At 43.5% G+C, this 72089-nt stretch overlaps 1 protein-coding gene across 3 annotated transcripts; it reads right to left on the bottom strand.

Annotated features, from left to right (window-relative positions):
- Positions 1-17584: 17584 nt before the first annotated feature.
- On the bottom strand, positions 17585-65137 carry LOC147442263 (uncharacterized). 3 transcript variants are annotated; one of them, XM_086528490.1, is made up of 13 exons: positions 64945-65137; positions 44501-44605; positions 36449-36598; positions 36256-36372; positions 36065-36175; positions 35925-35987; positions 35677-35803; positions 35464-35546; positions 35168-35384; positions 19787-19914; positions 19607-19681; positions 19405-19525; positions 17585-17990 (listed from the first exon to the last, which is right to left on the bottom strand). In XM_086528490.1, exons 1-13 carry the CDS (start codon positions 65098-65100, stop codon positions 17980-17982), a joined length of 1464 nt encoding a protein of 487 aa, XP_086384616.1. In that variant the 5' UTR covers positions 65101-65137; the 3' UTR covers positions 17585-17979. The 3 variants fall into 3 exon arrangements, with proteins under 3 accessions (XP_086384616.1, XP_086384615.1, XP_086384617.1); XM_086528489.1 differs by lacking the exon at positions 17585-17990 and adding an exon at positions 18979-19317 and having other exon boundaries at positions 64945-65135; XM_086528491.1 differs by lacking the exons at positions 17585-17990; positions 36449-36598 and adding an exon at positions 18979-19317 and having other exon boundaries at positions 64945-65136.
- Positions 65138-72089: the final 6952 nt, after the last annotated feature.

The following is a 72089-nucleotide window of genomic DNA, read 5'->3' as shown; positions in this document are numbered from 1 at the left end:
ACACATGGATGCTAACAAATATGCTAAGAGATGTGATACATGTCAACATACCAAAGTACCAATAGGGAGAGATGAGATGCCTCTAAGGCCAATGATGGGAGCCAGAGCTTTTGCTAAGTGGGTCATAGATTTTGTGGGACCAATTTCATCCCCCGCTTACAGAACTCATGCCCATATATAATTGTGGATACATAATATCTCACAAAGTGGGCTGAAGTCAAGGCCACACAGAAATCAGATGCAAGGACCACTACATAGTTTCTATATGAAAATATCTTTGTTAGATATGGTCTACCTATAGAAATTGTCAGTGATCATCGCACACATTTCATTAATGAAGTTATTGAAAATATTTTGAATGAATTCATGGTAGTTCACAGGAAGTCTGCTCCATAACATCCACATGCTAATGGACAGAGGCTGAAGCTAAAAATAAGACTCGATGCACTGTCTTGACAGAAATAGTATTCGATTCAAGAGCAGATTGGGACCAGCAATTACATGCTACACTGTGGACTTATAGGGTAGAATACAAAACATCTATTGGAACAACACCATACAACATGGTGTTTGGCCTTAATGTGATCTTGCCGCTAGAGTTCTTGATCCCAACACTAAGAGTAGCTAAACAACTCAAATGGACATGCCATGAATTGTCTTTAAGAGTCGATGCCCTTGAAAAACTAGATGAGCTTTGCCTGCCTCTATCTACGCTCAAAAAAGGAGAAAATTTATTTTTTTCAATAAGCATGTACGCTCAAAAGAGTTTAAAATACAAGACTATGGCATGGTTTATACATTGAAATAGCATGCTAAAAAACTCAAAAAGCGAGGGATGGGACCCTTGGTGATCATCGATATATCATCAAGTGGGGCTGTCAAGCTAGCTACATTGGATAGTGAAGAAATGCCTAATTGGATTAGTGACTGTCAGCTTAAAAAGTATCATCTACCACTAACCCAAAGCATGCTTCAACAAATCCATGCGAAAAAGAAACAATCTAAAAAAAAATAGCGAGTGGTCAAAGAAGCTCAAGAAGCAGCCAGGGAGCACATGGCAAAACAAAAGCTTCTACAACAACATCAGTAACAAGGATGACCACTACAGATCAATGTAATCAAAGTGATAGATATTAAAGAGGAACATACGATGGATCCAACCATAAAAGTCAAGCTTGGAGGTAATCAAGTGGAGGCCAATGCAATCCTAGATTTTGGACCTCAAGGAAATCTTATTTCCTACAGCCTATACAAGCAGTTGACACTTGAGAGAAAGATTCAACCAACACAACAGGATATTCACATTTATTCAGAGCACTCAATCAAGGCAATGTGATGGATGGTGATACATGTACAGATTAATCAATACCTCTATAGCATAAGTTTTATGTGGTAGATAAGCCAGTGCAGGATCCCTTATTGCTCGGTCAGCCATGGCAAGGGGAGTACAGTGTACACATTTATTGGAGCTCTGATACAATCAGCATTCAGCATGCAAAAGAAAATCAAGTGGTTCCATTTGCGGGAGACTCAAATCCATCAGTAACGGACTTAAAAGCTAAGGGCAAAAAACCCTTCCTACACCAAATAAGCAATGGATTCCAAAGAACAAAACACAGGGGGTTACTACTGCAAAGCCGAGCACCAAAAATAATCCAAGGGCTCAATCCGAAAAACAAACCAGGTAACAAACACCCCTGCAATCACAATCAACATCTAAGCATGGTTAAAAAGACAGAGGTTGCACAATCTCAGCAAACCAAGCTTCCAACTACCTCAACAAAGACAAATGGTGAACCCCGCAAACAACCTTAACAATACAATCAGGTATGGGTACTGAAGAAGTTGATTGCTGCACAAGGTAATCAAGCGCAAATCTGGACCTCAAAGCGACACAACAAGCACCTCTCTTCAATACAAATCTTTCCTATCCAACCAACACCAAGGCCATCTGTCCAAAGACAAAATGCAATTATGGCAAGCTCAAAAAGACCAACCTCAAATTTGGGTACTTACACAAAGGCCAACAGAAACGCCATATGTGGATCTTAAATTCAAACAAGACTATCAACAAATGTGGCAACACAAACCATTGTCAATCAAACAACAGGCGGCACAATTAGAACGATTATTATTTCACTGCTCTATTATAGGTACTGCCATAACAGGAAACCTCAACATCGAATGCCAATAAGCAAATTGCTTATACCATCCTCTTGCACAACATTAATTTTTCCATGCATTGACATGGCCTTCATTAGCACAGCTACCCGAGGGCGATATACTGTCGTCCAGAAGGACTCCGACTAGGAGGGGGGGAGGCATTCTCAATGTGAACCCGACAGACTTGGAAAATACTAAAAGGGCACTATTTTCTATGTTTTTGGATTATGTTGTGCTTGATTGCAATTTTTTTTTGGTGAATATAAGTATATATGCCCTTATCTAATATGATTCTACAGAGATATGAGGACAAACGCCAGAAATGACCCTGTGGGACTGTGTATATATGTAAAAATGGCAATTTTTAGGCATAAAAATAAAAAAATAGAGCAATCCGGTCAAAAATATTATGAATGACTGTACATAGCGAAAACGAGGGGAAGATCGAAGGAGAGTTTCAAAAACTGAAAGAAAAGTAAATCGATTAAGGCAGAGCAAGTCACGCTCAATTCTTGAATGTTGGAATTGCGGCAAAAAGGGCCACATCAAGAAGGATTGCTGGTCCTAGAAGAAGAACGAGTCGGAGTCTCAAGTCAACAAGCCAACATCAGAGGCCAATGTGGCAGGTAAAGTAGAACAAGACACTCTAATTCTCTCATTTGGTAATGTGTCTAATTCCTAAATAGTAGACTATGGGGCTTCATTTCATGCAATATCACACAAACAACATTTCCAAGATTACAACAAAGGTAATTTCAGGTATGTGTACTTGGGAGATGATAAAGTTTGTGAAATTATCAGCAAAGGTAGAGTTTGTGTAAAACTACTAATGGAAATGAATGGAAGCTTAAAGATGTGAGGCATGTTCCTTCTCTTCGCAAAAATCTGATCTCTACAAGACAATTGGATGATGAAGGTCACAACATGGCATTTGAGAACGAACATTGGAAGATCTCAAAGGGATCTTTGGTGGTTGCCAAAGGAGAAAATATTGGTTTGGTACACTTTATTTGTGTACTATCAGCATGCAATCTTCAACTTGCGCAACATCTATAGAAGTCAACAATGCGGTGTGGCACTACCGGCTTGGGCATACGAGTGCCAAAGGAATGCAAATCCTTCAATCGAAGAAGCTTCTACCAGGTTTGCAAGAAGTGGACTTAGAGTTTTGTGAAGATTGTCTTTACAGTAAACAAAAGAGGGTAAAATTTCAAAAGGCGAGAAATGAAAGAAAAAATAAAAAACTTGAATTGATTCATTCTGATGTTTGGGGTGGTCCTGCAAGTACACCATCCTTGGTGGCTTATTGTACTATGTAACATTCGTAGATGATGCAACTAGGAAAACATGGGTTAGGACAAAGAAGACAGTGAAGCTATCTCAAGAGGACTACACCAAGAAGGTACTAGAAAGGTTTGCAATATAAGATGCAAAATCAGTTTCTACACCTTTGGTTAGTCACTTTAAACTAACCAAGTATATATGTCCAAAGGAACAAGAGGAGATAGCCTATATGTCTAAAGTTCCATATGCTGCAGCGGTAGATTCTATAATGTACGCTAGGATCTGTATAAGGCCAGACATTGCACATGTAGTGGGAGTTGAGAGTAGATTCATGGAAAATCCAAGTAAAGAGCACTACCAAGCTGTGAAGTGGATACTTAGGTAACTAAAAGGGACAACAACAAATGCTTTGTATTTTGGAGACACTGATATTTTCTTGCAAGGGTAAGTTGATGTGGATATGGCAGGTGACAAGATACTCAAAAGAGCACTACGAGCTATGTCTTCATAGTTGGAGGTGCATCATTAAGTTAGGCTTCAAAGCTGCAGAAAGTAGTCTCACTTTTTACCACGAAAGTAGAGTATGTAGCAATGATGGTGGCAAGCAAATAATTTTTGTGGCTTCACAGATTCTTGGAGGAGCTTGGATACAAGCAAGATAGTTGTGTCTTGTACAATGACAGTCAAAGTGTCATTCATCTTGCAAAGAATTCAGTCTTTCACTCAAGGACAAAGCACATTGAGGTGAGATATCATTTCATACGTACTCTTTTGGAAGAGGGATAACTAAAGTTAGGAAAGGTGCACACAACTAAGAATCCTATGGGCATTTTTACAAAGGTGGTCAACAAAGAGAAGTTGAGCTTTTGCTCATCTTCAATCGGCATTCAAGAATAAGAAGCCAGGATAAAAAGCAATCACAGGTTTGGTGTGGAGATCAGTCTTAAAAACGCACATTTGTACGGTCCTCGTTATGAGGAGAAGCCATCGTGCGTGAGAAAAAGCACTCGCCAAAAAACCAAAAAATTGCCGAAATATTATGGTCAAACGACAGCCGAAAAGTGGTCGAAAAATGGTCGATTGGTTGACCGATAGTCAATGGCGAATGATCGGTGGCTGAATTCAATGGCCGATGATCGATTTCTAAACGAACTTATCTTCTCAAAGGTGGCCACACATAGGCGCATTGGAGAGTCCAACTTGGACTTGTCTACAGCTACACACGGCTACCTCTCATGAGAGAGGACATCCCTTTTGGCCTATACAAGAAGGTCTCTTGTACACACAAAATGCATTGTGAAGTTGATGAAACAAGGTGTATGTGAGGCATTGAGAGTGAAGCAAGGTGGGAGCTCCATTAGAGTATAATCCCTTTGTAACCTACTTCTAGTTTGAAGTACTAAAGCTATTCAGTGGCTGCTTTCTCATGGACGTAGCCCACATTAAGTGAACCATGTATATCGTGCTCTCTCTCTCTCTCTCTCTCTTTATATATATATATATATATATATATATATATATATATATATATATATACATATATATATATACATATATATATATATACTTTCAAATCGCTCGTGTGTGAAAATTATCTCTCTCCATTAAGTAAACTACTCCAATATCTACTTAGCTACGTTCTATATCCTAACAAAAAATTCCCCCCCCGGCCATACTCCAAATGATGTATTTGAACAAACCTATAATAGCATGGCCCCATAGGAGAACTTGTAAGTTCTATCTATGTGATCATTCAAAGTTTTCCCACAGTTGTACTCAATTAGTAGGAGTAATTTAACCAAGTGACAACATTTTTCCAGGACTTCACCACCACAAAAGCACCACTTGATAGCACTTGACAAGACCTCACCACCACTAAGCACTTCTTTTCCATCACTTCACAAAAACACATAACTCCTTGATAGCACTTGTCAACACATCACACCAATAAGCACTACTTGACAGCACATTTCCAACACTTTATCACCACAAAGTCACCAATTGACAACACTTTATAGGACCTCACCACTAATGAGCACTACCTTTCCTTTAATTCACCAAAACAAAACACTCCTTGATAGCACTTTCTAGCACTTCACTACCAATAAGCACTAATTAAGAGCACACTTTCAACACTTTACCACCACTTGAAAGCACATTTAAAGCACTTTACTACACTTTATGAGACATACTTCCCCAAAACACATAACTTTGATAGCACTTTCCAAAACTTCACCATCAATAAGCATTACTTGACATTATATTTCCAACACTTTACCACCACAAAAGAACCACTTGAGAACGCGCTACAAGACCTCACCACCACTGAGCACTACTTTTCCTTCACTTCACCAAAGCACAACACTCCTTGATAGCACTTTCCAACACTTCAATACGAATAAGCACTCCTTGATAGCACACTTTCAGCACTTTACCACCACGTGAAACCACATTTAGAGCAGTTTACCACCAATTAGCACCACTTTATAGGAACTACTTCACCAAAACACAACACTCCTTGTTGATAGCACTTTCTAGCACTTCACCACCAATAAGCTTTACTTGACAACACATTTCCAGCACTTCACTACCACTTAGCACCACTTGACAAAAAATTTTAACACTTGTAACAGACACACTCTAGCACTTTACAACACACTCAAGATAAGGATAAAGTAGACACCAACACAAAAGCATTCCTGTATAAGTCAAGATTCATTATATTTGGTATGAAATGATGTTAATATATAAACACTATGTAAATTTTCCTATCTTTGGGCTCTTGTATGGGGCTTATATATTAGGCTCACCTTCCCTTGTGCACATTGGAAACCTGATGCATCGCACCAAGTGGGAGTAGATAAGAGCAGTGGGCTTGTTGTCCAAAAGGACATAGGTATCATCTCACCCATTTACCTTGTCGTAGAATAGTACCTCAATGACAAATTTGTTTTTTCTAAATATTTTAGAGTTTATGGTCAAGCGCTTTGTCTTAGTGCATTTGAGGATGTAGAAGTCTGCACCTTGCTTCTTTGCAGTCACTGCAAAGTTTTGGCCAACCATCAACGCATCGCTCAAGTCGTCGTGGTGGCTAGCGTATATGGGGGCATGTTCATCCTCATCCTTGCTTGACGCTTTTCCATCCCTTTCATCCCTAAGTGTCGATTGTATTTGCAAGTACTCCCACCCCTCCACATGCTCTTTATTTGCACATCTCCTCCCTTGACCTTTGATGGATGTATGGCAAAAGCAAGACAATATTCTATGCCTTAGCCCGTGCATAGTTGTTTAATTGTAGCCATTAACACAGTGAAAGGATCGAGACCCTTTGATGTGCATGCAATCCCATGTTGTGTCTCTATCAACATCAACAAGCTTGACCTCCCAAAATAAATGATCGACTTTCTTGATTGTTTGATCGACTTTCTTGATTGTCTGTAGACATTCTTTTCTGAGGGTTGCATTGAGGAACAACACTTGACGTGTTATGAAACACCCATCCATCAGATTACAAGTGCTCATGTGTGAGATCTCTTTTGAGCACTACACCAGCTCCATAGTGTTCACCCTTCCCATGGCCCCAGAAGCAAAGAAATTGTGCGTAATCTCGATACCGATCATATTGAAGAATCAGGCTACAAAATAGAATAGTCACCTTGCTTTAAATTGTGAAGCATCACGGTCAAACCACACCCATTGTCGCTTGACACTATAGCCTTGACTTTTTAGCCACGCATTGTGCAAAAGAAAACAATGATGCACAAACAAAGTGTCATGTCTTTTGAATGGCACCAAGCACATCACGAAAGTATGAAATGTGAACCAAAATTGTGACCCGAGTTGAATACCAATGCATTGACTGAATCTTATTATGCACCTTGAAGGAATAGTTCTCTGCAAAATATACTACAAGCACCACTACATTGTCAGGAAAGTTATCCAAACATTAGTTAAATGCCATATTAGTTTGGTAATCTAAAGAATTTGAAATAACCAAACTTGAAATAACATCATGGCAGTTGTTAGCAACATGGTCCTCTCCATTTTATCGAACCACCACCCCCATTACCATTGGCTTTGCAAGATTCAACTACAAATGCCTAGGTCTAGTCACTGGTGTTTCTGACAGCACACGAGACACAAGTTCTCTCATCCTTTGAATTGCCGATTGCAAAACTCCCTTTCTGACGAGGTGATTATGCCTTCCAATGTGGATGAACAAACGCGTCTAGTTGTATTCAATGAGCACATAATAGACAGTGCAGGGACCATCTCATAACAGAATTGGACTATTACCATAGTGTAAGAAACGAAAAGTTCCATTTCCAGAGCTCAACATACCAACTGATGCAATTGATGTCAGCAACTTCCCTATCGAAGAAGTCTCATTTGGTTTCCCATTCATTGCATTGATCAAGCACCGGTTATTTTTACAGACGAGGTTTCCACCACATTTACTTCGTTTGATCAAAGTTGGATACCTCATTCTAGAATGAACAAGCTTAAACCAACACAATGACCATCATACTTTTGATCCATTCCTAACATTTTTGGGACACCCTCCGACACAACGTCCAACTCATAAATGCAATCATCATTGTACACCTGCGGAACTTCATCAATGCGCTTCTAAATTGAACATCTAGAGATCATCCTGCTCAAGTTGGGGTACTTGTGACTTTTTAAAGCAATGTACTCTGAGTTTTCCCCACTTGGTCTGTACCCAAAGACTTATTTATGTATTCTTTTTCTTCTTCCATTGAACCGTCCAACGTTGCTTGCTGACAAACAAAAAAAGAATCTTGTTTTTTTGCTGGCTAAATTCCTAACAGCAAAACCTTCTTGTTCCTCAATGGAGCTATCCAACAACTCCACTATTGCCACATTTGATCTTGGAGACGTATCCACACTCTTGTTTGTGGCCAACAAAAAAATTGTAGACAAGGTTGAATCCAAAACAAATTGAAATTGATGACGTAATGTCACACCATCTTCCACCTCAGTGTAGATGTTGCCATCCGGAGTGGAAATTATGGCAAACATCTCGTTGTCACCACAACCTCCGTAATCCCCAGGATCTGGGCACAAGCAGCATAGGGACACTGCTAACATTATTAAAAAACAAACTCACCTTGCACGATAAAGATGAAGCCATTGCTCGACAAATCTAATAGAGAGAGCTAGATATCAATATATATTTTAGCTTACACCCTAGCCTATATTTATAGGCAAACGCCACACTCAAATACAATTTATGGATTTCTATCTATGGTACTCCAACATCAAACATATCTTGAAAAAAAAGTATGTTGGTTAAATGCCCAATTAGTATCAATACCTCCTCTCCAATCTCTCCTCTCTAGATATCTGACTATCTTCCTCTATCTATCTTACACTCAAAGACAACATATGAAGTCCCCCTCTGTGCTACTCAACCATCAAACATATCTTGAAAAATATGTTGGTTAAAGGCCAAATAAGTATTAATCCCACCTCTATATATATCAGTCTCTCTACCCATACCTATCTCTCCCTTTCTCCAATGGTCTCTCTCACACTCCATTTTCATCTCTCTCGATCTCTCACCCACGTTTCTCTCTCTTTATCTTTCTATCTCTATCTCCATCTCTTAATTTCAATATCTAGCTTTCTTTCTGCCCTTGACTATCTCTCTATCTCTCTCTCCATCACCCTCTCTATCTCACCCTTCTTATCTTTCTCTCTTCTAACCTTTTTCTATCTCTATAACTCTCTCTCTCTCTCTCCCTCTCTCTCTCTATCTCACCCTTCTTATCTTTCTCTCTTCTAACCTTTTCTCTATCTCCATCTCTTAATTTCAATATCTAGCTTTATTTCTCCCCCTTGACTATCTCTCTATCTCTCTCTCCATTACCCTTCTTATCTTTCTCTCTTCTAACCTTTTTCTATCTCTATAACTCTCCATGTCTCTCTCTATCTTACCCTCTCTCCCCCTCTAGCCCTTTCTCCAACTCTGTCTCTTACCCTTTTTCTCCCCCTTCCTCTCTCTCTAACGCTTCTTCTCCTCATCTCTATCTCTCTATCTGTTATATTTATCTCTCTCTATTTATCTCACACTCTTTCCATTAGTCTTATTCTATATATAATCTCTCTCCCTCCCTCCCTCCCTCTCTCTCTCTCTCTCTCTCTCTCTCTCTTTCTTTCTTTCTAACCCTTTTTCCATCTCCCTCTCTTACCCTTTTTATCTCCCTTCCTATATCTCTAACCCTACTTCTCATTCTCTCTCTCTCTCTCTCTCTCTCTCTCTCTCTCTCTCTCTCTCTCTCTCTCTCTCTCTCTATATATATATATATATATATATATATATATATATATATATATATATATATATATATATATGTATATGTATATGTATATGTATATGTATATGTATATGTATATATGTGCACACACACACACACACACACACACACACACACATTTCTTTTCATCCCTTACTCTCGCTCACGTGTAGTCCCCTAGCTTTTTAACAAGCGCTAGCACTCACTTTATGTAATGAGAGAGAGAAATTGTGAGTTGTTAGAAGTTTGCTTGATAATTAATCAAACTATGTCAATTTTTTTATTAGCAGATCACCAAGACTACAAGGAAAGAACAAGAAGGAATGTCTACATACGTTGCTGTGACTATATCGAAGAGCATACCAGCTAGTACGATGTCATCTCTACCTACCACAATATTCGAGAAATGTAAAAAAACTACAAAAGGAAAAGCTAAAGTGTAGGAAGGAGCATCATCTGGATTTGTGGAGGATAAGTACAACTCCGACGAAGAAATCGATGATAGAGAAATGGAGGCTTATATGACTGCACGGGCAAATGTTGGAGAAGAGTTTCCCATCAACGAAGACGTAACAGTACGGCAGGATATGTTATCAAAGCATCTCGGAAACTTGAAGGTAAATAAGAGCTTTTTAGTTTAAGGTTACTATGAGGGTCCATTGGTTTGGTCTTTTACATTGATGACTACAGGTAGAGCATGAATCTCACTACCTTGGGTTCCTCTTTGCCATTTGGTAAAGCTACAAAAAGCAAGACAAGCTAGCTAGGACACCAAGCGGCTGCAACCTCTGGCCAATACATTCTTATTGGAGGGGTATTATGAACCCAAGGGAAGCTTCATATGCTCTCTTGATGCACCAGGATATCCTACCATCGATGTAGACGATGACATCAAGAAGACATGGGATCCCTTGTGTGTGCAATAAACGATGAGATCGACGCTAAAATCCAGGACACTTGTTGGAGCAACCTGTGCAGTAAAATGTTGCATACTTGGGATGGCAACCATAGGCTCGCCGCCTGGATGGGAGTACTAAAAGAGAGTAAGCTATATTGTTAATGGTGTTAATTTGCGAGCATGTTTAAAAATGCATCGAATAATCATCCTTTCTTATGATGTTAGGTGTTGCGTACAAAAAAGATGCACATATGTACCCTCGAGTTTGAGTGGAACTAGTGAAAGTAGATTCGTCAAATGAGGCCGACATGTTGAGCATAGTGATGCGTATAAACATGTAATATCTCTCTGGTGTATTCCAGTGTGGCCTAGAATTAGTGTAAGATTGACTTATGGGTAACGTTGCATCAATTTCTTGTTGATTGAATGAGGCAGGGTATGTGTCCACAGCATACACATACATGCTATGGATGGTGCGGGCAATGGGTCTTGCTTCAAAGGAAGCAATCGTGGAGAAACTACCATGTGTAGTATACAGCTGGATGCACGTAGGTATAGATAAAAGGGTGTGGAAGAAGTCCTGGTACAATGTGCCTATCACACTAATGTCTCAACTTCTACATCTAGTATGTGTTCTTAGAATGTTTGATTGTTGAGTGTCAAAAAGTATTGGGATCATAAATTTGTTTGATCATTAGCGTCATGTATGTGGGAAAAATATACTCTTGCCTTGAAAAATATTGTAGCAAAGAAAAATAATATGCTTCCGACCGAGTTTCAAGTCCAATACAAAAAAGCATTATTTGAGGCAAACGGACTATCTTAAAAAAATGATAAGATATGCATTGGCAATTGTTGACCCTACATTGGGCGATGAATGGTGGAGGTGGGTTGATCTTAATCTCTCTTTCAAAGGTAGAACAAATGTTCAAATTGCATGTTTTCATTGACCCCTTTGAACTTTTGTGTAGGACATTGCCCGCAATCGAGTGGACCAGTTGACCAAAGTGGATAACAGAGGAAAGATTGTATGGGTTTGCATGTGCAGCTCTTCCCTCGGACAAAAAAACATTCATCCTGCGTGCGATGGCCTCTCGTGATCCAGGAGATGTAAGAGTTTGGACATTCCTCAAACTGGTGGATACGTTTGATTGCCTCGTTGTTGGATTGTTGAGTCATGGGGATAGATTGTCACAAGAGAGTCAACCATTTTTTAGAATGGTTGAGGATCGAAGTTTTTTTGTTTTCGATTATTAGAGAGACAGAGAATGTATACAGTCGTACACGTAGCATACATTTGCAATCGATGTATGGGTTGGACTTGGAGTTGTTCATGGAGACGCTAAATTGATACATAAAGATAAGACCTTTGCTTATGAGCTGGGTGTGATGAAAAAGGGAACACAGTCTGACGTGAGCAAGGCATTGGCGGATGTTAGAAAAAGGTGTCTTTGCAGGTATGCACAATAGACAATTGTACTGCATCCGCCTAGATCTAAAATATGACGCTAACAGTATTCTTGCTTGTATTAGATGATTACGGATTCACAAGTTTAACATTAAAGGGGTCAGGAACTTGCAGGCAATGCTCCAAATTGAAAAATCGGAGCATATTTTTAATTCAATGCAGATAGCACGTAACTTTAGGAGAAGAGTCTACTAGGATTTGCCCTGGTTCTTGGAGTATGGTGAGGATACTTTTCTCCAAATGAGGAGAAGGCACACAATGATGTTGTGAAGGAAAGAGCACGTGGAGGCACACAAATATCTGCAGTAGTAGAGTCCAGTGTCCAAAGGCCTCGATTGGAGGGGTTTGATACAACATCTCAGGTGTCAAAGTTGATGTCTTCATAATTGCATAGTACTACCTCCATCATTAGAGTTAGTTTTAAATAACCTATAGGATACTGCAGTCTTTGCAGATGGAGTAGTCCAAGGAGGCATCAATACGCAGGGGGCGGCTCGTATAAGAGAGAAGCGTGAGTATGTTTGACTAACATCCAAACGTTGAACATTTTTCATTCACTTTAAAATTTGTGTGTTTCTCGATGATCAGGAAAGAGAAGTGGAATGTCAGCAAAGGAGGTGATAGACTTTGCAACAAGTGTGGAAACTGAAATTTCATGTTTTGACCTGCCAATGGTTACATACCCGTCAACCAGTACGTGGCAACATTGAATCGGATTTGCATTGCGTTTCGAGAACTAACTTGATTGAGGATATTTGCAGAGAGCGATGGCGACCATATTCACAATGTGTATTTTGGTTCAGACAAGACAGAGGATGACTTGAAGAAGGACTTGCTAAGCTCAGAGGCCACACGTCGTGGACAAATGCCTTTGTCTGTTGCGTGATGTATCGGCCGCGGATTCTATAGTGGACGCTTTCATTGTTTTTTTACCTAGCAATGCATGTGTATGGGTTGTCGAATTTTGAAGTGCCAAATTGAAACAGAATGGAGGTGTGCAAGTTTGGACACCTTGCCCATATAGCGCTGTCAACATCAAATGACTTTTGGTTTATACAAATATTTGGTGATGCCCTTTGGGCTCACGAATGCTTCCGCTACATTCAACCGCATGATGGATAGGATTTCAAGAGAGTACATATCATTTGTGGGCACTTTCTTTGACGACATCATCGTCTTCTCCAAGAGTGAGGCAGAGCATAGACACCATCTGTTATAGGTTATAAATGCACTGCCTCAACATAAATTGGTTGTAAATGGAAATAAGAGCAAGTTTTTCTTGCGAGAGATACACTTTTTGGGACACATCGTCTCAACAATAGGTGTCAAGATGGACCCGGCCAAAGTTGAGACCATTTGTGATTGGCTTGATTTGAAGAATGTTCATGAAGTTCGCAGCTTTTTGGGTTTGTGCTCATACTATCGGCGGTTCATTCGAAAATTTGTAAAGATTGCTTCTCCTTTGCATGTGTTGACTGAGAAAGGGTTTTCTTTTACTTAGGGACCGTCAAAGATTGCAGCCTTTCATACTCTCAAGGAAAAGTTGACAACATGACTAGTATTGGCTTTATCAGACTTGCAAAAGGCCTTTGAAGTTTACTATGATGCATGTGGTCGCAGTTTGGGAGCAGTCTTGATGCGAGAAGGCCATGGCATAGCTTACGAGAGTAGAAAGTTTTCACGTCCTGAGTGGGTTGCACAAATTTACGAGAAAGAGCTTTTGGCAGTTAACCATGCTCTTACACAATGGCGACATTTTCTACTCGGAGCCGACTTTTACTATCTTAACATATCATCAGAGTTTGCATTATTTTTTGTCTCAAAAGCACCTTTCAGAAAATCAGATGAGGTGGACTAACATTCTATCACGGTTTCATTTCCAAACCGTCCATGTTTAAAGATAGAATAATTTAGTGACAGATGAGTTCTCTTGCAACCCCTTAGTTATGGCACTTTTCGTGATTCATCATAGCAGGCTTCCCCATACGGGACGGTTATTTGATGTACACCACCTTTGAGGAAAAAGGTTTGGATAGGTGCCATTGTCCACCTTTTTCGCGACACTACAGCATAGATACCACCTTGAAGGGTGTTGAGCATTACTTCTAATGGCCGAGGTAAAAAGGGATGTGGACGAGTTTGTTTGGTATGCCAAAAGGTCAAGTTTGACAAGCATAAGGTACCGAGACTCCTACAGCCTTTACCCATACCCTCCCCTCCTTGGGAAAGTATTGCCATGGATTTTATTTTTTATCTTCTCAAGACACAAAGTGGGCATGATGGCATTTGGATAATCATCAACAAGTTCTCCTAGCAGGCTCACTTCTTCCGGTAAAAAAAACAGTTAGGCCCGATCATTAGGGGAAACTGTTTGTTTCACAGATTTTTAACTTACATGGCATGCATGAGTCCATAGTTTTAGACAAAGACCCCCCAATTTACTAGTTTGTTTTGGAGGGCAATCTAGGAGAACATTGGCACGCGGTTACAATCCCGTCCTCATTCCACCCACAAATCGATGGGTAATAAGATGGCCAATTCAATGGTTTTGGATTTGTTGAAGTCTTATATTTCAAATTAGAAGACTCAATGGAAAAAGTACTTGCCCTTGGTGGAGTTTGCTTACAATAACATAGTTCATTCATTGACGAGGAAGAGGCCATTTGGGGTAATTGAGGGTGCTAAGAAGGTAACACTGTTTCTAAGCACCAAAGATGAGCTTTATGACACGGATGAGTACATGCGAGATTTGGACACTCCTTTTGCCAAGGTTTGTGAGGCTCTTGAGAAGTCCCAAGCACGATACAAAAAGATAGCCAACAAACATTGACGCGACTTGCAACTGAAGGAAGACGATTGGGTGTCTTACGGTTTGAGAAGGCACGCCTGAGGAAAAGAAAGAGAAAGGAGTGGCTTTTTCCAAAGCTAAATATGCGATACCATGGCCCTTTCCAGATTCAGAGAAGATCAATGATGTGTCCTTCAGACTCATGCTGCGAAAGATTCACAATGTGTTTCATGTGAGTCTATTGGAACCTTTCAAGGGTGAGGTGCCAATCGACAGGTGAGGTGCCAATCGGCAGGGAGCCTGAGGAGCAACCTGAAGTAGAAGAGAGCGAGGAGATTCTCATTCCACAACAGATACTGCCTCACAAGGAAAGGAAAGTGAAAGTTAAAGTGATACAATGGTTTTGAGTTACATTCAAGAACTATTCGACATTCAATGGAAAGTGGATGGAGGAGGACCTTGCAAATACTCCTCAGATATTGGAACTATACCTTGAGGCTTTTGGTCTCGCTTCAACAACTCCGAGAGATCTTGAAGATCGGCAAGGTTGAATCTGGTGCACACGGGACTGCACAAGAGGGGAGTCACTCTGGTCCTTTATCACAAGTTAACCAAATGGAATAAAGTCACTGATTTTCCTTTGGATTTTAGGGATACTGATGGGCTGATAGTATTTTGTTGTATGAATTTACAAAAGTACTTCAAAATCGGAATTACTGAAATGAATCTGATATACTTGTGCTCTCTCATATGAGTAGTGTTTGAGTGCATCTTTGAAAGACGAAATGACTGTAGCATTTCGCTTTTGTAATTTCAGAGAGATGAGGTGGACATGATAGCAGTAAGAATTAGTCAGTCGAGACATCTATGGAGATCTGGGATAGACCTAGATGTAATTGCTAAACTCATTGCTGATAGATCATGATCCAATATCTCGATAGACGTAGTTATGTGAATGTGATTTGAATGTTCAGTAACTGTCGTCTTTGTATCAATGCTGGATATGTATTGTCTAGTGCATCAATGCTTAGACTGAACTCATTTCTATCTTCTGATTGATTTTGGAGGTGTAATCGAGGGTGATTACAATTCTTTTAAGAGGGGGGGGTGTCACAAAATGATGACGTGGCATGTCCACCCGGACAAGATTAAATGAAAGCTGACAAAACTAAACGTTTTTAGTTGTTGCAACTTATGAGGTTTTTAGTTGTTCAATGGGGCCTTGGAGGACACAAGGGCATTTAAAAATCATACCAATATCGCAAATCGCGCTGACATGGCAAGCTAGATGCACGTCCGCGTTTTTCGCCGCTTTTCACGCTGCAACTTGCAACGCAAGAGATGAGATGCTTTTGGAAATTACAACTTTTCATGTACCGCTTTTAGACCCATAGCGTTAATAAATTGAATGCTAGGACTCTTTCCCTTAGATTCTTGGAAGCAATGAGTAGAGGACCCTCGAACAGTGTACTTTGCTCGAGATTTAATATAAAAATAAATACCGAAAGGGACGCCAAATTTTGGGCCAAGACCTCTGGGCACAAAACTACATCAGGTCTCATCATCCGTCTCTAACTGTGATAAAGTCTGTTGAGTGATTTTAGGTATTTCCTCCGGTGGCGTGCCAAATTCTCAACTTGGGGTGCCCAAGTCCATAACACAGCCCAATAGATTCTCGACTTGATATGTCCAAGTCCGTATCACACCCCAATAGATGGTCTCTCATCTGTTGGACAACCTTTTTTGCCTCCATAAGGATTGGTTGTCAAGAATAGCCTCCACTTCTCCCACTACCATGCTCTAATGATTTTGTGGACATTAGGCCCTAAATTGTGTAGCATGTGCTACTTCATCATTAGCATACGCCAAGGAAAGCATAGGCTATCCAAAATCTACAATGGCCTACTCAGGTTTTACATACTTCACGGTGGTGGAGGACCACATCTTTAGTTCCCCTCGGAGTTACTCCCTAGTTGTTCGGTTATCTTCAAGGAAATCCACCTCTCCAATTGAACTATTGATCCGTCTAATGGGAGGTAGAGATTATGAAGATGGTAAATTTGATAGATTTGGTGATCATCATCATACATTAGAAATCATCATCATGCATTAGATACATCCTATCCAATTGACTCGATGTCGTGGAGTACTAAGATTATGGAGAGTGCCTCCTCATCACGATGTAACCAAAATCATACCTCTTGCTTAAGCACAAAGTGCTGGGGGACTGAGAACACTCTTTGTTGAAGCAAGCCAAGCAATGCATATGGAGAGAACATCAAACAATGCATATGGAGGAGAAGATTACAAAGACTCAAAACTCACATTCAAGTCTTCTATAACAATCCCCATCCTTAAGGGAAATGCACCAAGGAGACAAGTCCATAGAAAAGGCCATTCACAAGCAACATTAGGCACATGCATCCCAAAAAAACCTACAAAAACTCCTCTTGCTATCAATTTCTAAGATAATGTAGTGTTGTTTATACCATTTTGCACTAGCATGGGCTGCAAGGCGCAAAGAACAAGAAAGACCTGCTTCCAAAAACAAAATGGCTATAATCAAAAGAAGCTTCTGGTCCGCTATACATAAAACATGCCAAGCTGAATTCAAGAGTGCCTTCCTCAAATTTCATATATATGATGAGCATAAATGCCCCGAATGACTGAAGGAACCAATTTCACTTTGCAACAAAACCAAAAAACCGTTTACAAGCTAGCATCTCACCCTCTTTTTCTGTTGCTAACAATGACACCATCAAATGAGAAATATAATCACATACAATGGCGAAAAAAATATGCTACAAACAAGGATTAGCTTATCTGAGGTGTCAGGTCAATTTGACAGATAACTTTCTCGTCTTACCTACTATCCTATGCCATAACCACTTTCCACGCATCAAATCGAAATGCAATAGAAGGTTGCATAAGACAACCTTAGCAAGCTCTGTAATTATATGGGTGAGATCCATTGCCTCTTGCGATTGTGATAGAAGCTTGTCTGAAATTAGAAGAGGCCGATGTTGCAAGAGTGTCACACATCTACAAGGAGGTTGAATCACCAACTCCCTGCATATCACAACTCAGCTGCTACAACTTCACCTTTTGAACTTTATCTTTTAGTACTGGTTGTTAGTAGCTTGTTAGTATAATAATTTGTTGGTTATTAGAGTGGTTCTCCATGTATTGCCTGTAGATTGAATTATTAGGGCAGTATGTTGCTCTAATAGGCTACTAGATTAGTTTATTTGTTGTGAATCCTCGTGTGATGAATTTTGCTGGAGTGAACCTTGGTGTCTCCAAGACATAGAATTTAGTCTCAAAGTCTCCAAGGATGATACGAGATAAGAAGAGAGGGGCTTCGTTTTCAAGAGGTGTCATGCTTGATAGAGTGGCACTCAGCCAGGCCCAACCACAAGAAGTTTTGGACAAATTCTCACAATAATTCCCACATTGTGACTTACCCCAACATCATGAGCTTCTGTGAGGGAGGCACCGCATACCTAGCTAGGTACAATTGGGGGCAAGGGACCGCCGGCCCGGTGGGGGGGGCGGTGGTCCCCTGCCCCCAATCGTACCTAGCTAGGTATGCGGTGCCTCTCGAGTAGAAGCTCATGATGTTATTCATTGTATGGAAAACATTGGAAAAGACTCCGTTTTCCTACATGAGAAAATTTCTAAATCTTCTTGTGAACCCTCACGCCCACTCCCCGTAGGCAGATTAGAGCTACTATTGAGCATCAGGAGAGTTGCCACATCATCTCAATCATGGAGAAAAGTTTTCTCTTGAGAGAGCACCCTAAGAGAGCTTTTCCTTGATATCTTCCATGATAGATACATTTTCATCGTACGTATTGTTTTGGTCTCATAGACTAAATTGGCCTCTTTGAGACGTTAACATAGTCTTTTGCCGCTTCTTCCTTTCTCTTTCTCACTCTCCCTCCCTCCCTCTGTCCATAAGACAGGTTGCCAGACCTACAAAGCCAAAAGGGGAAATGGAAAGTATAACAAGCCTACAGCTGGGAACATGGTTAAGGGACAAGGTTCTGGCCCAGTGTGAAGAGACAAAAGACTTAATAGAACGTATGGCTACATCGTCATCCAAGCATGCATACAAACTTAGATCCTGACCATGCAGAATTGTCTTCTTATTGATCCCTCTACTCCCCCATCTCTCGCCTCTTAGTGCCACCTGTTGTGTATTGTCCAATGTGTGGTAGAAAGTGAGGGCATTTCCCAGAGGATTGTCCTAGAAATGCCTAACCACATCAACTTGTGACATCCCAGGTTGATCAGGAAATTGATCTTGCTAGACCCGAGAAAACCTGTCCCCGGAGCTCGAAATTGAGAAACTCATCAAAACTCGCACAACCAGGACTTAGTACGACTGCATCCCCTGTAAACATTATGCAAGCATCCACAATGCCATGTTTTCATGTCAATGATAGGAGCAACTAATAATTCCAGAGAAATGGTGAGATACCTGGTTGTGCAATACCCCTAGCCACTCGTACAGCTTCCACCAACCCTTTGCTCTGCTTACAAGGTATTGCCAAACCATTTGCTTCAAGGTCTTTCTTGATTTGCTCCCCGGATGCACCGAACTATAACTCCAGTAAAATAGTTTATATTAGCAATGCTGGAGTGTTGTACTCCACATGAGCCAGAAAGCGGAAACTTCTTACTGTGACAACTGCTCTGTGCAAATTCAAAACATGTACAAGGTTGTCAAAGCCTATATTTCCCTTCTCATCCAGCACCTGACAAACAAACACAAATTGTAGGCAAACCTTTTGTTTGGCATGTACACAAAGAAAAAGCTTCAGAAAGAAAGATATACAAATGTCTAAATGAGATGCCTATACCTTAGCAAGCCCTCCAAGTAAAACAACACATTGTTGCTTTGTAAGCCCCTTCAGACCTGTGTATGTAGCATCCACATTTGTCGCTTTGCTGTCATTTATCCAAACCACATCATTGTCATCTCTGCAGACTGCAAAACGTGAGCAAGAATCACTGTCAATAAGCTCAGAGCAGGCACAGGAAGTAAGTTCAAGGAGCCATAGAGATAGCCTGTAGAGGACCCCATAATACCGTGTCCCATTCCTAACAAACGTGAGGACCCGCATCCTAACCCCACACAGCACCCCATTTAACATGTCCAGTAAGGAGACTGCCTCTCAACATGACAAAGCAGACGATGTGAGCTAGCAGGTAAGACCATAAGCACTGCTTTAGTGACTAATGACATGGCAGTGGATGCATAAGTTATGCCCGTCATGTTTTGTGCGCCTTCCCCAAGTGCCTACATCTAATCCTACTTGAGCCAACATCCACATAAAACATATCACTCTACAGTTAATTCAGATCTAAAACTTAAATGGCTAGAACTATAAAGGAATGAATGGATAGATTGCATTAGCCATGTCCCACAATAAGTTGGCAGAGCACTCTGCTGATGGATTCAAATGTGTTGGTCAATCCCCATTGTATAGTCCAAAAAAAAAACTCTTGCCTCTGCCTTGTCTCACAAAGACGAACATACAAGACCAGGGTCCCAGCAAAACATGTTCAAGAGGCAACCAAGCAATCAATCTAACTCAGTGGTTACACACCATAGGAAAATCGAAACTCCTGGCCAACTGTAAAAGCGAGCCAACAAAGGCCCCACCAGCAAGGCTGTGCAATGTTATATAGAAACTGCGTTTCAGCAACCCTCTTAACCCTGACTGCCTCGAGATACATGAAAGCATTACTTGACCTCTGTTTCATAGGATGATAAAAATTGTCCAAAATTTTAAATCTTGGCTTATGTGGTCTCTTTCATACTCATATGTGAAATTCATCCTACTCATTCATCCAAATAATCTCATTGCCAAAGGCTACAACAAAACTCACGATTCAAGTTCTAAAGAATAGAGTATATCTATTCAGACTGTACAAGCCCATTCTCATTCAAGTCCTTAATTTGAGTTGCTCCATCACATCTTGCACATATGGATGTAACAAACTCTCATGACAAGCACTGTGAATAGTCCATGTAGTCAACAAACTCGAGCAATATATCACTTCCAAGATCTGGAAAGGACCATAATACTTAAGCTTAGCTTGGAAAAGAGATGCTCAACAACTCTCTGCTGCTTATCCTAAGCCTTACGAAGAGCTATGTGCATGTCACATGCACATCTAACGCTGTGTGCATGTGGACAAGTTGTAACTCCTATCTCTAGGGTTTAGGATAGCCCAAGAAGTGTTCCGGCACCCTTGTGAGCCTATGCGCAAGACATACATGTCCAAGCACTTTAGAGTAGTTGCATACCCTTTGATTGCACATGAGCACAACCAATGTTTGCTAAGTGTAGGGACTAGGGAGTGTTCTCATACAACACCATGAGTACCAAGCTTGGGCATGTAAACAAGTTGTAACTCCTATCTCTAGGGTTTAGGATAGCCCAAGAAGTGTTCCGGCACCCTTGTGAGCCTATGCGCAAGACGTATATGTCCAAGCACTTTAGAGTAGTTGCATACCCTTTGATTGCACATGAGCACAACCAATGTTTGCTAAGTGTAGGAACTAGGGAGTGTTCCCATACAGCACCATGAGTACCAAGCTTGGGTAATAACTGCATGCGAAGCACCTCTTATTAGTACTTATTAATAAGTGACATATTAGCATCATTTTAGAAAATAAAGGGGGCTCAATATGACACTGCTCGACCCAAGCTTTATGAGCTATATAGGAGACCCTAGGGGTCTCCTCTCCTGGCACAGAAGCTACCTACAATACCATTACCCAGCAGCATAAGTACCACTTGGCGTTTTTCACAAGCATATCCAGCACCCATGGCGTTTTTGCCCAGCATCAGCCCACAACACCAGATCAGCCCTAGCGTTAGCAGTTTTCAGCCTAGCCTCACTGTACTGTCGTAGATCCAGCCACTCACTTCAGAGTTTTCAGATTCAACCCTTAGATCAGCCAGCGTTTTTCAGTTTTCATCCATCCTCTGCACCTATCATCAGCACGCTCGACATCAACTATAGTAAATCAGCCCATAGCGTCGTCACAAGTTGCAGATCAATTGGTTTATACAAAGAGTGTTTTATGTATTATTAGTAGAATTGACATCGTTCAGTGTAGAAGTTGATTATTCTTTGTAGCATTTGAAATTAGATGTGTCTTATTGTTTGCAAATCAAAGTGGACATATAAATAATCATCATAATAATAATTGCATTGAGAAATTCATAGCATTGTTGTAGTTATTATGCCGTGCATAGAGTGCATTGCAATGTGTGTTTGCTCACATCGGTGATCGATATGTGGATTGACTAGCGTGCATTGAAAATCTCATATTGTGCAGTTTTGGTTATTTTCATAGTGAATGTTTTTTAATATATATTGAAAAAAAAAATGTTCTAAAAGCTGAACATCTGGTTCTTTTGTTTTCAATTTTAATTTAAAAGCAATAGAGCAAAATGTGGGTACAAGTGGTACGAAGAAGTCAAAGAATAAAAAAGCTCTTGGCAAAGAGTGGGATTATGCTCACAACATAAGCCGCCAATATATGAAGTGACAATGTAAATTTGTATCATAACAAAATCAGGCGGTGCACCACGTATTAGGGACCATTTCTAGGTATCGTTAAAAAGAGTTGTAAGAAATATGAACATCCTCAGCCACCTGCAATTGCAAAGCGTTTGAAAGAAGAGCTCGCCAAAAAGGGTGGCAAGAGACAACATATATATAGCTCTGTGGCTGAAAGTCAAGAGTTGTCAAAGCCAAATATTAACTCCGTTGATCCTCTGGTGACGCCAACTAACTTTGGAGAATAGCCTATGCAGGGGAAGGAAATTTCAAGCAGCATTCCTTTTAAGCGTCAAAATGAAGGTGGACTGGATCAAATGCGTCAAAAATCATTACATCAAATCTTTCGAGTGAAGTCTCTAGAAGAAGCACAAACTACACTCGCCAAAGTAATATTCTTCATTGAAAGTGCTTTGGTCATGGTAGATAGCAATCATTGGAAGGTTGCTTGGAAGAAAATCGGTGAGTTTGGCCCAGAATTTTCAGCTCCTTTTTATCACACGATACGAAATGTTTTCTTGGACAAATGTTACATCAAAGTCAAAGAGCGTGTTGGCAAAATAATACTTGGGAATATTTCGCTTTCAGGATGCACAATTGTGAGTGATGGCTGGTCAAATGTTCAAAGAAGACCTTACGAAAAGAAAGCATTTTGCGTGCCATTCGAAAAGAATTTATTTTGACAAATATCATCATGTGCAGATGGTAGGATACAGCAGATTATTGAAAGCGACGTCTTCATCAAAGACCTCACTAGCGCTATATGGGAGAACATAAAGCGCAGGCTGCGAGATGAAGCCCAATACGAGTTGTTGATTACAGCAAAGATTCGAGAATTTGACCCCACCACAAGGTTAGGACATTGTTGAGCAATATGAAAGTATGTTGCAGAGACTTAAAGGAAGCTATCCCTCCTACCTACGACATGTCAAAATTAGAGCTCTGAGATAAATTGTGAAAGGAACAGAAGGTAAAGATAAAGCGTGTGAAAGCGTAGGACCAAACAGCCTTACCCAAGAGATTGAAGATGGCCCAAGATACGCAAGCAGCTTTGGAAGGTCGATCAGATGCCAGCGGCACCGGCACAAATGTCAAGTGCGCTAATCTTGTCGGCATTCCTCACGAGGCCTTGGTAGAAGGTACGAGGGTTGGAGCAGGCTCCCTTTAGTGTGTGCACATTGTACACCATAAAAGGCATCTCTTTCTTTCCAGACCACATTACATATGTGAAAAAATGCTACAAGAGAGGGAGTGAGGCGAAATTTGACAGCTTCTAGACAGAGCAAGGAATGCAAACACTTCACCCCTCCATTGTAAGATGCATTGGCTTTACCACTAAAGCTCCTTGGATCACAATATTCCCATACTACAATGGGGGTACCGTGGGGGACATGATGTGCCGCTTTCCATTCGCCCACGGATTGTTCAGACGCCACATGCACAGGCTACAACACGGCTGGAGGTCACTACTTGTAGCAAATCTGCCCAATACAAGAGATAGACACGGCAGTGATCAAAGCAGTGATCTAGCACATGCCAACCATTTGTCACGCCTTAATCGATGGCGTTGCGACTGCCCACTCGGCTCGGATAGTGCACAATGACCTGCATCCGTTCAACATAATGTTGGACTTTACTCGCGCAAATAAACCTCGTGTCGGCATCATTGATTGGGGAATGATGCTCATAACGCCAGCTAAGCGCGCGTCAATTAATAATCTGCATCCAAGCGCACAGTTGGACTCTGCAGTTTTGAAAGCACAGAGAGCAAGGGATGCAGAGATGGCTAGGCAACCGTGGATTGCTCCAAAACTATACGATCCACGGTGCACAGATGTATATACAAAATCAAGCGACGTTTATGTTGAACGGATGCAAATCACTGTGCACTATCCCGGCCGAGTGGACAATCGCAACGCCATCGATTAAGGCGTGACAAATGGCTGGCATCTGCTAGATCACTGCTTTGATCCGCGTCGTGTCTATCTCTTGTGCTGACAGATTTGCTACAGGCAATGACCTCTAGCTGTGTTGTAGCCTGTGCATGTGGTGTTTGAACAATCCGTGGATGAATGGCAAGCGGCACATAATGTCCCCCACGGTACCCCCATTGTAGTATGGGAATATTGTGATCCAAGGAGCTTCAGTGGTAAAGCCAATGCATCTTAATGGAGGGGTGAGGAGTTTGCATTCCTTGCTCTGTCTGGAAGCTGTCAAATTTCGCCTCACTCCCTCTCTTGTAGCATTTTTCAACATATGTAATGTGGTCGAGATACCTTTGATGGTGTACAATGTGCACACACCAAAGGAGCTTGCTCCAACCCTTGTACCTTCTACCAAGGCCTCGTGAGAGATGCCGACAAGATGAGCGCACTTGGCATTCAAAGCCGTGCGCATGATTGTGCCGATGCCACTGGCACATGATCGACCTTCCAAAGCTGCTTGCGCAAATTTCGCCTAACTCTCTCCCTTGTAGCATTTTCCAACATATGTAATGTGGTATGGAAAGAAAGAGATGCCTTGGATGGTATACAATGTGCACACACCAAAGGAGCCTGCTCAAATCCTCGTACCTTCTACCAAGGCCTCGTGAGGCATGCCGACAAGATGAACGCACTTGGCATTCAAAGCCGTGCGCATGATTGTGCCGGTGCCGCTGGCATCTAATCAACCTTCCAAAGCTCCTTGCGCATCTTGGGCTATCTTCAATCTCTTGGATAGGACTGCTTGGTCTTGCACTTTCACACGCTTCATCTTTATCTTCTGTTTCTCCCACAATTTATCCCAGAGCTCTAATTTTGACATGTCGCAGGAGGGATATCTTTCTTTAAGTCTCTGCAACATACTTTCATATTGCTTAACACTGTCCTAACCTTGTGATGGGGTCAAAGATTCCTGTTGGAATTAATAACTCGTATTGGCCTTCACCTCGCAGCTTGCGCTTTGTGTTCTCCCATATAGCGCTAGTGAGATCTTTGATGAAGACGTCGCTTTCACTAATCTGTTGTATGCGACCATTTGCACATGATGATATTGTCAAAATACATTCTTTTCGAAATGCACGCATAATACTTTTCTTTTGATCTGGCATCATTTTAGCATTGGACAATAAAAAACAACATATCAAATACAAATTCTTAGTTGCACACTGCACTAACACTCCACTCAGGCAAACCTTCAACCATGACTTGAAGACTTTCAGAAATGTGCCGAAAATATTGATAACATTGAAAACAATCCTCACTTTAAACTGCAATCTGTTACACGTGTAAAATGTAGGGCAAACAAGTGGTTTATAAGAACTTCATCTAGATCAAACAATACATGTTAACAATCTGGAACATTTCAGCATATATTGAATTTTTAACTTATATTTTTCACCGTGCGCTCACACTAGTTCAAACAAAGTACACTCCGACTTAAAGACTTCAAAAAATTGTGCAAGATTATATTTAATCAGGTTGATCATCATTTTGACTTTAAATGGTATGTTTGCTCGTGTAAAATAAATAAATATGTCATTCCTAATCAAATTGTCCAAATCTAATAAAACATGTTAAAAATCAAAGCCTCTTCGAAGATACATGCCTCGTGATGTATATATTGTCAATTTTATTTTAGCTCATTTAAAACATTGGAAGTATACAAATCGGGCTAGGAAATTGCAAAGAATGGCTTTCTCTTTAAAAAGATAGAAATAAATATTTAACATGCAAAATTGTGTTCTTATACTTTTTTACATAGAATTTATGTAAATGTAGCATTTAAAATAGCAATGATAATTTATGTTTTTTTTTTTAATTAAAAAAAAATTTAGCATGCAAATTGTGTGCAAATTCTTTTTTACAGAGGACTTATGTAAATGTAGCATTTAAAATAGTGATGATGATTGAAGTCCTTTAAAAAGATAAAAATTAATATTTAACATGTAAAGTATGTGCAAATACTTTTTTGCATGTAAAAGTAGCATTTAAAATAGTGATTATTGATGAATAAGCATTCTTTTGAATATGATTAGCTAGTATATAATTTCATAAGAACACTTAAAAACAACAAAATAAAACAATTCAAACATTTGTATATGAAATACTCTTCACGGCCGCATTACCGACCAAATATTTCATTTACTTAATACTTAAAAAAATTAATTGCACATGCACATACAAATTATATAATGTTCGTACGACCGGATTAACGACCTGAACGCCACATTTATGCAAAAACAGATGCTTCTAACAAACGACACTTAATTAGCCGCGTTACCGACCGAGTGTCGCCCGAATCTAAAGAGCAATAATGGCTTGCACACGAGCATCATATAGCCGTGTTACTGACCGATGTCCATATGTTTTTTGAGAAAGGGGAAGGGAAGTTGACTTACCATAAAGATACTAGATTCGCTGTGTTATATCGACGTAGTATCCAGACAATAAGCCGATACTTACCACAAAGACACCATCTTCCCCACGTCATCGAGGTGATGCCCCCGTAGTAAGCATTGTTCCATAGAACAGCTTACGCACACTCCCATTGTATGGTAAGGTACCTTATGACTGCCGTGCAATACGACAAAAGGCACGCTACCACACAACGTATACACACACAACACATACCCGGATCGTGTGGTCACGTACTCCGCTATTGCCGCGCACTACGACGCAGAGCACGCTCCCACACGAACCCCTCTCTCTCTCTCCTCTCCTCTCGACGTATCTGCAAAGACAGTCGTCTCTCTCTCTCTCTCTCTCTCTCTCTCTCTCTCTCTCTCTCTCTCTCTCTCTCAGAAGATGACTCAAACAATAACGCCCAACGGGCCCGATCGGGGGCCCCCGATCGGACTCTATATATATAATTATGCGGCCTCGCCGGGCTTTTTAGTTTTCCTTGCGGGCCTTAAAAGCCCGACGGGATTTTAGTGGGTTTCCAGGTCGCCCTAAACCGGATTCTTTGTGATCATGTTAAGTATAATCATGTAAATGTGTCAATAAGACCTTGTGATCACACAAAATTTGTGGTAATTACGTAAATATTAAATCCCTGCACAAGACTTCAAGAGGTCTAAGACAACTGTATTGACAATGTTGGGCTCTCCATTAGCTTGTGAACAATACAATGATAAAAACTTCAAAGTGGTTAGCATACTCTCAAATAGTCCTTTCCAAAATAAGTTAAGTCATCCTTGAATCTCCATCCCTCACGTTAGACTAAGGCATGCCATGATTCTTAAATGTTAGACAAGAAAAGTCTATCCATCTTCTCTACTGTGATATTTTTCAATAGTTTCCGTAATGATCCAGATATCATGCTGACCATGCAACCGTGGTGTCTATGGCTTTGTCCATCCAGACAAGACCCAAGAAAGTTGCTGTTAAGCCACTTGTCAAGGTGGCAGTGGAAGCAAAGAAAAGAAGAAAAGAGAAAAAGAGAGAGACAAAGAGAGGAAACGCTGAGAGGAAACGCTAAGAGGAAAAGGGCACAAGGCCTCAACATGACAATGGGTGTCCCCCCCATGGAGATGGCACAACATACAACTCATAAAGGGAGGTTAGAGCTTCACAAGACTTAACCTGGTCCAAAAATTGAGCCTAGAAGTGTTGACGTGGCTAGCTGGACAGAACAACGCAAAACACGAATAGAAATGCTGATGTGGCAGAACTATGGCAACAGACAGAGTGCTTTTTTGCAACGCCCAGCTTTTGGTCAGAAGAGCTTTTCGGCCCTGGGCTTTTTGAGAACAGATGCTTCTGGGGGTGCCTAGCTTTTCAGGCATCCATATATTCTTTATAAACACATAGAAGCTGTGAGAGCTTGTAGAGAGTTGGACCCTCCAAGGTTGTATCTTTGTAATTGGCAATAAAAAAAAGGGACGCCCGTCTTTGGGGCTAATGCATCTGGAAGCGGAACTCTCTCTCTCTCTCCCTCTCTCTCTCTCTCTCTCTCTCTCTCTCTCTCTCTCTCTCTCTCTCTGTGCATTGACTGCCAGCACACCATGGCCACATGAATGACACTGTGAACCTGCGAATTTCCAGAAGCGGCCTCTCTGTCAGGTCCTCACCTACACGCACCATGGGACCCAAACCAATACAGCAAACAACCCCCCCCCGAAACCGGACATCGTGGAAGGGAATACGCCACCATGCTCATTACGAGACATATGGGGACTCATCTCCTCGATGCACACCACCATCATGAAGCAGAGTGATGAAATCAAAGACCTAGCTCTAAAAAACCAAGAATTGGAACACAAGCTCCAAATGCAAGACCTACGAGTCCGCCACCAAGAGAAGAAGATGCAGGAGCTCCAGGGTGCTCTTGATAAGCACACAACTACAATGCAAGACACGCTAGCCACACATGATGAAAAGATAGCGCAAATGAATGTATCTGAAAATGTGGGCTCTTGGAAAGATGCACTGACAAACACACCAATGCCTCAGACTTCCTCAATGAACAGAGACATGTATGCTAATGAGGATGACAAAGAATACACCGAACAAGAGAAAAGAAAAATGAACATCGTGATACGGGGTATCCCTGAATCCGACAACGAGAAGGTCATTACCTTGAACACCGACATCACGGAAATGATCTCCACTAACTTCGGAATGCACGATGTGGTGGTATATGGTGCACATCGAGTAGGCAAGAAGAAACCAGAAGCAAATCGGACAATCGTATGCACACTTCTGGATGCCCGCAAGAGGGCTATTATCCTCGAAAACGCCCGCATCTACTTAAAGGATAGCGCACTATACATTAGTGAAGATAGAACGCCGAACCAACAAAAGACCAGACGTGAAGCATACGAAGCTCGCATGAACAAAAAAACAGCCCAAGCGGACACGAAAGGGGAAGCAAAAGAGGAAACAAAATGACAATGCGAGACCCATGGGTTCACGGAATTACACGTAACAAGTTGGAATTGCAGAGGCTTCCCGTGGCATAAAGGAGAAGGATTAACGAAAGTCCTACCACAAGCCGACATTCTCTTTTTATTGGAAACATGGGAACACGATGCATGTAGAATACCACACATTGAAGGATATGTTACACACTCCCTACGGATGCCATGTACAAAAATGAGGGGACGAGGAGTCGCAGTGATATACCAAGAGGAACTCAGAAAAATGATCACAATTTGCAAGACAGATGCCCATAACCGGTACATATGGATCAAGTTTGACACAAAACCTAAACCTATGTTCATTGCCGGGTGCTACATCCCCCATAGAGAGTCACCATTCTATGGTACCTTCAATGCAGAGAAGAATTACCCTTTCGAGGATCTGTATGCCGATATCCATGCCTATGCACAAGAAGGGATGATTATGCTTATTGGGGACATGAATGCTCGCATAGCACATGCGCAAATGCAAATGGTGGATCTCATGACACCTCCAATGCTTGAACATAATGAGATACTAGATCCCACATGGGAGAGATGTTTGAAAGATCTCATTACAAACCCGCAAGGTATTGCATTGCTCAGTATGATGACATCCTTACAACTAATCGCCGTCAATGGAACAAGTTTGTTTGAAAAATCGGGAGAATGCACATGCTACACGGCCAACAAAGGCATGAGTGTTATTGATTATGTATTGATTGCATATGAGGCATCCCATACTGTAAGTAATTTTACAATTGGGAAGAGGTCACCCAATTCGGACCACACCCCAATCCATGTAAGGCTACAAGTTCCCACTCAAAGAGCACAAAAACAGCCCCATGCCCGATCATGGACATACAAAATGCAAGTGGACGAGAAAAGAATGTATGCAGAACATCTAGACAATGCACTTGCTCGTGTACCCATACCATCACACATCGCACAAACATGGCCAATTTTCAAACAAGCTCTCTGTGACGCCGTGGAACAAACAATGGGAAAAACGCATCGGCGAGGAAATCATATTAAAGGGCTACCGCATAACCCATGGTTTGATGAAGAGTGCAAGTATGTCAAAAAAACAATTGCGGGCACTGTCAACGACGAACACGGAATGGGAAACTCTATCAAAAGACTACACAAATCTCAAGAGGCGGAAAAGAAGAAACTATGAGCTACGCACGGAGACACAAGCCATAGCCAACTTCAAGAAAAATCCCAAAAAAGAATGGCTGAAAATAAAAGGACAGAGACATGACATTATGGGGGACATAAGCTCAGATGACATGTACATGTATGTGGAACAACTATATGTGCATAATAATGCGGAAGAAATGCCACACATGCAAACCGATCTCCATGCCCAAGACCACTTTGATCCCGAAACGGTCAAAAAAGGCATACAGAAACTTGCAAATGGGAAAGCTCCGGACATACCACACTTGAACTCAGAAATGCTTAAATGGTCAGGTATGAGAGCCAGAGAGTGGATACATAGAATGCTAAACCAAGCCATTGTTCAAGGGCTACCCGAGGATTGGCAAAGGAACTGGATCAAAGCACTTTACAAAAAAGGGGATGTAAATCAAACTACCAACTACCGTACCATTATGGTTGGATCTTGCATGGAAAAGCTTTTGGGAAGCATCTTAAAACAAAGCATAAGCACATGGGCAGAGACAAATGGAAAACGAGCAAAAGAACAAGCAGGTTTTTGACCAAAACATAGCACCATTGATCACCTTGTTTCACTCAGGGTATTAATGGAAGAGAGTCGGCTAAAGGGAAAAACATTATACTGTTGCTTTGTAGATTTCACCAAAGCCTTTGACACGGTCCCGAGAATGGGTAAATGGAAAAGGATGGAATGCATTAAAGTATCGATGCATCTCAGGAGTGCGGTAGCACGTCTCTATGACAGAGTCATATGTCAACTAAAAACGCACGAAGGGCTGTCCAAAGCTTTCTCGAGCAACATGGGGGTCAAACAAGGATGCCCTCTCTCCCCTACTCTTTTTGGATTGTGCATTGATCAAATAGAAAGCTTCCTCCCTCAACTAGAAGGGGATGAACCAGCCATCAGGATGTTTACACTTCTCATGCTCATCTATGCAGACGATGTGGCTCTTTTCGCCCATGACATTACAGCTCTACAGAAATTGGTCGATGCGTTACATGCTTTTTGTGAAAATGTGGGTCTATCAATCAATGTAGACAAAACAAAGTTCATGATTGTAAAGACTCGTAAGATGGATATCCACGCCCACCTCATGTATCAAGGGAAACAAATTGAGAAAGTCGACAATTTCAAGTACTTGGGGATTGACATCCCGTGCAACTATGCTTGGGGACAATGCGCACATAATAGAATTGACATCGGCCATGCCAAGTACTATCAATTTGAAAACATGTGCACACAAAGGAGCATAAAAAGATGGGAGATAAAAGCGACCATTTTTGAGACATGCGTAGTGCAAGCCATCCTCTACGGAGTGGAAATATGGGGAGCAAGCATTTCAGCCCACACATGGAATGAAATTGAAAAAATTCAGAAAAAATTTCTATGTCGACACATGGGGGTCAAAAAGACGACACCATACTCCGTGCTACTCTTGGAGACAAGCAAGAGACCACTAGAAATGAAAGCATTGCAAAAAATGTACACGTATATCATGAAGGTCAAAGCGATGCCTACTACTCGAATCCCTCGCATTGCATGGGAAACGGGATGTGCGCCGCAAAAGACAAAAAAAAGCAAATTTATGTCATCGAGCCTCATACAGGACATTAAGAAATGGTTCGCTAAATGGAATGTAGACGCATATGTGGACATGCTTATTGAGGAGGGCAAGGAGGGAGAACACATGCTGAATTTTGAAATTGCATTACTAAATAACCTCCACACCAAGTGGAAGACAACGCAACACCGCTCGAAATTTGAATACTATTGCAAGCATGTCAACACAAAGTATTGGGAAGGCTATAGCACAAACCCAATGGAAGCTCAGGCCCACATACGAACACCCATGCCCCACATGGCACGAAGAGCCATCTCTTTGATGCGCACAAGGTCACATATGCTCAAAATAGAAACAGAGGGCTGGCTGAAAATTGATGCTTCTAAACGGATATGCACATCATGTACAATGCAAGCTCCCGAAGATGAAGCACATGTGACATTGGAATGCCCAGAATACGCTCACATCCGGGATAACTTTCAACCACTTCTAAGCGGTTGCTCTACCTTTGCGGACCTATTATCCAAGACAGACCCCTCCCCTACAGCTCTCGGCACATACCTCACCCGCATACTTGAGCATCAAAAGACACTCATAGGAACACAAAAAGAGAATAACACACACACACACACCACACCATACACCCCCGTGAGGGGAGACTATGTATCACTTTGAGGTCCCATGGGTCATTTCTGGCCCCCCCGCGGACGTTAATACCAAATCAAATCAAATCTCTCTCTCTCTCTCTCTCTCTCTCTCTCTCTGCACATGCCACTGCCCCGTCTACTACAAGATACGAGGCCGCTTCCATTGCTTGTTCAGAGAGGGCTTTGGACCATTCTCCAGAGTCATGCAGTACGAGGATCAGAGATGCTTGGGTTTGTTTTTGCTCAAACTACGCAGACACATGCCACTGCCCCGTCTACTACGAGATACGAGGCCGCTTCCATTGCTTGTTCAGAGAGGGCTTTGGACCATTCTCCAGAGTCATGCAGTACGAGGATCAGAGATGCTTAGGTTTGTTTTTGCTCGAGCTACGCAGACACAGAGAGAGCCTGATGAGAGGAGAGGCTAACCAGTACCAGAGACAGATCACAGATTTCTTTAGAGCTGCCACTGGACACCCGGAGGAGTTACTACCACAACAGAGCTCGTCGTCTCACACCAGAGGCACACTGATCGACCGAGCGACTGAGCTTGGAAGATCCAGACGCCCACGACTGTGGAGGACTACACAGCATCGACGGAGGCTGCATCAAAGGATTTGGATCACTTTGGCTCGACATGCACGACGCCCGGTCAGACTACTGACCATGGAGGAGATTGATGAGATCCACCAGCGACCGATGCTGGATCTCTTGTGATCTAGCTATCCCAGCTAGCTGCTGTTCACACCTAGTAGTTTAGGATTCCATAGTATTTTATTGTGACATTTGTCATTTCATTTTTGTCATTGTTGTCATCTTGTTACTCTGACTCTGACTTTGTATCAGATCCACCACATTGTAACTTTCTGGTCTCATAGGTCACTTTGGCCTTTTGAAGACGTTAATGTTCTCTCTCTCTCTCTCTCTCTCTCTCTCTCTCTCTCTCTCTCTCTCTCTCTCTCTCTCTCTCTCTCTCTCTCTCTCTCTCTCTCTTATCAGCTAGAGATCGAGACAGGCAGATTTAGAGGAGTACCCGCTGAGTCGAGGATTTGTCAGGTGTGCCAAATAGAGCCAAAGACAAAGCTACATTACATATGTCACTGCCCAGTATACTATGAGATACAAGGCCGCTTTCACTGTCTATTCAGAGAGGACTTTCTAGAGTCATGAGATACCAAGATCAAAGATACCTCGGATTTTACTTACTGGAGATTCGCAAGCACAGAGAGTACCTCTTGAAGAGGGGCACAATGAGAGAGATCCAACGACAGCGAAAGATTACATATTTCTTTCAATCACAGACAGAGGAGTTTGAGCAGTCCCCCACAACATAACAACACCAGAGGCACCAGAGGCATACTGCTTGATAGGACGATAGAGTTGGGGCAGTCCCATCGCCCACGGATGAGGGGGCCCTCTCGATATCGACGCAAATTGCGACAGAGGATCCATACCATACTAGCACGACATAGGATCCGTCCCAGATACTGATGTATATGTATATGATGCCTCGATTGTCAGAGAGCTCCATTGTATCAGCTCACCCTTTGTATTTCCTATTCCCTTTGTATCAGCTTTCACCCCACCCCTACCCACTATTTTCTTTTCAGTTCTTTTTACTTTTTGTACCCAGACCTGGTATTAGATTCACTACATGTAACCTTTTGGTCTCATAGGTCATTTTGGCCTTTTGAAGACGATAATATTACATTTCATTTCTCTCTTATCAGAGCTCAAACGACTCTTCTTCTACGGAGGATCTGATCCTTTTTTTGTAGCACGGATGGGTTCTAGCATTGAATCTGGCAGAGACGACACGGCTCCGACCACCCGACTCCGGGAAGATGTGGAGCGCTCAAATCCCAGGACCTAGCATGGGTGACATGTACACGAAGAGAATGATCAAGTACTCCAAGGACCCGAAATACGTGAAGTATCTGAAGAATCATCCACTCGATGAGGTTCACTCTAGATGGCAAGAAGCAGTCTACTCACCTCTCAAGTTGGCCATGAAGACAAAAGCAAAGCCAGGTGCAGAAAGGCAGAAACTGTACTCGCAAGAAGAGTTTGATACACCACTCAGCTTATCCTTTACAAGAGCTCGAGAAGATCCAGTAGGAGGTGATGTCCCACATCGTTGGCAAAAGCAATTGGTGATAACCACCACTCGGCTCCCAGCCAGCAAGAGACGAGCTGCGGCAGAATCTTATTATGACGAATGAATCAATGATAGCATCCTTATATGAAACTATATATACAAGCTTGCAGTTCAATCAATCAATAACAGGAAGAGTGATCAATGCATATATATCAGAACGGCAAAGAATCTATGGCCCTGAATACCCTTTGATATCACCAACAAAATAGAAAATCAAAAAGCATTGTTACCTTGCTGCATCCGATGAGGCAAGCATTTGAGTGTTGGGAGAGCAGACTGAATGGCACCTTCATCCAGCCCAAAATCCACCCCAAGGGCTAGCAAGGAAGCCGTGCCTGCATTATGAGCATTATGAACACCAGTTGCCTTTAAGGTGGTTAAATCAAGATGTGCCTCCAGTGATGTGGTGGGAACATGAAGGTGGGCAGCACTCCCTGCAGCATTGAGCTTCCAAACAATAAATGATTATTCCATAAGATTCATGACGGATCAATAATGTTAGCATAAGTTCTGCCTCACAAGATACCTGGACACCTGGCAGGTCTCCCAACCAAGCTCTTGTTCCTGCACCACCTGATTGTGCAGCCAATCCTTGCAGTAGACTGTCACCTGCCCTTCAAACCAAGCGTTGAGGTAAGGCAATGTTAATTTGATCAGATATCCCTTCAGATGACATTAACCCAAGATAACCAAAATCAAATTTGACTAGGCAGTAATGCAGGACTAGCAAGACGTTTACCTGCAGGAATAACTGCTAGCTGGGAAGGATCCATATGCGTAAAAAGGCGGCATTTGCACAATCCGTACCTTTCTAAAGTTTTATGTCTCTCTAGATGATCTGGAGTAAGATTGAGCACTACGGCAACCTACATATGTTTCAGATGTCTCTAATGGTGCTGCAATGCTCCAAACATGGGTATGTACCCATTCTCAGTAATTAAGACAGCAAAAGCTGTGTCAGATTTGAAAAGTCTGAATGCAACTTACAGATGGTCGAAATGTTTTGGCATGAATCTCCATTTGATAACTGCTGACCTCAACAACAGATGCCTGGTAGGAACATGCAAGCTGAAATGAAAACAATGCAACAACAAAATAAAGGCTTCTTGAACCAGACGAAGCCGAACCTGAAAAGGAGCTCCTCCATTACCACATTCCATGCAGGTCAAAGCAGCATCAGACAGAGGCACACCAAGGTTGCCTCCAGTGAAACATGGTATACCTGCATGTTCCAAAATCTATAAAGAAGAAATATATTTCCAGTTACATTGAGATCTCATGTAAGGCCATCAACTCTGTGGAGCTATTCAAAAAGCACCTGTCCTGTGAAACTCGTCACTGTGGACTTGCCATTGGTCCCCGTGACTGCAATGATTCTCACTCCTTTTGGAAGTTTTTCAGATGCAAAATCTAGCTCTGACACGATAGGGTAACCCTGAAGCCAAGTAAGCAGTGAGAGTTCTTACACAATACATCCACTTTATTGCCAGTTGCACAGTTCCAGTAGATACCAATTGCATCAAATTTTCTAAACCATATTGCTCCAGGGAAATTCCTGGAGAGACAACTATCTTGTGGGCTTCATGCAAATGCTCTTCATTAAACAACCCCAACTCCAGGATTAACCTTGTATTGGCCTCAGAAGAGAACAAAGGATCTTGCTGCACACAATAAACACCGTCCAGTAAAAAAAAAACTTCCTAATACCAAATAGCAAAAGACTGAGGTATGCACGTCATTTCCAACATGTAATACATCAGATCACCAGCTGTGTATCAACCAAAAGCCACCTTGAGTTTAAGCTTGGAGATTGTACGGATAGTTCAAAATTATTAGGCATGCCAAACAGCGAGAAATATCACCAAATGCAACAAACCAAAAAACTCATTCAACAAAAATTCGGCAGAGGTATCATGGTGCAAGGGATAATATGGGTCCATCAGTGTCAGTGGCTGTGCGTGTACTTGAGCCCTTCCTCGTGCAGCTAGATAAAATTTAAGAGAAAACAACTGACACCAGGTGAAATAAGAGGTAGACCAAAGGCATAGGACGGGTGAGAATCTATCACCCATGTTTGGGACTTGTACCAAACAAAATTGTAAGCCAAAATAAAACATGTTTGTTTTACCAAAAACGTGTGCCAAAGTATAAAGTAACATCAAAAAATGATCCTTTTATTAGTTTAAAATATGCTGCTAAGGGATAGAAAGACCCCCTTCTAAGAGAGAGGGATGAACCCTTTTTTTTTTCCGACACGCGCTTGCTGCTGCTGTGAACTCATCCCTGCGCCATCGCTACCCCCCCCCCCCCCCCCCCCCCAGCGCTGCCCACCGCTGCCTTGCCATCCCGCTGGCTGCCTCCCCCCTCCAGCCTGCCCTCAGCCCCCGCTGCCCCCCTCGCGCTGCCCCTGTCCCAGCCCATCCGCCCGCCTTCAGCCCCAGCTGCCGCCCCCGCCCTCAGCCCCAGCTGCCGCCGCCCGCCCTCAGCCCCACCTTTTGTTCGCTGCCTGCCCGGTTGCAAGCGACCTCGGTCATCTGCAAGATTCTCGGCACCCGACCTAGCAGAGGAGAGCTGCGAGACCTTCTCCAGGCCCGCCTTCTCGCAGAGGTGGGAAAGATTTTGGATGTCCAGATTCTCGGACGGGGTTACTATCAGATCGAGTTTGAGTCCTCCGAGATGGCGTCCAAGGTCATAGCTATGAGTCCTCTGGCCATCCAAGCATCACGTGCCCACTTTCGACAGTGGCAACATGGTTTTGACCCAACTTCGGATGTTCTAGTAGAGGAGGCAGACATCCCCATCTCAGTCTGCTTTCCGGGTTTACGGAGGGAGTACCTACCACTTCTTTCCAGGATCGGTTCCGCCATTGGGACTGTCCTGGAGACACCTCGCACGGCAGCATCAGTAGCTGCCAAGGCGGCTGGCATTCCCTCAGTTCGAGTTTTGGTCAGAGATACCCACACGCTGCCGAAGGTTATCCTTTTACCTCGGGTGAGTGGGGGTTGGTTTCGACAGAGTGTGGAGTACTCGGGCCTCCCGAACCCGTGCTTCATTTGCCGACAGATGGGCCATCTAGCGAAGGCTTGTCCACAGAGGAGGCCGCGACCTGCACCACAGCCTCAGCCCCAGCCTACCAGGGCTGGCCCGCAGCCACAGCCAACGGCACAGCGTACAGATGCAGAGCCACCCTCCGAGCCTGGGGCTCCAGCGAAGGAGGGGTGGCAGCAGGCCCGTGGCCGTCGACGCCAGGGGCCACAGCGTCAGCTTGGCACTCAGAGTGGCCCTCAGGTGCCTACTCAGCAGCAGTGGGTTCCCACGGAAAACCATTTTGGTCCTCTTGAGCAGGAGGAGATCCCCGCGCCAACCCCCACCTCCGCTTCTCCCTCGACAGCCGCTCCCCCCACAGAGTTCCCCCCCTTTGCCTCATCCTCCCCGCCTTCTGCTCCCGTCGCCTCTCCACCTCACCCCTCTACCTCTCGCGCCCCATCCCACCTCTCTTCTCCTCCACTCTCCCCACTTCCTTCTCCCCCCCCCTCCTGCTCCAGTTTCTCAGTCGGCTCAGGAGACTGGTCCCTCTCCGGCGGCTAGGAGATCTCTTGGCAACGCCTTTGCCACGAGTCGCCTAGCGAGAGAGGGTCAGCCCTTCTTGCGGCCCCCTCTGCAGATTCAGACATCCTCCCTTGCAGCCATCCCTCGTGGGCTGACGAGCATTGACATCCGACGCCGCTGGGACTTCTTCGACTACGGGTTCACTCGGTTTCTCGGCGATTCCGCAGCAGACCATGAGGCAGCCTGTTTCAGGGTCCATATTTTGTTCCTCGCCGCTAGGGGGACAGAGGCCCTGGACTCAACAGTTGGTTTCTCCTTCCCCCCTCTGTGGTAGGGCCGAGACAGAGTGGTCCCTTGACTCGGTGGTGGGATGGTTGCATACACAGGTCTTAGAGTTCTCTCACCATATGGGAGAACTTGTAGTTACAGATATGCTACAGACTTTGTGGCCATTGGCCAAGTTTGCGGAGACACCCCCAGACTCAGCAGGATGTAGGCACATTCTGGTGTACTTCTTTGCTGATACGCAGTATTTGCCTTGCTATGTATACATTCATGAGGACTCCTGGACAGAGGAGGTTGCGTTACGCACAGCTCGCTCTACTTGGGCTTGGGCTAGGCACTCACTGCAGTCACACCTATCTAGAGGACGCTCGGATGCGGATTACTCCCCATCCAAGCCTGCCTCGAAGATAGTCCGTCTTGCTGCTACGGCAGCCTCTGTTCTCTCTCGCTCTCCATGAGGATCGTCTCATGGAACGTGCAAGGACTAGGTGGGCCCCAGTTTCAGCGACGGCGGGGCCGATTGCGTCAGGAGCTTCAGCGTTGCCTTGTGGGACGAGAGATTGATCTCCTTATGCTTCAAGAGCACCATCTGTGTGAGAGCCGCATTCGACAATGTGGTCAGATTTTGCGTGGACGTTATGATACCTTTTGGTCAGCTGCTTTTGGACCTGGAGGCATCCAGGGTGGGGTATGTATGACTATTGCGGACTCATTGCAGCAGGCCATTGTGGGCAGAGGGATTATTGTGCCAGGCAGGGCTCAGTGGATTACTATGCAGGTTCAGAGTGGCCTTGTGGGCTTTCTAAACATCTATGCGCCCAATGTGGCGAGTGCTCGTGCAGAGTATTGGTCACAGATTGTTGAGTCTTTGCCGCAGGCCGATCATTGGTGTATAGGAGGGGACTTCAACATGTTGGAGGACCCTTCTGACAGGATTGGTCGCAGCCATGCTACTGTGCATGGAGTCGAGTTGGCAGCTTGGGAGAGGTTTTGTATGACTTTGAGGGTCTCGGATACATGGCAGCACTTTGGTTTTGTGAGGCCCCCAGACAATCTTGCCTTCTCTAGATCGGACCGCAGAGTGGGAGGAGTGAATCTATCACGGATAGATCGCTTCTACACTAGTGACCACTTCAGTGACTTGGGGGGTTCAGTGGGCACCCTAGCAGGGACTTCCTTCTCGGACCATGCTCCAGTGATCCTCACGTTGGCAAACAGGCAGAGGAGTGGGAGCACGATGCTTCACATCCCAGAGAGGGTCTTGTTGGACTCAGCACTCAGAGAGAGGGTAGAGGCTCTCTGGACAGAGGGCATGGACAGCCAGGTCTCACCTGCAGACAGAGTGGCCTCAGGCCTAGCTCAGCTTAGCCACTTTTTTCTTCAGGAGTCTCTGGCTCGCCGGGCTGCAACGAGGGAGGCGGAGCAGCGTCTCAGACGAGGCATTGCTTCACTACAGAGGATGCAAGAGCAGCATCCAGACAGTCCATGGTTGGAGGAGCAGTTACAGCAGGCTCGACAGGAGCTTGCTAGCACAGAGGAGAGGCGACATGAGTTTTCCTTTCACCGACAGGCATCTCAGTGGACTCAGGTGGGTGACAGAGTGACTGGTGCCTTTTTTGAGACAGTGGGACCTCAACACTCGCATGCCAAGGTCATTCAGTTGAGGAGGCCCGATGGGTCAGTTGCTTGTGAGCCCGAGGATATGCGTGCAGTTGCTACTGACTTTTACCGTGAGTTACTGTCGGCTGAGCCTCAGTCAGAGCGGCAGGATGCATGCAGGGAGCAGGTTTGGGCACAGATGCCATGTCTTGTGACAGAGGAGATGCGCCAGAGGCTAGAGATGCCACTTCAGCTTAAGGAGCTGCACACAGCTCTTAGGGCCCTCCCTCGGGGTAGCTGTCCAGGTGAGGATGGGTTGACTCCCAGCTTTTTCTTGGAGTATTGGGACCTGCTTGGCCCAGATCTTTGTAGTGCTTTTCAGTACATTTTGCACACAGGAGTGATGCCTGACAGCATGAGTGAGGGCCTGATCTACCTCATTCCCAAGGAGGGTGGCTCCTTGGATGAGATTCGACAGTGGCGCCCCATCACCATCCTCAACTCAGCCTACAAAATTCTTGTCAAAGCTCTAAGTTTGAGGATTCAACCACTTTTAGAGAGCCTTATACATGGGACTCAGACAGGTTCTGTCAAGGAACGTAGTATCCTTGACAACATCTTTACTTTCTAGGAAGCTTCTGCCCTGGCACGGCTCCGTGGTGAGGACCTTGTGATACTTCTTCTCGATTTTGAGAAGGCATACGACCGAGTTGACTGGGACTTTCTAGAGGGCACTCTCCACAGGATGGGCTTCTCAGATGCTTGGATCAAAGGGGTGTCAACTTTGTACAGACAGGCTCACAGTCAGGTGCTTTTGGGGGAGAGGTGAGCGCTTCATGCTCACACGCTCAGTCAGACAGGGTTGTCCTCTTGCCCCCTTTCTCTTTATGTTCTATGCGGAGGTGATGAGCAGATTTTTGGTGTCACAGCAGGTTGGTCTTCAGGGCTTAGCACTCCCTATTCGGGGAGAGGAGCTACTGGACGCTGAGTTTGCCAATGACTCAGCCTCGTACTTAGATGGCCAAGAGGCCAATCTTCACAGATGTGAGCAGGCTCTGGAGACCTTCTGTTGTGCATCGGGCGCATTGATCAACTGGAGAAAGACAGTGGCTTTCTCGGTTGGTAGTGCTCCTATGCCAGATTGGATGCCAGGAGAGGGTTTCAGGTGGATTCCCCCAAGGACTGCAGTTCGGTTCTTGGGTTGTCAGGTTGGTTTGGACTTGTCTCCCGAGCAGCAGATTGCTCCTCTTCTCCTGTCCATCAAGAGAAAGCTGTTACATTAGAGCTCAACACGACTTTCGCTGGCTGGTAGAGTAGTAGTTGCCAACCACGTGCTGTTGGCGACTATGTGGTACATCACTTCCTGCTGGATCTTCTCGAGTTCTTGTATCAGCCAGGTAGAGAGGCTGATCAGGAACTTCCTTTGGTCAGGACGTGACACTCAGATGGCCCAAGCCAAGGTGGCTTGGTCGGTCATCACGCTTCCTTGTTCTCAGGGAGGGCTTGGGATCATTGATCCAGCACAGCAGAGCAGAGCCCTTCTAGGGAAGTTCATAGTCAGAGGACTTCTTCCAGGTGAGGAGCCCTCGAAGGAGTTCTTGTTCCAGAGGCTTTGTGCCAAGGTGCCTCAGTCAGGAGGCCCTTGGCAACCTTCGACCGAATGGATCTTTACAGAGATGTGCCGAGTTGGTTTGAGCAGGAGACTAGAGGACCGCTTCGCTGTGAGTTTGCTTCGGTCTTGGAAGCTCTTACGGCGTGGCCTGGAGCAGCGACAGCCGATGTGCACGGAGGAGCGCCTACGGAAGCCCCTCGTCTAGAACCCCATGGTTAGCACTCAGAGAGGCCACTTGGTTGGTAGTCGGCCTCATGTTTCTTGGGGTCCCATGGCAGTAGGTCCAGCGCGCTCTCTAGGTGACTGGCTAGAGTTCGCAGGTTTGTCAGAGGAGGTGCAGGGTTTCCAGCTGCAGGGCATGAGAGGGGCGCAGAGCATGTGTCAGGACATCTCATGTCAGTTCCAGCTGAGTGGCTCACGCCTCTCGAGCCAGTAGCACCCCGGTGGATGGGAGCCTTCACACAACTAGAGGTTCTCATTTCAGTCAGGGCCTGCTCAGAGACTGTTCCAGCCCTGTTCTTCGAGCTCCAGGGTGGGGGACGATTACAACGAGTTGCAGTAGAGGCCCCGCAGGTAGCAGAGTGCTGTTTTCAGAGGATCTGAGTTGTGGGCATCTGTGGGAGGACTTGCGTCATAGACCCTGACCCAGCAGCTCTTGAGACTGGACACTGGAGGCTATGGGCTTGGGAGTGTTGTCCACTGGCACGAGTACAGTGGGATCTTGGTGAGTGGCTATGGAGGGACCCCTTCTCTTCTGCAGACCACCCAGGAGTCCCCTTCTTTCAGTACACTGTTCGGCTTGGACGTCATATACTTGCAGCACAGAGAGAGGCCCGCCCCGCTGCAGCACGTCATTGGCAGGAGGAGGGCCTCACAGTCGAGTTCTTGGCAGCCTTTTGGCAGAGGCTGTGGGACTCCAGACAGCCGAGGCACGTCAGTTTGTTTCAGTGGCTGGTTGCACACAGAGCTACAGCAGTAGGGAGCTGGCTTGTGCATAGTGGTCTCTCGGCCGCATGTGCAGCTTGTGACCGGTTGGTGGAGAGTCAACGTCATTGTCTTTGGGACTGTCCCTCGGCCCAGCAGGTGTGGCTACAAGTTCTTCGGCTGATGCCTACTCTCTCCACGGCTAGACAGTACACTTGGGGGGCAACGGCTTGGTCCACTCTCACGGGCCAGGCACTTCAGTTTGAGCTATCTTCCACTAGCAGGATGACAGTGATACAGGGGGGGCGTCCTACACTCCAGCCTGCTATATAGAGCTTACTCCACAGGAGCGGTGCAGTGAGAGAGAGGAGTGTTGGGAGCTCATCAGTGGCCTTACACTGTGGTTCATCTGGCGGGCCCGCTGTTTCCACATTTTTGAGGCCCGCTCTGTGCCACTAGCAGAGACTGTTCGTGACTTTTGGCTAGAGCTGATCCATACTCTCAGAGGACAGCTTGAGGGACTACAAGGCAGCTCCGACCGCATGCGGGAGCGCCGCGAGGCTTTCCTTCGACTCTGGCGCCCTGGGCCTTTCTATACCATTGTCCAGGGTGTGCTCAGACGGCACTACCGACCACCTGTGTGGCTCTTCCCTCCTCCCATCCCTTGATTTAGCCTCATTGTATATATGTTGTTCTTTCATTCGGAGAGTCTCCCCATCATGTTTGTTGTAGCCCTCTCTTGCAGAGGTGGTTGTAGCCCTACGGGCAGCTTTCATTAACTAATAGAAGGATCTTTTTCTCGGAAAAAAAAAAAAAGAGGGAGGGATGAAATGTGGAGACTCTTCCAGGCAAAAAGGTGAAGCTCGAAGGGCTATTTTATATCATGGGACCAGGAAATAGCCTGAGAAGTGGTCTGTCGTGCTAGCAAATAGAGCCTTGCTCCATGGTGGGGAAGGCCTTGCTTGATAGAGACTGATAAATGGCAGCACTCTACATAGTGTCAGGGCTTCCCTAGAGCCAGTCATATTGCCCATGCAGAGTGTGGATCAGATCTTTCATCATCTCAAACAAAGGCACTGAATTCTTCTCAAAGAAACCAAAATACCAAGCTCTTCAAAGAAACCTAAGGGTGAGGCTGCTGATCAGCTCACACCCATACATCTAACTCCTGACTCCAAGTCTGCATAGAAAAGTCTCAGGGAGAGCGTACATAAGGCCACCCTCCCTCTGTCTGAATCACCACACTGTTTGCATTTTTCATATAGCCAATGGTAGGGCCATAGTAGCGTGCTGCCCCCTTTGCTGTTAACTCAGGCATGGCCATCCAATGCTTCGTGAAACATTAAGAAAATCATTGAAGAATCATTAAAAACAATTGCTACCCCAGTATAGGAACGGAAGAAACTGATACTGCTCTTTTAATACCTTCATGGTGCACATTTAAAAACAAAGGCTTAAGCAACATAAATCTGATGCTCAGTTCATGCCATAGTTTAAATAAATGTTGAACAAACAATCAATACTTTCCATTCAAAAAACAAACAAACCAGGAAAAAAGCACGACAATAACCATCACAAGTGATAACATGTTAACCTGCAGTGCAGGAATGTGCTTATTTTTGTCAATTGCAACAACATGGGCTCCTCTAGCAAGAGCCAACTTTACTGCAGCTCTTCCGGAAACTCCAAGACCCAGAACCTGCACAAAACATGTTCGTTTCAAGTAGATATAAGAAAATGCTTATGTAGGTTGATAAAGACTGACACCTACAGCAATCCTCCCCATGGAGACATGCAGAACACATAGGCTTGATCTTCAAAAACTGACATTGGAGCACATGGCAGATAGTGCCAAAAAGACTGGAGCAAAAGCACAAAAGATCTTTGACTTGTGCCAATAAGTTTGTTCACATACCAAAAACCAGGATTAAAAGGTACTTGTTATATAAGGCAGTGAAGTGGTTTCAAAATCAGCCATTACCTAGGATGGTACATGATGCTTGTACATAAGCGTCTCTTTACTCTCAAAAGGAAATCTATATACTTTCATAAGTTCAGAATAGTCTGAACTCACGAATTATAAGAGGGAATGAAGCACTCATAAAACTATGAAAGCAAGGGACACAAGGAAAAAAAAAAAAAAAACTAAATCACTTTATTTGCTACGAAACAAAACTAGATAAAACAAAACATTATTAACTTGAAAATGTTTTAGAAGAGGCATGCGCAAAATAAGTTGACGCATCTTACTTGGTTAAAACTTAAAACAAGTACTCAACTTTAACCAAAAAAGGATAAGACGTATTAAAAACTTAATCATAGAAATCAAACTTCACACAACAACTTCTAAAGAAACAAATTCTTAAGTCCTAACGTAAGCTAAATAAATCGAAAAATCAATACTACTACAAACCTACGAAGAGCAAAGATCCAAACTTGACAATATGTGACCTCAACTTCGTTGCTTGTCCAAACAGGAATAAGATTATCACCTTTATCATGCATAGCTTGGACAACAGCTATGACATCCTACTCACGTCGTCAGTGCCCAAGAGTAGCTGCAGGTTTGTATAGAGGTCATTCATGCTTTGAACGTACTCTACAAAACCAACCAGCTGAGTTTCTATCACCCTCAGGAGGTGATGGGCATACTCAGCCATGATAAAGGCTAGCATTTGTCAAGCTAGAGTAAATACTAGAAGAGCTAAAGATCAAAACAACAAAATAGTGTGTCAAACAATAAGTGGGCTTTTAAACTCCCCACTTTTATTGAATTTACTACTGATTATCTTAAACATTCCAAAGGAAGAAACATTAAAAATAAACTTACTACGATGTAAAAATGAACGAACGTTTTTCATGATTCTTTTGAATGAGTACCCTTTCTCAACGAGTAAAGAAATAAGATGGCATGATTGAACAACAAAAGCAGATTTAGCAGAACAAAGACGAGAAAATCTAAATAGTTGAGAGCAAATGACACCGTACTTAGCTAAAAGAGAAATGTTCGAAGAAATGTGAGGCATACGGATGATATTTAGATTGGCATATTTTGGTTCAAGGCGCTTATCATAGATATCTACTCCTAATCCCAAGGGAGTCTGAAAAATCGTAAGGTATAAAAAGGCACAACAATCGATATTTGTGGTAAAGTTAAGTTCACAAAACTCCTTAGGATAAATTTCTCCACCTGCAGAACTCGAATTCAAGTACATAAAATCTTGAAAAGAAGGAACGTCAGGAACAAAAATCATCTACAAACAATCTTACATTGCATAACTTGTGCAAAAATATTGAGCAAGTGTTAGCAAGGACAAGACACTCCATAAAATCAAACTCATAAGTAAAAAGATAGAAATTAGCAAGAAAAACAGCACAATTAGTGCCCATAGGGATACCAATTGTTTGCTTGAAAAGAGTCACCAACGGTTATATATAAATTGTCCAAAAGAAAATCTAACCAAGATATGATGTCAATGTCATCTACAATCTTGGTGAATCTCTTTCTTCCTTTGTCTACATCTACATTCTTACATTTTAACCATAAAGAGTCAAAGTTCAAGGCTGACCTTTTCTTCTTACGTAAATGGAGCTTTGGGTCATGTAGTTACTGCGGACTGTTCAATTCTTCGTTCGGATTCCTTGAAAGACCTTTTTGCAAGAGGTACTAAATATAGGCTCCCTTCTTCGAATGACTCTTGCCTTCTCAAAGCCATAGAGAAAGATATTTCTAGTTTTGTAGTAAAGTTTGAGGAGTCTTTAGGAGTTCAAGGTGTTTTTACCCATTGGAAGTTTGTAGTCCTCAAGAAAGCTTCTTTGAAATTAGCATCTTGCTCTAAGAACGTTTCTTCAAGAAGGAATAGCTTATCTTCCTCTGATCGTGATGTTTTTCATCGTGATTTTCTAATCTCTTACGTAGATAATTGCAAGCTTGCCCCTAAGCAATGAGTAACCTACTAGATGTAAGCTAATCATTGAACATACACCCATCATGTCAATTTTGCGTCCAAACCTTGACATTGAAGTTGAAGGGGAGGCTAACTATGCATTCTAGCCCTTAATGAAGTCCAAGATCTAAACTTTTCTACTTTACTTCCACACACCCCTTTGTAAATTGAGTGGATCTGAAGTTACAAATTTAGGGATTGAACAGAAAGAGCAAATACAAAATCAAGAATAGAAAGGCTTTAAGAGCAAAGAATATCTCAAGCGCACACAAGCACGTGAACAAAAATTTCTTACTCATAAGAATGATAATAATGCAATATTTAGGATACGATGTGTGACAGACTTTATTGTTAGGGTTCCTATGGGTGCCGCTTGTAGCCTTGATAGCTACTCGACTGCCACATACTCTCTTGGCACATCCCAAGGAGATCATACTCCAAGCTTGTGGTCCCTCAAGGTAACTTTGTCACTAACTATTGCAACTCATTAGACCCATGGGAGTCAAAGAGGATGTGCATTACACAACTAGAGACACCATCATAAGCAGAGCACATAAACATAACCACAACTTGAAGATCGATGAAAATAAAATATGCACATAAAACTCATGCTAAGGCTGAAAAAAGCAAGCCGCAAAACCCGTCCCCTATACAAAATTTCATTTTCCAAAGAGAGAACTTGTTTATGTTTGAGGTTTTTCCCGTGAGAAGAATGGATTATTCGATAAAATTGTCATTTTACAAACACGTGCCTCATGCATCCATGCATCTTTGAAGCTACAACTCAACCATATGGATCATCCAATGGTGTCAAAACCTTTGTGGCAGCACACATGCCTCTTCCATAGATAGCAAATAATGAAAAATATCTTTTGAGGCATGCACAACTAATGCATCTTCTGGCTACAAGAAGAGGAAGCCCTCACCAACTCCCAAATCCTCGTCGTGTGGCCCAATTATTAAAATAGGTTACGATTAAAAATCCTACCCCCAACAACTTATAGAACCCTGTGTCAAAGGCGACAGCGGAAGACGGAATGAAGACGAACTAGCTCGTGATCCAGTGGTGTAGCAAGGCTACACTGTCACAGGCACTGGACAGGCAGTTAGTTGCAGTTGGGCTAGGAATCACATTGGACGGACTTTCGCCTGAGCAGTGACACATGGCAGACATACGGGTGGTGGTCTAGCTAACACGGGACCAGACCACCATGACCACAGTTTAAAGATATACCGTGGATGCCCATGTACACACACACTCCTGCTAGGGCTGGGCTGAAATGCTGACATTGCAGCAGACCCTCGGTGTGACACATGGCAGGGTGACGTAGCCTCATTACGGAACAAGTTGGGAACAAGTTGCTTTATTTTGAATTGCCTTTAAATTACAGCTTTTGGGGCTCTGCTTTTGGCATCCCTTGTAACTCTTTATAAGTGTTTTTGGGCTCCCACTTCTCAAAGCATCTGGACGCAGAGTCTGAGAGTGAGACTCAACCACTCCTGTGTACTTTGTGCAACATATTAATACAAGAAATACCGAACGGGGCGCCAATCTTTGGGGCCAATATCTCTAGGCACTGAACTCCGTCGAGCTGTGTCGAATCAATTGTGAATTGTAAAATGTTTTGAAGTGAACTCCTGTCGTGTTGCGGTAGAATCTCTGGGAGTGTCCAAGTATGTTACAGTGGTATCAAAGCACGGCCGATTTCTCTTCTACCGGAAAATCCGATCCTTTTTATGCGGCACTTATGGATTCAGACAGATATCAGTCGACTTCCTCTCCATCCGGAGATGCGGGAAGAGATCACAAAGAAGATTCTCCGAGGAGTATGGCCCGCCTCGGCCTACTCAGGCGGAGATTGAAGAGATGGAGCGTCAACGATTGATTGACGATGCAACAAAACTGATGTTAAATTTTGCGAAGGACCCGAAATTTGCAAAATTTATGACCCAAACATCCTTCGAGGAGGTGCACGCACAGTGGCGGCAAACCACAGAAACACCCCTCAAATCGGCACTCAAGAAACCTTCTACTCCAAGGATTTTTACTGAGCAAGAATTAGAAGAGGTGGTTGATACACGAATTTCTCAGCTTTTTGACGTGCATAACCAAGTTGAAAAGCACAACAAAAAGCAGAAGAAAGGAACTGACTTCCCGGGTTATTTGGGTCGTCAATCTGCTTTTGCCTTGGCAAGAAAGCAAAAAAAGCATGTCAGATTTGAAGGAGTATCCAGTTCTTCTTCTTCTTCTTCTGACAGTTCTTCTAGCTCTTCTGACTCGAGCGAAGAAGACAAAAAAGAGAAAAAGCGAAGCAAAAAGCAAAGCTTCGGAAAGGGCAAGAAAAAGGCAAAGAAGTCTAAATCTCGCCCAGTTTCGGACAATTTTACAGAGGACTCGTCTTCGGACAGTTCGGACTCCGATGACAGTAGATTTTATGCAAGGAATAAGAATTTTTATAAAGCCAACCAGTATGACTTTTTGGAAGATAAAAGCAAGAAAGTCCGAGAGTTTAAAGAAGGTGGACAGTCAATTAAATTTGACACGTTTTCTGGATTTCTAGATTCTTCGAAGGCTTTGGCCTTCATACAACAGTTTGACATAGCTTTCTCTGGAGGGCGTTACTCAGAGCACTCCAAGATTCGGAGGGCTACCTCTTACTTCAAGGGAAATGCTCGAACTTGGTGGTCCACGCTTCTAATGAACAAGAAAGCACCAGTTAAATGGCTGAAATTTAAAAGGCTTTTTATTTCTTCATGGTTGACTCGAGAGTACGAACGTGACATACGAACTGCTTGGAACGATCTTCGGATAACCAAGAAAGAATCATTGGACGCATATTGCAAGAGATTCTGGAGCTCTTTTCTACCAGCTTCTTCATTTAAGAAGATCTCGTTCAAAGAACAGATTGAGCGGTTTACCTTGGGACTTCCTACAGAGATCCAAGATCATTGCTTAGAGCAAAAGTCAGATTCCATTCAGGAACTGATGAGTCATGCGAAACGGGGCTTTGCCATTCGTTCAAGCAATTTGACTTACCCCACAAATGAGATCATGACGCAGAGAACTGAACATACTTCTAACAATGAAAGTAGAAAGAAGAAGAGTAACCCAGAAAAGAAAGAAAAGGACGCACGACCCCAGCTCACTCTTCGAGAGAGGGTCAGGTATATCAAAGAGGGGAAGTGCTTTGGATGCGAGGAAACTGGGCACATCTCCGCGAAGTGCCCTAAAAAGGCACCGAATGAACAGGATGAAGAAAGGTCCGAGAGTTTGAAAGCAGCTGAGGAACGTGGCAGAAAAGGTAGATGAAAGCATAACTGGTACCACATTGCATGGGGCCCGAGTCGAATCAAATGAATGAAAGTACAAAACTTTGTTGCTTTTAGGGCAAAGTGAAAGATCAGGAAGCCCTCTCTTTTCTTTGATGAAGGAGGCAAGGCCCAACTTCTTTTGGCGGCTCGATTTGGAATTACGCCCGAGAGGCTGAGGCAACAGGCGGAGGTAGTTCTAGCGGCACCCGGACGGGATGTTGCCATTACACCGATCATTGGCAAACTTCGATTGCAATGTCAGGCGTGTTTAGAGCACGAGGACTCCTACGTAATTCCCTTGGGAGGTTGTGACGTCCTGATCGAACTCCCTTGGTACCACGAGAACAACGCCGTGGTTGACTATCGGGCCAAGAAAGCGACTTTGACAAATGAAAGGCACAGAGATTGTACTTGATGAACTTCAGTTTCTTTACTCGATTTTCTAGAGAGAACTGAATGATGATTGAAGGTCGAATATGTTTCGACCTGAATAAAGAATGCCACAATTTTTCTCCATGCCGATTGCTTTTCACAGGGCCTGCCAAGCGAATTGCCACCAGCTCATACTGAGGATCATATCATTGATCTGATACCTGGAAATACACCACCGAACCGGCCACCTGACCGTGTGAGCCGAGCCCAGAGATACACTTTTTGGGACACATTGTCTCAGCAGAGCAGGCAGATGGACCCGGCCAAGATAGAAACTATCCGTGATTGGCCCAATTTGAAGAATGTCCATGAAGTTAGAAGCTTCTTGGGCTTGTGTTCGTACTACAGGCGATTCATCAGAAAGTTTGCAGAGGTTGCTTATCCCTTTGCCTATGTTGACACAGAAAGGAGTCCCTTTGTCGTGGGGACCCACAGAGGTGACTGCCTTTGTCGTGGGGACCCACCCCTGGAAAAGTATTACAATGGATTTCATTTTTGATCTCCCGAAAACACAACGTGGGCACGATTGTTTGTGGCCCAGATCTTCAGATTACATGGCATGCCCAAGACGATTGTCTCCGACAGGGACCCACATTCACGAGTTTGTTTTGGAAGACTATTTGGGAGAACATTGGCACGCGGTTGCACTTCTCGTCATCGTTCCACACGTAGACTGACGAGCAATCAGAGATTGCTAATTCAGTGGTACTAGATTTATTGAAGTCTTACATCTCGGATCAGAAGACTCAATGGGAAAAGTATTTACCTTTGGTGGAATTTGCCTACAATAACACAATACACTCTTTGATGGGGAAGGCGCCATTTGAGATTATTGAACATGCTACGAAGGTTCCACCCTTCCTAAGCACGAAAGATAAGATTTTTGAAGCCGATGAGTACACGCATGACTTGGACACGGCTTTTGCCAAGGTACGCGAGGCTTTGCAAAAATCTCAAGAAAGACAGAAAAACGCAGCAGATCGCCATCGTCACGATTTGAAATTGAAGGAGAACGATTGGGTGCTCTTACGTTTTGAGAAGGCACGCCTGAGAAAGAAAAAGGCAAAGGAGAGGCTTTTTCCAAAGCTTAGTATGCGATACTACGGACCTTTCCAGATTTCCAAAAAGATAAATGATGTCTCCTTTAGACTGAAGCTGCCCGATACTTGGAGAATTCACAATGCTTTTCATGTGAGTCTCTTGAAGCCTTTTAAAGGCGATGTGCCCAAAGATGGGGAGCCTGATGAGCAACCCGAAGTGGAAGAAAACGAGGAGATCCTTGTTCCAGAACAGATATTGGCACATAAAGACAGAAAGATTAACGGTAAAGCGATAAGGGCTCTCTCTAAATATCGGACTCTCAAGAATGTGGCACCCTTGAGAGTCGTCCAAGTGGCGTGCGTGTTGACTTGCTGGGCCGGTTCAGCAAGTCAATTTCGACACTTCGTTTTTTTCCCGAGCGCCTTGGTTTGCAAAAAAGGCCAAATGCTCAATCAAAAAAGGTCATTGAACACCCATGAGGTTTGAACTCAGACGCCTGCCGTGAGAGGCTGATGCTCAACCACTAGCATAGCCACTAGGGTCTGTTCCCAACCCGTGTTCAAAGGGATGTCGTTTAAACGGGGGGGGGGGAGTGTAATCCTTTTTAAAAGGAGCCGGTTGCCGGTGGACGGACCTCCCTGCCACGTCGGCAGAGAGTCCGATATCTAGGACGAGCCAACGATAAGGCGGTTCTTGGTTAAATTCAAGAACTATCCTGCATTGGATGCGAAGTGGATGAAGGAGAGGACCTAGCAGATACCCCTACCTTGAAGCATTTGAATTAGCATAGTCTATTCTAAATGAAACCCCGAACTCAGCTTGGGCGGAATCTAGTGCAACGGGTATGCACAAGAGGGGAGTTGCTCCGCTCCTTTGTCAACAGATTGCCTCGATTTTTGATACTAAAGTAACTAATGTCTCTTTGAGTTTCAGGGATACTGTGAGCTGACAGTATTCTGCTGTAATGACTTTATAAACTGGAATTCCCGATAATATGATACTGATTTGTTCTTGACTTGTTTAAGTGCAGGAACAGATAGACAAAATGACTGCAGTGTCAAGTGACACATCCAATCCTATGTGTCCATGGACAAGCTACAGCATGACCAGGGTTCAGTTCAGTCAAGTCAGTCTAGAATAGGAAGTGATCTGGCACTTTTGTGAGTCTGTTCGCAGACCGTGCATGACCAGTCACTTAGAGTAGATGCATATCCTCTGGTTGCACACAGCATGATCATCAGCATTCCCATCAGAATCCATCAGGGGAATTTTCCAGTGCGTTAAACCTATTTTCCCTATTTTTGACATTTTTCACTTATTATTTTAAGTGACTTTTGTTGGGAACCAGGTACGGCAATTTTGCTAAGATAATAGATAAGCTAGCACTATCGGGAGAAGAGGAGGAAAGTGCACAAGCAAGGCCCCCTTGCAGCAGGTGTCTCCCTCTCCCTTTCAGCAAGAATAGAAGCCCCTTATGCCAGCGTTTTGATCAGCCTCAGCCTGGCGTTTTCAGCAGCCATCTTCATCACCCATACCGCCCATACCCTCAGCCATGAGAGCTTGTGAAGCCCTGCAAAACAGCGTTTTCTTTGCACCTTTTGGACAGCGTTTTGGTGAGCAAGATCAGCGACAAAACAACCAGCATCACAACGTTTTTGCAGCCATGAACCTGCGTTTTTTACAAGCTCAAACCAGCGTTTTTGGAAGGCCAGCATAGCAACGTTTCGTCGGCAGATAAAGGACCGCAAACTTAGCGTTTTCCACTCAGCCAAACCAGCGTTTCGCATCAGCAGATTTTCAGCAATCTTAACGTTTTTGGACAGCAGAGCAAGCAGCAATTTCAGCGGGCACTTTAGCAAACAAAACAGTAGCAGATCAGCCCGACGACTTCGATCTCTCGCAGATTCATCAAGCACTCAGTTTTCAGCCTTAGCATCGTCCTCGTCGTCCACTCTGTCGACATCGACATAGCCCATTAGATGTGCATTGTCACGTGACACATCCAACCCTATGTGTCCGTGGACAAGCTACAGCACGACAAGGGTTCAGTCAGTCTAGATTCAGAAGTGTTCTGGCACTTTTGTGAGTCTGTTCGCAGACCGTGTATGCCCAAGCACTTAGTGTAGATGCATATCCTCTGGTTGCACACAACATGATCATAAGCATTCCCATCAGAATCCTTCAGGGGAATTTTCCAGTGCATTTAGCCTATTTTCCCTATTTTTGACATTTTTCACTTATTAATTTAAGTGACTTTTGTTGGAAAGTAGGTAGGGCAAATTGAGTAAGTTTGTATATAAGCAAACCCAGGCTAGCACTAATTGGCAGAAGAGGCAGCAGGAGCACCTTGCTCATCAGGCAACTTCTCAACAAGACCCCCTTGGTGGCGTGTTCCAAGCAAGAACCTCACCTTCACCTAGCGTTTTCATTAGCAAGCACCTATCACCATACAGCTTCAGCCCTTGGCGTTTTCAGCAAGTCACCCTCGCCATAGCCTTCCCAAGCATTGGCGTTTTTCATCAATCATCCATCGCCAGACAACCTCAGCCCCTAGAATTTCCAGAACCCCAAATCGCCCCCTTTTTGCATGGCGTTTTCAGCAGATAAAGCACCAACAATTTTCAGCCTTTGACCACCTAAAGACCAGCAGATTTCAGTCGCAACGATCAGCCCACAGTAGCATTTTTGGTTCCAGAGATTTTCAGCCATTAGCGTTTTTGGGACAGCAGCAGATAGACATCAGATTTCAGCCAGTAGCATCTTTGGACAGCAGTACAACAGCATCAGTTTTCAGCCCTTAGATCGGTCTTGTTATCCCCTGTCACGTGACACATCCCAACCCTATGTGTCCGTGGACAAGCTACACCACAGCAGGGTTCAGTCAGTTCAATCAGTTTAGATTAGCAATGATCTGGCACTTTTGTGAGTCTATTCGTAGACCGTGCATGCCCAATCACTTAGCATAGATGCATATCCTCCGGTTGCATACAGCATGATCATCGGAATTCCCATCATAATCCATTAGCATCAGTTAGGGGAATTTTCTAGTGCATTTAGCCTATTTTCCTATTTATTGGGATTTTCACTTATTATTTTTAAGTGACTTTCCAAAAAAAGTAGGTAGGGCAATTTTGCTAAGTTTCTCTATAAGCAAACCCAAGTTAGCACTTTCTGGTAGAAGAGGCAGCAGGAGCACCTTGCTCAACAGGTAACTTCTCAGCAAGACCAACCCCCGCGACTACTCTGGCGTTTTCTCCACAGAAGACCTAGTGTTTTTGCATTAGATCAGCCTTGGCGATTTGTGCTCAGCAGATCAGCCCCGGCGTCATCACGACACAGCAGATCAGCCTAGCGTTTTTGCATTTGCAGAACCCCGGCGACAGAAGGACCAATTTCAGCCCCTGGCGTTTTTGGATTTCAACAGCAAATTAAGACCGGCATTATTCACCTAAAGGGTAGCAAATTCAGCCCGTAAAGACCATCAGTTTTCAACCCTAAGAAACCTCATTTTTCAGCCAAGAAAACGCAGCCAAAACAGTCATTTTCAGCCACCGAAACAGTCCCGAAATTCAACGATTAGAAGAACTCAGATTTCAGCCATCAAATCGATGTCGTCACCATCGTCGTCGTCATCGGCATAGTCCCATTGCATCAGTCCATTGCATTCGCATTGTACACCTTTGTGCAATCAAAGTAGACCACTCTCGCCGACGAGAGTGGGGCCTTCGGAGGAGGGTTTTACAACCTCTCGGTGTCGTATTTCTTCTCTCTCCTTCTCTCAGTCTCATTCATTTGCACGCACAATATCCACTCACTTTGTTCGTGATCTCAGCACTCTACAAGACGGAAGGCTCTCTCCTTCCCTAAGAACTAAAAGGAACCTTGAGCAATAAAGATCACTAATCTTGAGAAAATACAACATTCATTCCGCTGCACCTAACATTGGTATCAGAGCTTTGGAAGTGTTCTGCATTACTCAAGGAAAGAACCACAAGACAACGCACGAACCCAAGTTTACTTGAGCGTGGCGATTCCTAATCGTGTTTTGTTGAAGAGTGACAAGAATCCCAAGAAAGAAGGGCTTGTCCAGCCTCCCTTTGTGTCTGTTTTCACTCATTGAGAGCGGACCGTGCACTTAGCGGCCGGCCAATCGACGTGAGGTGGGAAAAAGCAACCTTGGTGTGAGCGCAAGGCCGCCAAGGGGGTGCGCCCGCAGGAAAGGGTAGAACTCGGGTGAAGAGAAGATCCTTCTCCAACGCGATTTGCAAGCGAAAGAAAACCTCAAGAACCGCAAGAACCCAAGACCCCCAAGAACCCAAGTTCCTCGTGAACTTCAGAACCCAAGATCCTCAAGAACCCAAGTTCCTCGTGGACTTAAGAACACAAGAACCTACAAGAACCCACGATTGCAGAATGGTCATCACTCGAAGCGGAATGGATACTTCGCTTGGAGGTGATGAGCATGAGAGAGGCGAAGAAGAATTTCCCACACCGGGAGGTTTTTCTGACCCTTCCCCATCTACGACAAGGATTGCACTAACTCCTATGGAGGCTTTCGACAAAAGGATGATGGACAGGAAGTTAGAAAGCGAAGAAAGAATCGCAACCATCGAGCGTAAGTACCAAGAAAGAATGGCAGCCATAGCGCGTGAGAACGAGCAAGCACGCTTGGAAGCCAAAGCAAGAGAAGCAGAATTTGATCGAGAGAACAAAGCAAGACAAGCAGAATTTTATCGCGAGAACAAAGCACGAATGCAAGAGATGTTGCGACTCTTTTCTCAAGTGTCGACACCGATGCAAGAGATTCGGAAAAAGGAGACTCTCTCAGTCTCTTCTTCTCCATCACATGATACACAGGATTTGCATGATTGTTTGAAGCATGATGATGATTTGGATGACAAAGATAAGCGTGATGATTTGAATGATATTGCTAAGCATGATGATTTGATTGACCATGATTTGCATGATGATTTGGATGATAAAGACAAGCATGATGAATTGCATGAACAAGATGTGATTGTTCACAAGGATGATGTGTTAGTTGATGCTTTTTCTAGCGAAGCTAACCTCGTTGTAGATTCGATCAATCCCCAAGAATTGATCTTTGCTTTCGAGTCGAGGTCCACAGATCCCCCACAAGAAGATTCGATAGATCCGGAAGAAGAGATCTTGGCTCTCGAGCCTTGGTCCAAGGAACCCTCACAAGAAGTATTATGTGTTCGCATGATTGATACGCACGCATTGTTCGAGTGTTTCATTCGTGAAGGTTTCCTGTATTTTAGTCAGCATCGTTATGTGATCCCTTTTCCTAGGCATGACATACTGTATGTTGAGCACGTTTCTCTCATGGATGAGCACGAATGTATGCGGATTGTTCATGAAAAGCTGAAAAGTTTGTATGTAAGGAAGTCACATTCCATGTCTCTTCCTTCGCATGACACAGTTTCCGAAAGATCACATGATTGTATGAGCACCAAGCACGGGCATTTCCATTGTGATTTGCCACAGTTGATTGATTTTGATCAAACAGAAAAGATTCGAGCGCATTGTTTGCATGTGTTTGATTAACGGGTTGTCACTCCGTCTCTATGTTCATCTACATTGTATACACAGTCTTTAGAGCCGACACGATTTTTTTCCTTCACTTTACATGGAATGGGTATGTTCATGGTTTTGTGTTGGAGATGGTTTCAGGAATTTTCAACCATGGAGATTCTTGACGATGGAAGAAGCAGGACTCTAGACGAAGTTGAAGCAAGAAAGGAGATTCATAAGACTTTGTCACTTTCGGCGCGGCCCAAAGAAGCGAGCGTTGCATATCTTTATGAAGTTCAAGTACCGCTCGACCCACACAGCAGAGTGGGACGGCGAAGAGTCCCTTCCAAGATTCCGGATGCTGTTGGCGATCTCCCTCGACGCCATACAGTTCGGTACCAGTACCTCACTTTGAAAAGGAGGGGATGTCACGTGACACATCCCAACCCTATGTGTCCGTGGACAAGCTACACCACAGCAGGGTTCAGTCAGTTCAATCAGTTTAGATTAGCAATGATCTGGCACTTTTGTGAGTCTATTCGTAGACCGTGCATGCCCAATCACTTAGCATAGATGCATATCCTCCGGTTGCATACAGCATGATCATCGGAATTCCCATCATAATCCATTAGCATCAGTTAGGGGAATTTTCTAGTGCATTTAGCCTATTTTCCTATTTATTGGGATTTTCACTTATTATTTTTAAGTGACTTTCCAAAAAAAGTAGGTAGGGCAATTTTGCTAAGTTTCTATATAAGCAAACCCAAGTTAGCACTTTCTGGCAGAAGAGGCAGTAGGAGCACCTTGCTCAACAGGCAACTTCTCAGCAAGACCAACCCCAGCGACTACTCTGGCATTTTCTACACAGAAGACCTAGCGTTTTTGCATCAGATCAGCCTTGGCGATTTGTGCACAACAGATCAGCCCCGGCATCATCACGACACAGCAGATCAGCCTAGCGTTTTTGCATTTGCAGAACCCCGGCGACAGAAGGACCAATTTCAGCCCCTGGCGTTTTTGGATTTCAACAGCAAATTAAGACCGGCATTATTCACCTAAAGGGTAGCAGATTCAGCCCGTAAAGACCATCAGTTTTCAACCCTGAGAAACCTCATTTTTCAGCCAAGAAAACGCAGCCAAAACAGTCATTTTCAGCCACCGAAACAGTCCCGAAATTCAACGATTAGGAGAACTCAGATTTCAGCCATCAAATCGACGTCGTCACCATCGTCGTCGTCATCGGCATAGTCCCATTGCATCAGTCCATTGCATTCGCATTGTACACCTTTGTGCAATCAAAGTAGACCACTCTCGCCGACGAGAGTGGGGCCTTCGGAGGAGGGTTTTACAACCTCTCGGTGTCGTATCTCTTCTCTCTCCTTCTCTCAGTCTCATTCATTTGCACGCACAATATCCACTCACTTTGTTCGTGATCACAGCACTCTACAAGACGGAAGGCTCTCTCCTTCCGTAAGAACTAAAAGGAACCTTGGGCAATAATGATCACTAATCTTGAGAAAATACAACATTCATTCCGCTGCACCTAACATCCCCGTCGTCAACATCGATCTAGCCTAGACTTGCATCAGTCACATGCATTCACTTTGTAACAGTTTGTGCAATCAATCGTAGACCACTCTCGCCAACGAGAGTGGGGCCTTCGGAGGAGGGTTTTACGTCTCTGGTGTCGTATTCTCTTCTCTCTCTATCTCTCAGTCTCATACACCTTCATTCACAGTCTTCATCCACTTTGTTTGTGTCCATTGCACTCTCTCACTAAAGGAACGGAAGGCTCTCCCTTCCGTAAGTAGAAGGAACCTTGAGCACAGTTCGGAGCACTCATCTTGAGCAAAGTTCAAACATTCATTCCGCTGCACCTTACATGCATTCAGCATCTTGTACCAGATTGTGCAATCAATAGTAGACCACTCTTGCCATCGAGAGTGGGGCCTTCGGAGGAGGGTTTTACAACGTCTCTGGTGTCGTATTTCTCTTCTCTATTTCTTAGTCTCATGCACTTCCATTCACAGTGTCCATTCACTTTGTTTGTGTCCATTGCACTCTCTCATTAAAGAACGGAAGGCTCTCCCTTCCATAAGTAAAAGGAACCTTGAGCACAGTTTGGAGCACTCATCTTGAGCAAAGTTCAACATTCACTTCCGCTGCACCTTACATTGGTATCAGAGCTTTGACAGTGTTCTGTATCACTTAAGGAAAGAACCACAAGAATTTCTTTTGCTTGTTGCAGTCGCACATAACCCAAGTTCTCTTGGACGTGTCGATTTCTAATCGTGTTTTTGAAGAGTGACAAGAAACCCAAGAAACAAGGGCTTGTTCAGCCTCCCCTTGTGTCTCTTTTCACTGGGAAAAAGCAACCTTGGTGTGAGCGCAAGGCCGCCAAGGGGTGCGCCCGCGGAAAAGAGCATAACTCGGGTGAAGAGAAGATCCTTCTCTAAAACAGATTGCAAGCTAAAGAAGAACCTCAAGATCCTCAAGAACCTCAAGATTCAAGAACCCCAAGAACTCAAGAACCCAAGACCCGCAAGAACCCAAGTTCCTCGTGAACTTAAGAACCCAAAACTTCAGCAGATGGTCATCACCTGAAGCGGTATGAATACTTTGCATGAAGGTGATGAGCATGGAGTTGGCGAAGAAGAATTTTCCCCACAAGGAGGTTTCTCTTACCCTCCCCCTTCCCCATCTACGCCAAGGATTGCACTAACTCCTATGGAGGAGTTGAAGCAGTTGTTTATGGACAGGAAGTTGGAACGCGAAGAAAGCAGAGCAGAAAGAAAAGCAAAAATGGATCGCAAGAGCAAAGAAAGAAGAGCCAAAATGGAGCGCGAACACCAAGAAAGAAATGCAGAAATAGCCCCCGAACACAAAGAAAGAATGGCAGCCATAGCCCGTGAAAACGAAGAAAGAATAGCAGCCATAGAGCGTGAGCACAACGAAAAGAAAGCCGCCTTGTTCCTATTCTTTTCTCAAGTGCAAGCACAGATGCAAGAGATTCAAGGTGTAACTAACTACTGACGTGTCAAAGCCTAAAGAATGGAGTCAACTTACAGAAGCCGGTCGAGGGGCCTAAACCCTAAGAAGAACAAGTAACAAAAGAAGAAGTCCTACCAACTTATGGGGACCCCGTCCGATGGGGCCCCAAGTGACATAAAGGATTAAAATAAAGCAGGACCCGCATACACACAAAAACTGATGACGTGGCAGATTTCCGAAAATTGAGCTAGCATGATGACGTGGCAGGCTATACAGATTTCTGCGTTTTGCGTTGGTTGATGACGTGGTAGGCTGTACGGATTTCCGTAAATTACGCTGGCAGCTTTTGGCATTGCTTTTTGGACTAGAAGCTTTTGAGTTTTAAAGGCTTTTTACTGTAATTGCTTTTCAGGCCAAGGGCCTTTAAATATGAGGTTAGGGCTCATTCTCTAGCATGCTTCCTGGAGAAGGTGCAGAGTCTAGAGTATCAGCTTGCACTGTGTTGATGCAATATAAAGAAATACCGAAAGGGGCGCCAACGTTTGGGGCCAATACTCTCTGGGGTGGAATTCCACCACTTCGTGTCGCGTGTCGTCTCTGTCTCTTTCAGTTCAGTTGTTATTGAAGTGATAAAAGTCTGTTCAGTCTGTTCTTTTCTATTGGCACGTGGTGCCCGTCTTGTGACACAGGGAAAGGAGACTCTCTCGGTCTCTTCTTCTCCAAAGCATGACACACAGGAATTGCATGATAATGATAAGCATGATGATCACGAGCATGATGATTTGCATTATCAAGATGTGATTATTCACGAGCATGATGATTTGCAAGATAATGATGTGATTGTTCACAGGATGATGGTTTAGTTGATACTTTGTCTAGTGAAGCTAACCTCATTGCATATTCGATCACGAAGAACCGATCTTGGCTCTCGAGTCGAGGTCCAAAGAACTCCCACAGGAAGTATTATGTGTTCGAATGATTAGTCGGCACGCATTGTTTGAGTGTTTCATTCGTGATGCTTTCTTGTATTTTAGTCACCGTCCTTTTGTGATCCCTTTTCATAGGCATGCCATATTGTACGTTGACCACGATTCACTCATGGATGAGCAAGGATGTATGCGGATTTCTCATGAAAAGATGAAATGTTTGCATTCAAGGCATTCACATTCCATGTCTCTTCCTTGGTATGACACAGTATCCGAAAGAGCACAAGAAAGATTGAGCATCAAGCATAGGCATTTCCATTGTGTTTTGCCACAGTTGATTGATTTAGATCAGAAAGACAAGTTTCGAATCCATTGTTTGCGTGTGTTTGATGAACGGTCTGGCACTCCGTCTCTATGTTCATCTACATTGCATGCACAGTCTTTTAGGAAGACTATAATTTTTCCAGTCACTTTACATGGAATGGGTATGTTCATGTTTTGTGTTGAAAGTGGTTTCAAGAATTTTCAGCCTCGGAAATTCTTGAAGAAGGTAGAAGCAAGACTCTAGACGAAGTGGAAGCATTGAAGATGACTTTGTGTCGCTTTCGGTGCGGCCCAAAGAAGAAGACTTTGCAAACCTTTATGAAGTTCAAGTATCGTACGACCCACACATCAAAGTGGGCTGGCGAAGAGTCCTTTCGAGGATTCCGAATGTTGTTGGCGATCTCCCTCGATGCCATACAGTTCGGTACCAGTACCTCACTTTGAAAAGGAGGGGATGTCACGTGACACATCCAACCCTATGTGTCCGTGGACAAGCTACAGCATGACCAGGGTTCAGTTCAATCAAGTCAGTCTAGAATAGGCAGTGATCTGGCACTTTTGTGAGTGTTCGCAGACCGTGCATGACCAGTCACTTAGAGTAGATGCATATCCTCTGGTTGCACACAGCATGATCATCAGCATTCCCATCAGAATCCATCAAGGGAATTTTCCAGTGCATTAAATCTATTTTCCCTATTTTTGACATTTTTCACTTATTATTTTAAGTGACTTTTGTTGAAAACTAGGTAGGGCAATTTTGCTAAGATAATAGATAAGCAACCTACGGCTAGCACTATCGGGAGAAGAGGAAAGTGCACAAGCAAGGCCCCCTTGCAACATGCGTCTCCCTCTCCCTCTCAGCAAGAATAGAACCCCCTTATGCCAGCGTTTTGATCAGCCTCAGCCTGGCGTTTTCAGCAGCCATCTTCATCGCCCATACCCTCAGCCATCAGCACTTGTGAAGCCCTGCAAAACAACATTTTCTTTGCACCTTTTGGACAACGTTTTGGTGAGCAAGATCAGCGACAAAACAGCCAACATCACAGCGTTTTTGCAGCCATGAACCTGTGTTTTTGACAAGCTCAAACCAGCGTTTTTGAAAGGCCAGCATAGCAACGTTTCGTCAGCAGATAAAGGACCGCAAACTTAGCATTTTCCACTCAACCGAACCAGCGTTTCGCATCAGTAGATTTTCAGCAATCTTAGCGTTTTTGGACAGCAGAGCAAGCAACAATTTCAGCGAACACTTTAGCAAGCAAAACAGTAGCAGATCAGCCCGACGACTTCGATCTCTCGCAAATTCATCAAGCACTCAGTTTTCAGCCTTAGCATCATCCTCGTCGTCCACTCCCTCGACATCGGCATAGCCCATTAGATTTGCATTCAGCATCTTGTACCAGATTGTGCAATCAATAGTAGACCACTCTCGATGGGGCCTTCGAAGGAGGGTTTTACGTCTCTGATGTCGTATTTCTCTTCTCTATTCTCAGTCTCGTGCACTTCCATTCACAATGGCCATTGCACTCTCTCATTAAAGAACGGAAGGCTCTCCCTTCCATAAGTAAAAGGAACCTTGAGCACAGTTCGAAGCACTCACCTTGAGCAAAGTTCAACATTCACTTCCGCTGCACCTTACATGCAGCATTTCGGTCTGAACGATCTCGATAGACATGGTTGCAATAAGGATTAGTCAATCGGGCATCTATGAGGTCCCAAGTGGATCTAGATACGATTGCTAAATACGTTGCCGATAGATCATGGTCTAAGATCCGAATGAATTTTAGAATGTGATTTGTCATGTGATGTCAAGTGATGTCTGTGATGTCATGTGATGTGACTGTCGATTGGTACATGCGCTAGATGTGTGTTCCTAGTACGTCGGAACTAACAATCAGTGTCTGCTAAGACAGTTTATGGCTTCTATCTGTTTTGCAGGCGTTATCGAGGGCAATAACAATGCTTTCAAGAGGGGGGTATGTCACAAACAAGTGACGTGGCTGCCCATGGTACACACTCTCCTGCTAGGGCTGGCTGAAAAGCTGACATGGCAGCAGATCCTCGGTGTGACACGTGGCAGGCTAACGTGGCCTCAGTACGGACCTCCGCAAAATCTGGAATGCTGACATGGCATGGGCTGTACGGAATTCCGCGTTTTATGGAGCTGTACAACTGCTTTTTGGCTACGCAATGCAAGGCTGAAAATTTACGCAAATTATGGGACAGCTTTTGGGAATAAGTTGATTTATTTTGAATTGCCTTTGATTTACAGCTCTTTGGGCTCTGCTTTTGGCATCCCTTGTAACTCTTTATAAGTGTTGTTGGGCTCCCACTTCTTAGAACACCTGGACGCAAAGTCTGAGAGTGAGACCCAACCGCTCCCGTGTACTTTGTGCAACAGATTAATACAAAAAGAAATACCGAAAGGGACGCCAGTCTTTGGGGCCAATATCTCTAGGCATGAAACTCCGCCGGGCAGTGTCGAATCAATTGTGAACTGTGAACCGATTTGAAGTGAATTCATGTCGTGTCGCGGTAGAATCTTGACTTAAGAGTGTCCAAGTCTTTTACACAGACTTCGCTTTGCTTTGATTTTCATTGCCGATTTTAGAGGCAAATTGATGGCCTTCTATCACACCATAGAATTCCGAGATCGGTTGTTTCTACAAATACTTTGCATAATTCGGATCCCTTACAAACTTCATCAATCGCTTCGCACAAGTGCTCGCTTGCAATTGCCAATGAAATCTATAGACTTTTGATCCTTGGTGAGAAAGTCGTCAAGTAAATCATTAAACTCCTCATCGATTGATATATTGTTATTGAAAACTCTAATACCATTGGCGTTGTCTTCCCATAAAATTGTAAGCAGGACTTTTTCACCTTTCCTAATTGAGTCTCTGTCGCAATCTATAACATATGTTGCAAAAAGTCGGACCAAATCCTTCGTCGAAGAAGAATAGATTGAAGCTTTGATACCATTGTAACCAATGCAATGACACGACGGTAATCTCACAACAACACACGAACAAAACAAACAACTCAAAGTAGTCGAGACACAAAGCGGCGTAATTCTGCTTTCAAATGCACTAGCCCCAAAAGGAGTCGTGTAACCATACAAATTTGGATAATGATTTTAAAATGCCATAAGTACTACCCCAAAAGCAACTGACTGAAATAAGGGGCACCCGACACAAGGTTCCACACTCGTATGGTGTCTTGGCCAAAAGCCAACAAATCAACAGGGCTATAAGACGCGAGCAACCTACAAAAGCAAACCGCATAGGAGAAGGGCAAGTTGTAGACCAGACTAAAAACCACCCCCCACCAACACCACACAAAACCAACAAGCACCCAGCGAACAAATAGGCAGCAAAACCAAGCAAAACATGCAAGCCCTTACGCACACACCGAAGAAAACAAAAAACAAACGTGCAGCAAAAGCAAGCACGTAGGCACACACTATACAAGCAGATATAATAATGAGGAGCCTGTTTCTGCAAATGAATTAAAATGTGAAGGCCGCTGCTTACCGTTACCACCTGCCCTTCCAAGTCCTTCTCTGCGTCTATCTGAAGAGGGCCCACCTGAGCGGACACGAGGGTAAAGGACTGGCAGTTGGTATTTCCTAAGCGCGGCCTCTCTGCAACAAGTGCCGAAGAGAAGGCGCGACTGCATCCTAATTCCATGCTTGTAAATGCCAAGGAGCAAAATGAGCGGGTGAAAGAAACCTTTTGTTAAACACTAAGGTAACTAGGCTAGTTTGACCTTTTCCACGGATGGAAATCGATACTCACCGAGCACATAAAAATCTACAAACTTAGAATGAGAATAACTTGGTATTGAGTTTTTTTTCATACAATGAGAGAGAGAGAGAGAGAGAGAGTAGTGTTGCGAGCAAAGGTATTATGTACCTAAACAATTACAAGCGGGATTCAAAATAACATTTTATTGATTGTAAATGCAATCGATTGATTGAGAGAGAGACAGAGAGAGAATAATGTGAAAACAAAGCACAGATAGATTCTCAAAACTTCCAAAATGTTTTCTTGCATTGTAAAGAAATAAGTCAAAAGAGGATATACATTACCTACTATATTCTTTTGTGATACTTCAAAAAATAGTACTTTGGACAATTAGGAGGATGGCCTATCAAATTATTATATCCCTCTGTTGAAGTTGCTTGCTTAGCTATGATTTCCTTTTGTTCTAATGCTAGAGCTACACTTTTGCTATTTGTCGTATGCAAAACATCGAACCTAAAATTATCAGTGAACGACTGGTATGTTGAAACGTCTTTCTTTTTTTTTTTTGGTGGTTTTCTCTTGTGTGCTTTTCTCCTCGCATCATAGTTCTTTGTCATGCCTATGTATCTTCTTCCATTTTTTCTGCACGATATCGAGTAGACTATGTAGTTGATTTCCTCGTCTGTCTCGCTGCCTCTTTGATACTGGCATCTCCGGCGATGTCTCCTCTTGTGTCTGAGTTGCTTGAGTATTGGCCTCCATTTCGATCTTTATATCTGCATTGTATCCCTGCATTGCATAATTAAGTGTTATTTGTGTTATGATTTAGAAATGCATTTAGATGTAAATAGTTCTTATACTTAAGGAGTGGATTTAATGTTTACCTGTTGTTTTCTCCCTTTTTTTGAACGGGTCTGTTGTTTCTCCGAAGCGTTTGTTGAATAACTCTTGGTCGAAGTGCCAAGTGAAATGCTCGTCTGTCAATATGGGTTCATTTTCTTTGAGTCCCATCTCAACCCTAATTTTGTTTAATATCATGTCACCGTTTTTCCTGTCAAGGTCGAGGAGTTTGTCGAGCTCTATGTTGAAGCCAAAGTGAAGCATCTCAATGGTAAACGATGAAATGCCCTTTGTCTTTGTATGTAGCAATTGCAGAGCCTCTCCGTCAAGAAGTCTTCCCACTATTTCGTCGTATTGCAACTCAAGTTTGTTGAGTATTTCTTTCTGCAGTCCGGTTACGAACCTGAGCTGTTTGTCATTGTTTTGCTTCAATATTTGCTTCATTGAGTTGATGTTGCTGCGGACGTGCGAGTAGTGTGGTCGTGGTTTTATGTATGAGTGTGGATGCTCCCTTGCTCATCTGGCCGGAGATAGGATAGTTTGATGAGCTGTCGTTCTTTGTCACAAATGAAGTGCTTGTTGCGTTACTTTTGAACAGATCAAACAACTGCAAGTGTGGACAAAGAATAAGTATGTTGTGAGAAGAGTTAATAAATCATTCAAACGTATTGTTTATCTTCAAGGAACATAGATTTTGGAATGTACAGACCTTGTTGTCTGTCATGTTGTAGTTGTTTTCTTAAAAACCTGTATCACAAGAGCCAATATTAAGAAATGGATCATATGATCTGCAGGTGAGGACAAACTTTATATGAAATGGAGTTATACAATTTTACATCGCTGTACATACTCAAGTATTTGAAAGCAAATCTCTCATAGTCTCAAACATGTCTGGTGTAGGAAGCTCTAGGATCCTTATGTGTCTTCTCTTGGTGACTCGCGAGAACATGACATACGCAAAGCCTGGCGCGAAAACTTGTTTGATGTTGAGTACGGCTATTGTTGCACCCTGCGATTTGTGACCCGTTATTGCATATGCTGGTATTAGAGGGAATGTATATTTGTGGTAATATTTGAAGTTGAATGCCCTAGTGGAGTGTTTTGTATGTCGAATGGTGATTTTGGTATTTGTGTTGTCTATGAGCACACGGATCGCATGTACTAGACCGTTGCAATCATGGGATATATTCTCCACCCTGCATGTGGTGCCGTTTGCAGCGTCGATTTCCATGTCGAGATTTGAGGTGATTATACACTTTGCACCAACAGCAATGTTGTGTATTTTATTGAAAGAGGTGTCGTTAACCCAGCTTTCTAAGAGTGGCTCGTTGTTCGCATTTGTTTTTAATGCTATTTGGACTATCTGCTTGTTTGCAAAACTCCTTTGCAATATGATGTCGTTGTATCTTCGAGCGTCGTCGTCGCAATGTGTGCAAATGATTGTGGTGCCTTCGTCCATAGTTTCCAATAGTTCTTGTTCATTTATGATGCACTCTGAAAGTGTCCTTGTTCGGTTGGCTTTCTTTGTCTAATTTTATGTAGAAAGTTGAGGAATATTGGGTCCGTTGTGTGTCGAACTAAGAATGTCATCTTATGGACAATGCCATGCTTGAAGTGTGCCGATTGTGTAATTGTACATACATGACAGAAAGGTACAGGGTGCTTACAAACGGGCGGTAGTTGTGCGAAGTCTCCAAAAGAGAAGCACCAATTTACTGTAGAATGGATCATGAATTGATACATTTGTGACATTGACAAGTTGGCGAACGACCATGTTAAATGTTGTGCTTGTGAGCATTGATATCTCGTCCATTATGATAACGCCAGCCTCTTTGATGGATGTGAATCTCTCGTCCCCTGGATTTATTGATTCTGGATAGTGTTTAGTTGAGCCTGCCATTATCTTGAATTGATAGTGCATTGTTTTTGCAACATTGCTTAGCCGAGATGCAGCTGCTCTAGTTGACGTTGTGATTGTCTTGTTCTGTTGTACAAACCTGGTCATCATGTATTTGATAAGGAATGACTTTTCGGATCCTGGGACACCCTTGATAATGTGGAGGCCGGATGTTTTGGTGGATGTGTCTTTGAATATCTTATGTTGTTCAGGAGTGAGTACTGCGTTATGGACATCGGCAAACTCTTTAGAAGCTACAGCATGTTATGCCTACTAGTTCCTCGGTATCATTCATCTCTACACGGCTTGAATGAATCGGATTCTCGCAATTCAGGAAGAGCTTCTGGTGGATCAGGTTGACAATGTGCCTCGTGTTCTCATTCAAAAGCATGTTTCGTTGTGTGTACTCATTGATGTACATCTCAAGGTCCTCTTCATCTCTTATTAACTGTCGGATTTTGCACTCTGTAAAGTAACAAGACATTGGGTTTTCTTGCGAGATCAGTTCGGACTCGATTCTAAATGTTGCCTTCTGTAGCAGTATGTTGAAGAAGAAGCCCTCCGGTTGGTGGCCAGGGTGGTATTCGGTGAATCGTACTAGTCGGTGATTTTCTAGTACTAAGTTGTTGTAGGTACGTACATCTGGCTCTTCTTAGATCCTGTGGTGTTCTTCTCGATCTTAAATTTTTTGTGGTATATGCAAAACGTGTATTGTTCTAACTGCAATGGCCTTGCATAGTACAAGTCGACTGGATGCATAACGATCGTTTGGCTCTGTGATAACAATCTTTGTCTTAGTGAAGGTGGTGATGAGTCGATATATTCCATGGCTTCGCTTCTTGTGATGATCAAAATTTGCAGGCAATTGAGTGCTGCCTCTGTTGCTAGAATTGGCTTGGACATTATCGATGTTGCAATTACGTGGAGCTTGACCTTGTCTAATCCATTTAGGCCGAACCTCGCTGCATTCTCCTCTGATAGGTTTAGTGGACCCATTGGCTCTGTCTTCATTGCGTACTTTAGCAGGTAGTGAGATATAAATGAGTTGTTCACACGTTGGATGTTCATGTGCGCTCCCCACAGCAGCAAGATTGTCGGGTGGTAGGGAACTACGTTACAGTGTTCATCTCCGGGCCAATAGTACAACCATCTTGATGTTTGTGGGTCCATTACGGGCTTGGTTGATAGATGAGGACTGATGGAAAGCCGTATTTGCATGCAGAGTGTTGGCCCATTACCCTGCAGGTGGACTTGCATCTTTGAATTTGTTTTCTTGTGACGAGATGATGTAAATGGTTTGAGAAATTCAAAGGAGGCTGTTGTGGGTCAGGTATGTACACCGCTATTTCATTTGCTACCGATTCAATGTCGCCTCGGGAAACCCACAAAATCAGATGAGCATGCAACGATCCTCGGTTTTGTATCTCGTACCTTAAAAGATGATGCTCTATTTCGCCCAGGACTTTGCTTCCCCCAAAAATGTGGTTGTTCAAGAACATATGCAGACGCTCGAAAACAACACGACACACTCAACATGACAATCTTTCCATGTGTAGCTTCCATTGAATGAATGAGCGATATTCTCCATTATTGTAATTTCGTTCCACCTGCTATCTGTGACTTCGTCCGCTGTAAATGTCAGGAACAGATCGGGTAGGCCCCACAAGTCAACCATTGTGATGAGATATTTGAGGTTCTTTCGATGCCATGATGGAGTGCCGGGCATTGTCGACGGAAGCTTGTATCTTATAATGTTTCTTATTGCATCTTGACTAGATGCATTCTTGTGCTTCCTCTTATACGCTTCTATGTCACACTACAACATCGTTGTGTTTGTAGAACTGGATATCATGATTACTCTCTTGAGTTGGTACATAATGAGCAAGTATGGCTTGTACAAGGTATACACGGAGAACAGCATGCCGATACTCATCCTGATGTAGTCACTGAATCGGTTATCTCCTTCGTAGTTTCCGCGTCCGAATGGGAATAAAAAAGGGAACACAGCTTTTTCTATTGTCACATCTTTGGCCTCTGAGGCTAGTAGGCATTCCATTGTACCTGAAGATTGTTGTACGCTCAATGAGGCATGAGCCCTCACAGAGCTTTACTGAGCCAAAGTCGTGAGAGTATGTTCTTGTATAGGCCCTTCTTCTTGAAGTGGTGTACGTGTTTTCAAGAATGCTCATCTCACATTGCGCTTCTGCTTCCTCGATCAATGCAAAAGGCTCCGTTTATGAGTGGCTTGTTATGATTGACATAATAGCGTCTGGTGTCAGTACACACAAAGTGGTTTTTTTGTGGGGTTGCCCTGCCACACAGTCTTATACATCTTGATAACTGGATTATGGAGTAAGTTGTAGGCCAAAATGTCTGATAAGCGTGAGGACGCAAGCTGCTTTGACAGCTGATGTAGATTTGCCTCTTTTGTCCAACAGATCAGAGGGTCATCGAGCAAGGATCTTTTTTCAAGTACGTCGGATGCTACAACGTTCGCAGAGCTTATGACGTTTAAAGAAATGTCAATTATACTGAGGAGTTGAGTGTGAAGCTGGTTGGATTCTAGGATACGTCGGACATAGTCTGGTAGAAGTACTACTACGCTTTTGGTCCTGACGTCTCTATCGTAGCTGGAGCAATATGACCAATGTATCGATACTCCTTCGTTCTCGGTAGCATTTAGGAATGTCATGCTAGCTAAACTAACACGGGTATTGTCTAGTATTTTCTTTCCGAGGCGAGCTTTGGAAGTTTTGCAGCCGGCACAAATTGTAATGTTTTTGGATGCAGCGATGCACTGATCTTGCCAATGTCATGATATATTGTCGATTCCAGACCACGAACTTGCAGCTGCAGTCAGACTCTCTTTCCTCTTTTTTCTTGTTCGTTGTTTTGCTATTTGCCTCTTTCTTTTCTGAGTGAGTTTGTCCATCACCGTGTTTGGGATCTGAAAGCATTAATTACAATATGAAACATCCTATCCATTAGAGTTTCTTAATTGTGGTTTGGTTTTTCAATGATGCAGGAAATGCAGTACGTGCTCGCATGACAGTGCTCATAAAAAAAAGAAAAAAAACCATATGCAAGTATGGTGGGGAGGTGGCACCGTCCTCACCCAAGTTTTATAAACCATAGGGAACGTGCCATTCCTCGGTCACCTTTCTTCACCTCCAGTGTTGGAGGGATACCTTTCCATCATTTGGAATTTGTATATTTATGTGTGTTGCATTAGTTTTTCTATATATTAAAGTAGATAGCACTAGGACTTCCATTTTAGTCTCATGTACAGTGACTTCTACATTTATCACTCAATTGTTCTTCCTTCTTGGACGGGGGATGGAGTTGCTCTGCTTAAGTTTTTATGAGACTTGGGTGTGTGAGTAGATATTAAAGTATTGCATGTTATCGAATCCAAAAAAACCAAAAAAACCTACCGTTGATGGAAAAGTAATAAGACACACACAAATGATGGATACCTTTCCATCATTTGAAATTTGTATATTTATGTGTGTTGCATTAGTTTTTCTATAAAATAAAGTAGATAGCATTAGGACTTCCATTTTAGTCTCATATACAGTGACTTCTACATTTATCACTTGATCATTCTTGCTTCTTGGACGGGGGATGGAGTTGCTCTGCTCATGTTTTTATGAGACTTGGGTGTGTGAGTAGATATTAAAGTATTGCCTGTTATTATTGAATCCAAAAAAAACTATCGTTGACGGAAAACTAACAAGACATTAGTTTTTAATAAAATAAATAGCATCCAAAATTTCATTTCAATGCTATGTTCAATAATTTCTACATTTATCAGTCGACTATTCTTGTTACTTGACATAGGATGGAGCAGCCCTGTAATGTCTTTTGAAAAAATGTCATGTCTCCAGCACTGGAGGAGAAACATTGTTGGAGGAGGAAAAAGGCATACGAGAACAAGGCACATTCCCTACACTTTCAACCATGACTTAGACCTACACACTTTCTGCTCCCAACCATAGTGTGGGCTCTCCATTGCGACTCTCAGCAGCACAATTTTGGAGCACGGAGAGGAGAGAGAGAGAGAACAATGAATGTTGTGCAAGGCTTTAGTTCTTGCACTGTATATAGAGGGTAGGCAAGACTTGGGTGAGGATAGTGCCACCTTTCCGCCATACATATGTATGGTTTTTTTTTTTGGGCACAGGCATCCCATGCA

Source organism: Adiantum capillus-veneris, chromosome 14, assembly GCF_014529385.1.
Source record: "Adiantum capillus-veneris isolate H3 chromosome 14, ASM1452938v2, whole genome shotgun sequence".
In the NCBI taxonomy this organism is placed as follows: domain Eukaryota; kingdom Viridiplantae; phylum Streptophyta; class Polypodiopsida; order Polypodiales; family Pteridaceae; genus Adiantum; species Adiantum capillus-veneris.
Note: the sequence above shows the minus strand (reverse complement) of the source record. Positions and strands in the feature narration are given on the sequence as shown.

What these genes read in the sequence shown, in the direction of transcription:
- LOC147442263 (XM_086528489.1), bottom strand. Translation starts at nt 65,100, where the DNA reads ATGGAATTAGGATGCAGTCGCGCCTTCTCTTCGGCACTTGTTGCAGAG. An exon ending in TGGAAGGGCAGGTGGTAACG is followed by an intron (nt 44,606 to 64,944) that starts GTAAGCAGCGGC and finishes TGTTTTGTGCAG; the next exon opens with GTTCTGGGTCTTGGAGTTTC. An exon ending in TACTTGGAGGGCTTGCTAAG is followed by an intron (nt 19,682 to 19,786) that starts GTATAGGCATCT and finishes TTTGTTTGTCAG; the next exon opens with GTGCTGGATGAGAAGGGAAA.